The sequence below is a fragment of the Pongo pygmaeus genome, chromosome 8 (assembly GCF_028885625.2).
Source record: "Pongo pygmaeus isolate AG05252 chromosome 8, NHGRI_mPonPyg2-v2.0_pri, whole genome shotgun sequence".
Taxonomy (NCBI): Eukaryota; Metazoa; Chordata; class Mammalia; order Primates; family Hominidae; genus Pongo; species Pongo pygmaeus.
In genome coordinates, this window is record NC_072381.2 from 137,428,951 (window position 1) to 137,499,227 (window position 70,277).

Below are 70,277 nucleotides of genomic sequence, written 5' to 3' on the forward strand. Positions count from 1 at the left end.
ACACATTACCGCAATCTTAATGGCTTACAACACCTATTTATTCTCTCACAGTTCCTTAGGTCAGAAAGCCAGGCAGTTTGCGTGTCTGGTCTTCTGCTTAGGATCGCGGGAGCCTGAAATCAAGGTGACAGCAGGCCCGTGCCCCTTTCTGGAGGCTCTCAGAGTGAATCTCCTTCCAGACTCTTTCCAGGCTGTTGTCTGAATGCTGTTCATTTGGTCAGATTCCCATCTTCATACCGGCTCTCAGTCAGGGGCTAGTCTTGGCTCCCGGAGGCGGCCCAGGTTCCTGCTCACGCCTCCCACGCACCCCTCTGGCACCCCCGGGCCAGGTCCCTCTTGTGCTCTGATGCGCTCTGACTCTCCTTTCTGCTGCATCTCTGACCGCAGCTGGAGAAAGTTCTCTGCTTTGAAACGCTCACACGATTAGATTGGGCCCACAAGGATGATCCAGGATAATCTGCCGAGGTTAAATCCTGGAACTTCAAGCCCATCTGCAAAGTCCCTTTAGCCATGCAATGTGACATAGCCACAGGTTGGCTCTGGGGATTGGGGCATGGACATTGGGAGGGTCATTATTCTGCGGACCACACACATGCACACATCTCTCTTGTTCCTGGAACCCTGATGTTCTCTCCACCACATTCAATTCAGCGTGTAGAGATTTTTGTTTGTTTGTTTGAAACAAGGAAGGAGTGCAGAGGAAGAGAGGGGACAGGCAAATGCCCCCAGGCCAGAGAAGAAAGGCCCAGGAGACAGGAGCAGGTGACTGTGGGGTTTTCCTTCTCAATTCACAACACAGGGCTAGTCACAGCCTTCCATCCATCCCTCTCTTCCTACCTCCCTTTCTTTTTTCTGTTCCTTCGTTTCTTCCCATCTTTCTTCCCTTCCTTCAGCATGTGACAAAAATATGAGGATCAGATCCTTCCTGGCAGGAGGAAAGAAGAATGATGGGATGACATCTAACGCCTTGCCGGGCTCCAGCAGTACAAGGCAGCCATGTGTCAAAAGTCAGAGACACAAACCAGCATGTGCCCCTCTATCCACAGAGTCTCAGTGCGGGTCCTCCTGCCGTTGCTCTTCCAGCCAGCCCACAGGCCGGGCAGACAGGGTGCCTCCTCCTATTAGCAAGCTTCTAAATGTGGTTTATTTTCCATGGAAGATTGCACATCCTACCAATAGGTTACATTTATGATAACACTGAGATTGTTACTAAGTCTGAACTTGAAAATAGTCCACATTTGGTATTTTCGAATAATATTTAGCAGTTGAAATCTAAATAAATCAAAATCATTTTAGGCTGGGTGCAGTGGCTCACGCCTATAATCCCAGCACTTTGGGAGGCCGAGGTAGACAGATCACTTGAGATCAGGAGTTTGAGACCAGCCTGGCCAACATGGTAAAACCCTGTCTCTAATGAAAATACAAAAATTAGCTGGGCATGGTGACACACACCTGTAATCCCAGCTGCTCAGGAGGCTGAGGCAGGAGAATCCCTTGAACCTGAGAGGTAGAGGTTGCAGTGAGCCAAGATTGCGCCACTGCACTCCAGCCTGGGCAACACAGCGAGACTTCGTCTCAAAAAAATAAAAATTAAAGGCCGGGCCGGTGGCTCACGCCTGTAATCCCAGCACTTTGGGAGGCTGAGAAGGGTGGATCACGAGGTCAGGAGATAGAGACCATCCTGGCCAACATGGTGAAACCCTGTCTCTACTAAAAATACAAAAATTAGCTGAGCATGGTGGCATGCACCTGTAGTTCCCAGCTACTCTGGAGGCTGAGGCAGGAGAATTGCTTAAACCAGGGAGTCGGAGGTTGCAGTGAGCTGAGATCGTGCCATTGCACTCCAGCCTGGTGATAGAGCGAGACTCCGTAAAATAATAATAATAATTTAAAAAAAGAAAATTAAATAAAAAATATTTTAAAATAAAGGTATTTGGGCGAAGTGTGATTTGCAGACTCTTAAGATATAAGGTCCTTCATAGACCTGGAGAAAATTTATGATAAGTTAGACTTTAAAACAATCCATTTGAGCTCTTTCCTTTTGCTGCTGCGGCCGCAGCCATGAGCATGCTCAGGCTTCAGAAGAGGCTCCTGCTAGTGTCCTCCGCAGTGGGAAGAAGGTCTGGTTGGACCCCAAGGAGACCAATGAACTTGCCAATGCCAACTCCCGTCAGCAGATCTGGAAGCTGATCAGAGATGGGCTGATCATCTGCAAGCCAGTGACTGTCCATACCGGCTCGATGCCGGAAAAGCACCTTGGCCCGCCAGAAGGGCAGGCACATAGGCATAGGTAAGCAAAAGGGTACAGCCAATGCCCGAATGCCAGAGAAGGTCATGTGGATGAGGAGAATGAGGATACTGTGCTGGCTGCTCAGAAGATACCGGGAATCTAAGACTGATCGCCATATGTATCACAGCCTGTACCTGAAGGTGAAGGGGAATATGTTCCCGAACAAGAGGATTCTCATGGAACACAGCCACAGGCTGAAGGCAGACAAGGCCTGCAAGAAGCTCCTGGCTGACTAGGCTGAGGCTCGCAGGTCTAAGACCAAGGAAGCACGCAAGCACCGTGAAGAGTGCCTCCAAGTCAAGAAGGAGGAGATCTTCAAGACTTTGTCCAAGGAGGACGACACCAAGAAATAAAAGCTCCCCCTTTGTCGGTACGTACTGGCCTCTGTGATTACACGGATCAGCCATTAAAATAAAACAATCCTTTTAAAAAATCTGTTTTATTGAGGTATCATTCACATACAATAAAATGGGTCCACTTTAAGTGTCTTTTTCAATGAGTCTTGACAACCATTCATGCTGCATGAACAGCTGCGGCCATCAGGATGCAGAACACTTCCATCAACCCAGGGAGTTCTTTCCTGCTTTCTCCAGTCCATCCCCCACCCTCTCCAGTCAATCCCCCCACACTCGTGCCCCATGCCATTTTTTTTTTTTTTTTGAGATGGAGTCTCGCTCTGTCACCCAGGCTGGAGTGCAGTGGCACCATCTCGGCTCACTGCAACCTCCGCCTCCTGGGTTAAAGCAATTCTCCTGCCTCAGCCTCCTGAGTAGCTGGGATTACAGGCGTGCACCACCACACCTGGCTAATTTTTGTATTTTTAGTAGAGATGGGGTTTCACCATGTTGGTCAGGCTGGTCTCAAACTCCTGACCTTGTGATCTGCCCACCTCGGCCTCCCAAAGTGCCGGGATTACAGGCGTGAGCCACCACGCCCGGCCCCCACGCCATTTTTTAAATCACTGTAGAGCAGTCTCACCTGTTCTGGAACTTCAGGATTCTTCAGAGAAACCGTGTATGGAATGAGCTTTATTTTCAGGAACTCGCTCACACGATTGTGGAGGCTGACAAGTTCAAAAACAGAGGGTGCACAGGGTGAGCAGGGCAGGCCAGCAGGCTAGCTTAGGCAAGGGCTGATGCAGCAGCCTGGAGGCAGAATTTGTTCTCCAAGAAACCTCAGTATTTGTTCTGAAGGCCTTTGATTGATTGGATGAGGCTCATTCATATTATCAAGGGTAATCGCTTTTTCTCAAAGTCAACTGCCTGTGGGTGTTAACCACATCCACAAAACACCCTCGTGGCAATACTTGGCTTAGTTTTGATGAAATAACTAGATACTATACACTCACTACGTTGACACATGAGACTAAGTATGATAAAATAAAGGGGCGCATGCAGCTTGCATGCCTCCGTGTCTGGCTCCTTTCATTTTCATAATATTTCGGGGACTCATTTGGGACTGCTGTTTGTATCAGTAGTAGCTCATGCCTTTTTGTTACTGAATAGTACTGCCTTCTATGATTACAACAGGCTAGATTCTAATACACACCAGGCATTTTCAATTCAGCTGTGAGATCTGAAAAACAATTTTAAAAAATAAAATTGCTGTCAATACTCAGAAACTTGTAAACACCAATTAGAATCCAAACAGAGAAATTCATTGAGCTATTAGGTTGGCGCAAAAGTAATTGTGGTTTAGCCAAATATTTTAAGTTTTTAGCATCATAAGAAAAACAGTTAAAAATCTCTTTTTTAAAAATAGTTAAAAATCTCTTGCTGGTCAGCTGATGCACAGTGGGAGGCAGGGAAGGCAGCCCACCAGTCTCAGGAATATGTTACTTTTGTGGCTATATCTTGTTTTTACAGTTTAATTTAATGGGAGCTAATTAACCAGAAAATACATTCTAAACAAAAACTAATTATCTTGTCATCACTTCAAAAGACATATTTAACACACATTAAAGCAATTACATATGAACTAAGAATAAAATCCTACATCCCCCACTGGCTGAACGAACCCCGCTGTGGCCAGGGGGACCCCAGGAAAACCTTAACACTGAGGCTATAATGGGGGATGCGAGGTCAGACGGGCCTCCTGATACCCCTGCCCTTTTGTGGTTTAGACAAAACAGACTAGCATTAACGTTAAGCTAGAGACCATAAGACTGACAGAACAGACTCTGTGGCAGTAAGATGCCAAATTATAAACAGGGCCTAAGGCCGTGCGGGGGGAGGGTGAAGCCATGCACCGCACACTTACAGAGAAAACGTCGTTCCCACTGCTGTTGGGTTTTCCTTCCCTCCAGCAGCTAAATAAGCACTGGCCTTGAGATGAGCAACATTAAGCAACTGCAGCTCCATCAGCCACTAAGTGACCCCCAGCCTTGCTCCAGCAGCCATAACTACAGCTTTCATTGGACAGAAGACTAACTTTCTCCTGATAAGAAACCACTGACCTTGGACTGGTTCTGGCCGGTTTCCAGAGGCTGCACATCTGCATGCCTTCCTGTCCTGAAAAGACCTCTTGAGGTACAGGGCCTAGTCCTAATTTACTTATTTATTTATTTATTTGGAGACGGAGTCTCGCTCTGTCGCCCAGGCTGGAGTGTAATGGTGCGATCACCGCTCACTGCAACCTCTGCTTCCCGGGTTCTAGGGATTCTCCTGCCTCAGCCTCCCAAGTAGCTAGGATTACAGACATACGGGTGCCACCACGCCCAGCTAATTTTTGTATTTTTAGTAGACAGGGGGTTTCGCCATGTTGGCCAGGTTGATCTCGAACTCCCAACCTCAGGTAACCAGCCAGACTCGGCCTCCCAAAGTGCTGGGATTACAGTCGTAATATATTCAAATGTTTAGTCTCCCCCACAGAGTGAGATTGGGTCCTATGTTACATAATACACGTGTCAGGACCCCCTTCCTGAGTATTCATAGCTCCTCCCAAAGCCTGTTGACTATGTATGTTTCGCCAACCTGTTCAGCATAGAGCTCCTGCCCCAACCCCTCCTCCTTCCAAGAGCCATCTCCCATCTTGGGCTGGGGGATGGCCACCTTGTTGGCTGTAACCATTTATAAGAAATAAAGTTCCTCTTTTTCTAAATTTATAAATTGTCAGGTTTTTAAGTTAACACATAAAAGAGATCTGGTCATTAACTCAGTTTTTCAAGTGCCTTCCTGGAAAGATAGGCTAAATCTACATTTTAAAAAGATTACAGCCCCATTTTTCTGCTCTTCTCCTCAGCAGAGAAGTAGGTATTCACTGCCTCTAGTTCCTCTTCTGCCACTGTCCCCAGAGCCCTCTGCAAACTTGTGATCCGAGTCCATTCCATAGCCACTGCTCTGTCCAAGTCAGTAATGGCCTCCCAGTCACTACAACCAAATGGTCCCTCCTGTATACTCAACACATAGCATCACAGAGCAGCCACTCCCTCCTGTCTTCAATGGATCCTGGAGGTGGGTTCTCCAGGAGCCCACCTCGCAGGCTGCTCACTCATCCTCCACGTCCTCACCCCTTCAGGGCTCTGTCCTTGGTCCTGTCCCCCATCTGTCCTCCCTCCTGGGGTGACCTCACCCAGCTTCCTGACTTGAAATGACCTCTAAGTGCTCTCACCTTGATGCTCTGGCTCTGACTTCCTGTGTGCTCCCGGCTTGTCTGTGCAACAGCGCTATGTGTTGACAGCGAACCTGTGGTCGGGCTGCACCGCCCCCACCCAGCTGTGCCTTTTGCAGCCCTTCTGCTGCAGAAACTCCATCCTTCCAGGTGCTCAGACCACCCGAGAGCAGGCGTTCCTAAGTCCCTGCTTCCTCTCACACCGCATCTTTTCCATCAGCAAATCCCAGGGGCTCTGCTGTCGAAGCACTTTTCTCTGAAATCTGACTGGTTCTCACCACCCCACCCCATGTTCACCACTCTATCCTCATCCCCGTGCCTGGTCAGCCCAGCTGGCCACCTGATTCGTCTCCCCGCTTCCCCTCTTTGGGTCCCCACAAGTTATTCTCAGCAAAGCATCCAAAAGCCCAAGACCATCACGATCCTCTCCTGTTCATGAGCCCATCTCACTCAGAGTACAAGTCTCCTAAATGTCCTGCCCACTGTCCATCAGCCCATCTCACTCAGAGTACAAGTCTCCTAAATGTCCTGCCCACTGTCCATCCTCCTCCACTTAACTCCCTGCCTTGACTCCAACCCCTGGCCTCCCCTCCACTCTCTCTGCACCCACGCGGCTTCTGGCTGCCTCCTGCCCATGCCAGGTATGGCCCTCCTTCCTGTCCTGGCACTTGGTGGTCTCCCCTCCTGGCCAAGCTTTCCTAGACGTCTGCATGGTTTGCTCTTTATCCTTGAGTCTTTTCCAGTCACCCCGTGCAAGACTCCAACTCTCCCCATACACATTTCCTTCTTCCCTGATTTTTCTCTCCAGCTCCGACTTATTATGTATTTATTTCCTTATTGTCTGTCTCCCCCACTGAAAGGTAAGCTCCACCAGCGCTGAGATTTCTCTGCTCTGCTAACCTCTCATCCCCAGGGCTGTGGAGTGTGCCGCACGTGGCAGGAGCTGTCAATAAATAATATTAGTGGAGTGGACGAATGTTCCTGATTTGCAGCGACTGCCTTTTAGTGGTGCAATACCATCAGTGCCCACCGCAGCTATCCTGAAAGAAGTTCTCATTCCGGACATCAATCCCATAGGGACAGTCTCCCTGATGATAGCTCGACTTCAGATTTTTCAACTTTACGATGGGTAGATTGGGTATTAGATGCACTTTTGACTTAGGAAGGGCTTATTGGCGGGGAGAGTAGACCCACTGTAAGTCGAGGAGCACCCATGATCGCTCAGTATGCCAGAGAAAACCACCCGCAAGTGAAGAAACGATCGGCCCTGTTTCCCTAAGACTGCACTGGGAGCTCCAAGAACCTGTAAGGTAGCCATCTGGTGAGCAACGGTGCGCTCCGAAAGGGAGGTGGACAAGGTTGGGAGACCGAGGCCGGCAGATGGCTCGAGCCCAGGAGTTCGAGACTAGCCTGAGCAACATAGACCCCCGTCTCCACAAAAAATTTAAAAATCAGCGAGCCTGGCGGCGCGTGCCTGTGCTCGCAGCTACTTCCAAGGCTGAAGCAGTAGGATGGATTGAGCCCAGGAGGTCGAGGCTTTTAGGGAGCCGAGATCGCGCCCCCGCACTCCAGCAGGGGGAATAGAGCCAGACTCCGCGTCGGGGGCAGTGGGAGGGAGGCAGGGCTCAGGTGCGGCGCGCTCAGGTGAGGCCGGCCCACATGCCCGCCCACCGCCGCCAAGCGCGCCCTCCATTGGCGATTCCGCGGAGAACCCACGCTTCCATTGGCCGATGCGGGATGGGGGCGTGTCCCGCCGAGCCGCGCCCTGAAGGCGTGTCCGGCTGCACCCTAGGCTCTCCGGGAGTACCCGGAGAGTAGGGGCGGCCGGCGGGGCTAGTCTTCTCGGGAGCGCCGGGTGCACACCGGACCTTGCGGGAGGCCAAGGGCCGAGGCCCGAGGAGCTGGACTGCGCCCGCCGACCCCGGGTTCCCTCCGCAGTCGCCGACGCGTCGCTTCTCCCCACAGCCGAGCGGCGCCGGGCCCGGGGCCGGGGTCGACGGGCGCAGGCGCATTGGGCACCCCCGGCAGCCCCCGCGGCCCGCCCCGTCCGCTGCCCGTCCGAGGAGGCGGAGGGCGATGACGTCATCCAGCGGGGCGACGGGCATTGGGCGCCATTTTGAAAAGGGAAAAAAAATCCCTCCCCGGCGACGGCGGCGGCGGCAGCGGCGGCAGCGGCAGCCGGGGCTGAGCACTCGGCTGCAGCGGCGCGGAGGCCGTCTCACTGGTCTGCCGCGGTCCCCGCCCGTCCCGCCGCCGGCTGCCATGGCAGGTGAGGGGCCCGCGCGGGCCGGCGGGGGCCACGGGGGCGGGCGGGGGCCGCGGCCGGCCTGACCGCCCCGTTGTGTTTGCAGGAGCCGGAGGCGGCGGCTGCCCCGCGGGCGGCAACGACTTCCAGTGGTGCTTCTCGCAGGTCAAGGGGGCCATCGACGAGGACGTGGCCGAAGGTGAGGCCCGCGCCGCGCCCCGCCCCGGGACCCTCGCGGACAGCTCCCAGCCCGGCCGCGGCCTCCGGGCCCCAAGCGTCCGTGGAAGGCAGGCAGGAGGATGGGGGCCGGGCGGGCCAGGGGCCGTGGTCGGGGGGCGGCCGTCCTCTGTCCGCTGTCCCGGCCCTCGGGGTACGGGCGGAGGCGTCGGGCCGGCGGCGGGGCTTATGTAAGTCACCAAGGTCACGGGCGGTCGGGCCCTCCGAACCCAGCGCCTGGGGCTGCCTCCTGCCCGGGGCGGAACTGAGGAGACCGCGGCGGAGCCGGGGACGGGAACGGAGTCCAGATCCTGCGCTCGGGCAGCGCGGCACAATGGCCCAGAGGATGGGAACGCGCCTGGGGCTGGGTCGGGGCCTCGGCCCCCATCCGGCTCTGCGTTTCATCGCCGGTGCGCTCTTGAGCGAGCTGGTTGCCTCGGTTTGTCCACCCTTAACAAGAGACCTGGACTCCCTGATTCTTAAGGTCTGCTTTCTGAGGTTCTAAAATCCTTGAATTTTACTGTGAAGTGTTGCTACTTTCTCCACTGATATATTTTAAGGTCTCTACTCCAGATTTTAATCTTGAACTTTATGGTATGACTTGAAGTTCGCTGGTGTTTTCCTTAAATCATACCCTCAAATTGGCCCAGGCATAAAGTTTTAGGGTGGTGGGAGGGAACTGGGGAGTGCCTCCCGCCCCAGCTTCCCATGAAGCTTACCTGTCACCTTAAAGTTAAAAAGCTATGTAGCTTTCCTTCTTCACTGTTGAATGGAGAACTTGGTCGAGTCTTAGAAGTTTGATTAATATTTCAGATTCGGAGTCATAGTGACTTTTTTGTTGTTGTTCATACATCTTACTGAACACTCTAAACCTTTAACCTTTTCTTAAAAATGATTGGTGTTTGCACCAAATACACCTTCCCTGCCTCAAGTTACTAAAAGCCCCTTGTCAGACGTCCTGTTCCCTTCCCTCCATCTCGGCCCCCCCCCCACCGCGTGAACTTTTACTCCCTCTTCCCTACCCTGTACCTCTCCCTGGCAGTGTCTGGTTTGGTGCATGACCCCTGAGGACATCTGGAGATTCTGAGTCCCCTGGGACAAACAGGGCCTAGGTTATTAAGCAGGTGAAACTGGGCTCTAAGAAATGCGTAATGTATATGGTTTGAGATTAAAACTAGGTGCATTTTATGTGATCTAAAAAGTTTATTGATTTTATTTGTTTAAAATGCATTACTTTTTTTGTTTGATTTTGCATATGCTAAGCAAGTGACAGTTTAGCCTTACTCAAGTGTGACTTCTATCGCAAGTAAAGCAAAACTTGTTTGGGAGTAGGAAGGTGAGAGGGCTTAATGCTTGCCTTAATTTCTGTTAACTCTTTATTTTCTTTTTTGGAGACAGGGTCTCACTTTGTAGCCCAGGCTGGATAGAGTGCAGTGGTGCGATCTGGGCTCACTGCAACCTCTGCCTCCTAGGCTCAAGCGATTCGCCCACCTCAGCCTCTGGAGTAGCGAGGACCACAGACACGCGTGCGCCACCACACCAGGCTAATTTTTGTATTGTTGTAGGGGATTTCGCCATGTTGCCCAGGCTGGTCTTGAACTCCTGGGCTCAAGTGGTCTGCCCACGTCAGTCTCCCAAGATGCTGGGATTATAGGCGTGAGCCACCGCACCTGCCTGGTTTCTTTACTTAAAAAAATTATTGATAAGCTGAATGAATTAAAATTTAAGTATAACTAAAGTAGTATATTTTAAATGTGACTTTACACATATGAAAATAGCATTCTTTCTTTCAAAAAAAATCTTGGGCCGCGTGTTGTGCCTCATGCCTATAATGCCAGCACTTTGGGAGGCCAAGGTGGACAGATCACTTGAGGTCAGGAGTTTGAGACCAGCCTGGCCAACACAGTGAAACCCCGTCTCTGCTAAAAATACAAAAGTTAGCTGGGCGTGGTGGCACATGCCTGTAATCCCAGCTACTTGGGAGGCTGAGGCGGGAGAATCACTTGAACCCGGGTGTTGGAGGTTGCAGTGAGTGGAGATCGTGCTGTTGCCTTCCGCCTGGGCAATAGAACAAGGCTCCATCTCAAAAAAAAAAAAAAAAAAAAAAAACTTGACAAATACTTTGTTCTCTGAATTAGACTGATGGGAACTTTTTGCAGTTTTAAATTCCTATTTTAAGTTAAATTTTGAGTAAATCCAAAAGTTTGGTATTTCGAGTTGTCGTGGTTTTTTTTTGTAACATTGCTTTGTGGTAATTATCTGCATGTGTTTTGGTTATTGTATGTATTCAGAGCTTTCTGTTTTAATCCACGTATGCTTTGCCCATAGTAACCTATCCAGATTAACACATTTATAAGTCACCATCGATTTGTCCCGTAGTTGTGATACTGTTGGTTTGTATTAAGACCAGAGATTCAGTGATGATGAAGGGAAGTGTGGTCGTTAGTCACCAGGGATTGCTGAGCAGCAAGGATCAAGAAGCTGGTCATGCCCAAACGCAACCTTGAGGGAGAGATGTTGGTGAGAGATAAGAGATGGGTGACCGGATACGGTGACTCACACCTGTAACCCCAGCACTCTGGGAGGCTGAGGCGGGTGGATCACTTGAGGTGAGGAGTTCGAGACTAGCCTGGCCAACATGGCGAAATCCCGTCTCTCCTAAAAATACAAAAATTAGCCAGGTGTGGCGGGGCCCGCCTGTAATTCCAGCTCCTCAGGAGGCTGAGGCAGGAGGATCGCTTAAACCTGGGAGGTGGAGGTTGCAGTGAGGTGAGATGGCGCCATTGCACTCCAGCCTGGGCGTCAGAGCGAGACTCCGTCTCAAAAAAAAAAAAAAAAGGGAGAGAGAGATGGGCAGTTCACAGGGGTTTTTATCATGAACTGCTGCTAAGGCTATAGAACTTAAGGTATAGCATATTGTATTTGTTTAGATTTGTGGCTTGTGAGGCATTTTGTTCTTGAAGGTTTTGTTCTGGGCCAAGTTCAGCTCTGTAGAGCTCTACTACAGCCCTGCACTCTGGCCGTCTTTCTGCCCTCTCTGCAATGGGTAAGGAGAAGGAGCCTTTGAGATTAAGGCCTGGGTCCTCTCCTGACCTCAGTGGGGTGGTGCCCAGTGCACAGAAAGTGGTGCAGGGGTAAGAGTAGGCACTCCTGACTTTGGAGGTCGTGAAATGAGGAACGTAGGAAAGCCTTTGGTTTTTGTTTTGATTTCTGTTTTGTTTTTAAAACTAATAGTTTTGGGCTGGGGATCAGAATCATAACCTATGGTGAAAGTGTTGGCCTGTGTAAAATTGATGCCCCCTCTTTTTTTTTTTAAAGAATTGGGTTTAACTGTGGGTCAGGTTTAGCTATGGGTCAGGTCATTTTGCTAAGAGTTGTGATCCCACTGGGTCATCAGGCTTCCCATGCCCCTGGAGGTAGGAGTAGAGCTGAGCTCACAAGGAAGTTATTAAGTGTCCTGCTGATGAGCAGGTGTATGAGCAGCAGTCAGTGGTGACTTGCCTCTCCTCCCTTTGCTGGAAGGTGGGACTAGGTGAGTTTATATGCTGAGGTGACCAAGAGTTAAAATAGTAAAACCAGGGAGCTTCCAGCAGGAAGCAAGTAGAAAAGTTGTTTGTTAGCTTCTACCTCCACAGTGTTTCGGTTCTAAACGGTGGCTCCTTTCTGGAAATTGTTAACTGTTGTGCAGATTTTTTCTGCATGTTGTGGAATCACCTTCACCCAGCCCCTGCTCCCTCTCCTGGAACGTACTTCATTCAGCATGTGATGTGTTTTGCAATGTCACATGGTATTTCATCCTTTGCTTCTCTCTCTGGTAGACTGAGCTCCTCAAGCTTGAAGGCTGGCTGTCCCCCTTCCCACCCCAGCCCTTGTAGAGGACCCAGCACAAAGGTCATGATAGGTAACAGTTGCTGAGTGGTCATTCTGTGCTAGAGATTGCTCGCAGTGCTTTTCCCATGTCAATTAATTAATCTTAACCCAAGAAGGGAGGAAATACTGTTCTTCCCAGTCTCAGATGCATAATCCAAGGTGCTGAAGCAATTAACTTGGATCACAAAGCGAGTATATGGCAGGGCCAGGGTTTGAAGCCATGCCGACTGGCCGCAGAGCCGTGGAGTGCTGTATTGCTTCAGCGACCATTTGCAGCTAGCACAGTACTGATGAAGCCCCACTGTGGCATGTGGCCATCCAGCCTTGGAATGGAGCTGTTCTTCTAAAGCTCGGGGAAAATCTTACTACCAGGAGGCGTGTGAAAATGCTTTTGAAGGCAAATGAAAATGGAATGCCTTTAAAGGAAGTGCGTATCAAAATGATAGAAGATTAGTAAGAAGGATTCAAGAATAGCATCACTTTCCAACCAATTTTCAAACTATTTGAAGAGTAGATAGCACAGCGACAGTAAGTGAAACACCTGCACGTCAAGCAAGTGCTGCAGCACCTTTGCCTGCGACGTCACTTTCCACATGACTGCAACCTGCTTACCTGCAGGGAAGCTTTGGGTCTTGCTCCTTTATATATTACACTTAATTGCTCCTATGGAGAAACCATGAGGAGGGGTTGGAGGAGAAGGGTCTTATATTGAACCTGGTTTTATATAGCTTAATAGCTTGATAACAGCTGGTTCCTTTCTTCTCAGCATTTGTAGTTTTAAGTGTATTGGGGTTTTATTTGTTGATTTTGCTTTAATCAGTTTCTTAATCCATGATCTATTGCTTTGAATTAGACATTAACCTTTTTCTAAAGAGATACACCAAACAAAACTGAAGGTTTGTTTGCTTAAGTCAAGCTTGAGTCTGGGGAGTTATGTAAGTAACATGGATATCTGGTTAATCTGGTAGGATAGCCTTTCCAAGGGAGTTTACATTGGTACTTTGAACGAAACATTTTAAGTCGCAGAAAGGTAACAAAAATTAAGGTAACTCCAGCATCAGTACCAGAAAGTTACTGTGTTTCATTGAATGTAAGATAATGTCTGGCTCCGTGGCTCATGCCTGTAGTCTCAGCACTTCGGGAGGCCAAGACGGGAGGATCACTTGAGCCCAGCAATTTGAGACCAGCCTGGGCAACATAGTGAGATATTGTCTGTACTTAAAAAAAAAAAAAAAAAGAAATTCAAAATGTTTGCCAGGTATGGTAGTACACACCTGTAGTCCCAGCTACTCAGGAGGCTGAGGTGGGGGGATCGCTTGAGCCAGGGAGGTGGAGGCTGCAATGAGCTATGATTGCACCACTGCACTCCAGCCTGGGCAATAGAGTGAGACCTTGTCTCAGAAAAAAGAAAAAATAATAATATATATGTATATATATAATCTTTGAAATTAGGTGTATCTTTTATATATAATCTTCTATAATGTCTTTTATATGTATATATAAAATCTACATCTAATTTCAGAGATACTAAGATGTGGGGAAATGTACTTAGAATCAATGAAATACGGTGTTGGTGAATGCAAAACTTGTCAGTCATATTTATTGATTTCTTCTGTGTATAGAAAATGGGCATTTGGTTGTTTTTTTTTTTAATTTTTTTTTTTTTTTGGTCTTAATGGGACAGGCGTCTGCTTATTTGAATTATTTCCGGTCTGATTTCTATATTCCGTTGTAGAATTTTCATTTACTTAATATTTATATCTGTGCCATTGAAGAGAACCTTCAGGAAAGCATCCTCTGGGGAAGGCCGTCAAACAAGCAAACAGTCTAGTAATATTTTGCAGTTTAACTTACGAGAGTTTCATAGGAAGCCTCTGCCTTTAGGAAATCAGTTGTATGCCTTAAGATTCACAGACTCGCCGGGTGCGGTGGCTCACGCCTGTAATCCCAACACTTTGGGAGGCCAAGGCGGGCGGATCACGAGGTCAGGAGATCGAGACCATCCTGGCTAACATGGTGAAACCCCATCTCTACTAAAAAAAATACAAAAAATGAGCTGGGTGTGGTCGCGGGCGCCTGTAGTCCCAGCTACTTGGGAGGCTGAGGCGGGAGAATGGCGTGAACCTGGGAGGCGGAGCTTGCAGCGAGCCAGGATCACGCCACTGCACTTCCAGCCTGGGTAGCAGAGCGAGACTCCATATCAAAAAAAAAAAAAAAGATTCACAGACTCATCATGCTTAGTACAGCCACATCTTAACGCTCAGGAGACTGGCCTGGTCATCGTTACATTGTGAAGTTAAGTTTACAAGATACGTGGTGGTATTGAATCATACCTGGTGATTTTCCATGTTCCCTGATTTTAAGCAGTCTGCTGTTCTGATGGGAAGTTCCAGGTTGGGTTTGTGTCTGCTGTTTTCAACTCTGAGTGCCCCTTTCTGAGCTTCAGCTCGCTTATCTAGAAGTTAAATCGGAAGCTTTTTGTTAAGATCAAACAATGTGCAGTGCTTTTCAAGTGTTAGATACAACTGTTAATGCTCTTGTATTTTAAGGTATTGGGGCTTGGTTTTAGCTATATTTAAACACAAAAATAGCGGTTTCTTGTTTTTCCTCACCTGCTTCATCTGCATCTGCCCAGATCCCTTCCACTGGGCCTGGCCTCTTAATGTTTACGTTATTATTCGGTGATTTTTCCCATCCCTTGGTCTTTGCTCCTGTCTCTTTCTCTGCCTAGAGTATTTACTTTGCTTCCTGTCCACTCCCTAAGCCCTGCTGACCCTTCTAAATCCACCTCCATTCCCACTTGGGGAGTCCCTGCTCCAGCTCCCCGCAGCGTTCAGTGTCGTCTTAGACTCCAGATTTCCCTTTCATACCGTGTTCCATGTTGTTTAGCAATTGGCTGTGTCCTGCTTGTGGTTCCCTTATTTTATCACATGTATTATTAGGCTTTCCCACTGGATGTCAGTCAGCGTATGGAATGTCACAGTATTACCAGGTGATGGAGAGGCATTGTGCACGTGGAATTTGGTACACATCCCTTTTTCCCCCTCTTCAGGCTTTGTGTTAACTTGGCAAATTACTTACTCTTTTCTCATCTGTTAAACAGGTACTATTACTTGTGACCATTACAGGGTTGCTGTGAAGATTCCAGAAAATGTATGGAAAGCTCTGGCAAACAAACATGTTAACTGGTAACTGTTTAGAGGCTGTTGTCTTAAGAGACCCTCTTGCATAGGAGAATAGCTGACTCTGTCACTTCAGGGAGCCAGTTTAAGAAAAATGAAGGGTAATGCAGGGGCCAGCTTTCAGCTTGGCACATCTGAAAAGTTCACAACAGCATACCAAAGGGCTGCTAGTGCTGGCTGTTGGAAATAGAAATGCAGTTCTTGCCTTCAGGAAACTGTTCGGACACAGAGAAGCAGGTGGGTCCTTGCACCATGGCTGGAGCAGGGCACACTGAGGCAATGGGAAGAAGTACCCAGTACACAGACTTGGGTAGGGGGTGGAGGGGAGGACATCAGGGTATAAGAAGAGGGAGGAAGGGGGGAAGGGGAGAAGAATGTTCCAGGTGGAGAGGGCTTGGTGTGGAGGTTGGACAGAGCATGGTATGTTCTGAGAGGTCAGTGCTTGGCATGGTCCTCTGGCAGAAAAGGGAGTGACTGTGATGAGCAGGAGGCTGGCTGGGGCCACAGGATGATGAATAAAGGACTTGAATACTGTGCTCAGGACTCTGAGTGATTGTGAGCTTTTCAGATCCTAAGCGGAGGAGTGACATCAGCTTTGTTTTTAACAAGGTCACTCTGCCCTTTGGAGAATGGATGGTGGTGGGTAAGAATGGAGATAGGAAGTTACTGCAATAATAAAGGTTGGGAAAATGGGCTTACTCTAGTTTCGGGGTGGGCAAGCTTTTTTGTAAAGGGCCAAATGGTAAGTATTTTAGACTTTCAGGCCATACTGTCCCTGTTGCAATGACTGAATTCAACTCTGCCTTTAGCGGGAAGACAGCCATAGACCCTGCAGAGATGGATGGGCATGGCTCTGTGCCCTGCTTCCACAGGAGCATGCTTACAGAAACAGACAGCTGGCCAGATGTCGCCCAGGTTGTGATTTGCTAAACTCTGACCTAGAGTTGGTTCGCAAAGTCTTTTGGTGCTGGAATACTTTTATACTCTTAATAGTTATATTGAGGATCCAGAGAGCCTTTGTTTGTGCTGGTTATCGCTGTTGATGTTTTCTATATTTGAAATTAAAACAGAACAACTTAAAATATTTTACTTTAAAAGAATCTACTACATGTTAACATAACATTTTTAATGAGAAACAACTTTTCAAAAAGATTAAGCAAGAACAGTGTTGTTTTACACTTTTGCACATCCTTTTAAAATACGTGGCTTAAGAGGTGACAGCTGGATTCTCAGACCTGCTTCTGCATTCAATGTGTTCCAGTTGCTTTATTGAAATGTGTAAAGAAAATGTGGCATCACACTTCCATGTGGGCAGAGGAGGGGTCATCCCGGAGGCTCTTAGCGATGCACCATAACTCGGCAGGTGGCAACTTGTTTGAGTGTGCTGGCCCTTTGGAGTCAGTGACGTTTCTGTACTCTCTTCCGTCAGAACCTTGAGGTCTGTCTTGTGCTCAGAGTGGGTCTTTTGCTCATGGACATGATTTGGTAACATCACACGGGGGTTGTTTGCAAATATCGTTACATGGAGTTGTTTTTTTTTTTTCTAAATGTTGACACATTCCATTATGTAAAATTGAAAATCATATTTTTTAATGTCACCACTGATCTCATCAGAAGAAAAAGTGAGAAACTGTTAAATTAGCAGTAGTAGATAAAAGTTTTCCAAAATTCTAATTTTCTCTTGAAAGCTTGGATTTTATCATTGGTAACAAATACTGTCAGTTATTTTCTGTGAAGTGAGAGGCTCACTGTGTTCATTTTCAAGTAAATTTCTGCCAGATACCAAATTCTTAATAACCAAAGTTTGGTCAGTTGTTCTTTCAAATAAAAATGGCATTCCATGAAAAAAAAGGGCTAGTTCAGTTCGTGTGATACTGTGGAATATGTATTTGGTCTTCCCTAGTACACAACTCCTAAAATCCTCGGGCTCGTCAGTGATGTCTTCGTAATGCGTTGGCTAAGGGCTGGCATCCCCTGGGTAGCTTCACAACAGGGGCTGGTCACCAGAAAGACCTAGGCAGGATTAGAAGGTTGGGACTTTCAGCCCCGATCCCCAACCTCGGGGAGTGGTGAGGGGCAGGGGAGCTGAAGGTTAAGCTGATCACCGGTGGCCAGTGATTTAAACAGTCTTGCCTATGTATGGACTGGGTTTGAAGATAGCGTCCAGATGTTTCTGGAGGGGGGCCTGCCCAAAGAGGGCACGGGAGCTCTGCGTCTCAGCCCCCATCCCTCGCCCTATGCATCGCCTCTGTGTCCTTTGTAGTCTTCTTTATAATAAACCGCTAAACTAAAGTGTTTCCCTGAGATGTGCGTGCTCAGTAAAGGTTGTGGACACTCTGATTGATAGCCAGTCAGTCAAAAGCACAAGTAACACAACCTGAGGCTTGCGGTTGGCTCTCGAAGTGGGGGGTAGTCTTGTGGGACAGAGCACTCAACCTGTGGGATTTGATGCTTTCTCCCAGCATCAAGATTTAATGGAATCGGGGGACTCCAGCCAGTGTCTGGCTGCAGAACTGACTGCTTCCTTGCTGATGGGGAGAGGTCCCCACACATCTGGTGTCCTAAGTGTGCTGTGAGGATGTGATGGGAGAAACTGAATTTTGTTTTTTGTTTTCCAACACAAACAACTGTACCATGTGCTTTTTCTTGAGACAGTTGTACTTGGGGATGCAGCAAAAGTTCTTTTGTGGCACATTTTATCACAGGGTTGGAATTGAATAAAGTGGTGAATTATTTTAACTGTTCATCAGGGAATAAGCTAAGCAAAACTGGCCTTTTTCCTTTTTCTTTCCCTTTTTCCCTGCCTGTGCAGGGCATGGAGAGGAGAGCTCGGGGCTGCTGCCACAGATCGTGCTGAGCCGCCAGCAGCTCCACCTGCCCTTGGCTTTGCTCATCCGTGGAAATGACAACAGCATGAAAACGGCAGATGACGTACAAGGATTATGATGAAAATAGTCTTGACCTCATGGACCCTCTGAGAGGTTCTTGAGGACCGTTGCACCCTCAAGGGCCCACAGACCACACTTTGAGAACTGCTGCTTGAATGCAAGCTGTTAACAGTGGGAGTGTCAAGGACAGGGCAGACTTCAGGATTAACTGTCCTTTCTCATCTTTACCAGATTGTACTGGTTTTGTCTCAAAATACAAAAATAGAGTGTTTATTATGTAAAGAAAATCAAACGATAGAACAGCTGAGAACAGCTGGATCAAGAGCATAGAGCGGAAGTTCCTCTTCATCCCACTGCTGTCCTGGAGTCTTCCTCAGAACCCACTGCTCTTAACTGTATCTTTGTAGATCGTTTTCTGTGTTTATTTATTTATATTTTAAAACCTAGTTCGTGTATAAGCAGTCTTTTTTAATCCACAAATGTGGAACCTTATTCTAGACGTTGAATAAGATTTTCTGTATTAGTCAATATTGTTTTTTGCTACTTCTTTTCCTTTCCTTTCCTTTTTTGGAAATAGGGTCTTACTCCTCTGTCGCTCAGGCTGGAGTGCAGTGGTGCGATCAGAGCTCACTGCAGCCTGATCAGGCTCAAGCAATCATCTCCCTACTCACCCTCCTGAGTAGCTGGAACTATAGGCGTGAACTGCTATGCCCAGCTTTTTTCTATTTTTTGTAGAGACAGGGTTTTGCTGTGTTGCCCAGGATGGTCTTGAACTCCTGGACTCAAGTGATCCTCCCACCTCGGCCTCCCAAAATGCTGGGAATACAAGCATGAGCCGTGGCATGCGGCCGCCACTTGCCTTTTTTCATTAAGAGTCTATAATTGGAGATCTTACAGGGAACCAGGCTTTCCGTTCAGCCACACTCGAGCTCATTTGACCCCCGGCCACAGCCCCTTGAGATGTAAGTACTACTGTGTTGCCTTCATCATACACATGAGACGATCAAGCATCAGGAAGATGAAGTTACTTGGTGGAGGTCTCAGAGCTAATAGGTGCTATAGCCATTATTTGCGTGCAGACATTCTGAGTCCAGAGCCCATACTTAAATTTTTAACCAGACTGCCTTTTTATGTGGCTCATTTTATCCTTTTTGATGGCTGCATAGTATTCCCTTACTTATTTAGTCCAGTGTTTCTAATGACAGTGCAGGAGAGTCTCGTCCATCCTTCTGCCCTTCCTGGGTGGCAGACACCCAGAAGTAGTGGGTACACGGTGTCAGAGGCCATGCACATTTCTTGTTTCTATTCTGTGAATTGCTTTGGTTACATCTTTTGTCCATTTTTCTGCTGAACTTAAAAAAGTCAGTCTGTAAAAGTGGTTTTTTTGGTGTGTTTGTTTTTTTGAGATGGAATCTCGCTCTGTCACCCAGGCTGGAGTGCAGTGGCGCGATCTCGGCTCACTGCAACCTCCGCTTCCCAGGTTCAAACAGTTCTCCTGCCTCAGCGTCCCGAGGCGTGATTACAGGCATGCCACTATACCCGGCTAATTTTTTTTTTTTTTCGTATTTTTAGTAGAGTTGGGGTTCACCATGTTGCCCAGGCTGGTCTTGAACTCCTGAGCTCAAGTGATCCGCCCACCTCGGCCTCCCAAAGTGCTGGGATTACAGTTGTGAGCCACCGCACCCAGCTTGTAAAAGTTCTTTATACATTATGAATATTAGTCTTCTGAGTTTTTAAAAATTGTTGACCTTGACTTTTAATTCCTCTGTCCCCATTCCACACTCTCCTCTCCAAGTACAGTTGAATTTATTATACATGTGGCTTTGACTAGATTTTTTTTATTGCTGTTGCTACTCTGGAAATGAAGAAAAAGAGCTGAGATCCATGTTTGAGTCAGTAATGGGGTGGAAGAGGAATAATGTGGGACAAAAGGCGATTGGTGAATTGAACTGAAACATCATGTGAGGCTTAATGATGGGGGTGGATATTTTCTGAGCAATGTGTTGTTAGGCGATTTTGGCATGCGAGCATCTGAGAGTACGCTTACCAAGCCCAGGTGGTAGGGCTCACTCCGTTACAGGCCTCCATTATTATCTCGTGGGAGCGCCATGGCAGGTGTGGACTGTCAGGAGTTTAGCGCTCAGAGGCGGGGCAACCATGAAAACGGGCAATCCTGGAGTAGTCACAGAAGTCTTGCTAATGATGTTAGATACCTCAGAGCATGAAACAGACTTGAGCTTATTTTATCTGGATCTCCAGAGATGATAAAACCACAACTAAAATAGGAATGCAGCCTTGTGAAGACACAGGCTGTGCTGATCTTTTTCTGTATCATGCGCAGCACCTAGCACTGCACCGGCACACGGGAAGGGCTTTTATGAATTCTTGGGTGAGTCACCATACCTGCCTGAAAGGGGCAGCGGGTTCGCTGATAATTAGCAACATTTGAGTGAAAAAAACACAGACAATAGGTCTGCATGTTTACCCGCATCTAATGGCTGATTTGTCTTAAGTGCGTGGTGAGTAAAAGAGTTAACATAAATCATCATAGAATTTAAGTGCGTGGTGAGCAAAAGAGTTAACATAAATCATCATAGAATTTAAGTGCGTGGTGAGTAAAAGAGTTAACATAAATCATCATAGAAATGGTATCAATGAGCAAAGATATGACCGGCCTCACACCTGTAAGCCCAGCACTTTGGGAGGCCAAGGCAGGAGGATCCCTTGAGCCCAGGAGGTTAAGGCTTCTGTGAGCTGTGATCACACCACTGCGTTCCAGAGTAGACCCTGTCTCAAATAAGCAAAGACATTCTAATTAAAGCAACAATAATTTTCCATTTTTCCTAGTCATTTCTGGAAAGAGTGTCTGTATGCTCATTTTTTGGAGGGTAATTTGACATTTCTCTCTCAAACTTAACACAAGGGTTAGGACCCCAAGGTTCCACTTGTAGGAATCCTACAGGAAATAGGCCAGCTTTTCAGAAAGATGTGCACTGCAGTGATACAACGTTGAAAACACTAAATGCCTAAAAGTAGTGAGGCGGTTAAATGTGTTAGAACACACACTTCGTGGAGTAAGAGTGTTCTGTGCCCCTCAGAGAGCAGTCTGTGATACATTGGGTGAAAAACAGCAGCTTTTGCAGAAGAACGGTGACCCCAGGCGAAGCTGAGTGTAGTTGTAAACGCTGCTCTGGAAAGCAGATATCCAGGGACAACATCAGGGGTGCCTGTGGGGAAAGGGTGGTCACGCCTCACTGAACAGAGACTTTGGCTTTTATTCTGCACATTTCTGTATTATTTTATGTTCCACACCAAGAATGCATTGTTTTGTAGATAAAAGGAGAAAAGTGCCCCTAAGAAAAGGTAAGGAGGGAGTTCTAGCAACTCGAAGGAGGAAGGCTTTTCTCTCCGTGCACCCCTAATAATGACTCAGCACTGCTTATCACCCCACCTTCTGTTGTGCTCCTGTTTTCTGGAATTTTAACGGTTTTAGGCTGCCATTTTGTCATATTTGAAAATACCTTAAACTTTTTTTTTTTTCGTTTCAATAGTTCTGTTCCAGAATCTAGAATGGCAAAGTAGTATCCCTAAAAGAGTATTCATTACAAAAGCTCTAGTACATAACTAGATTTAAAAGAAAGCAAAACAAAAACTCGGCTAATAATAATGATTGAAAAGGGGGGATTCGTGCCTTACGTGTACCAGTGCATTTGTAAATGTTCCTGGCTTTCGTAGGCATTGAAGGCTGCGTCTCAGCTTTGTTCCTGTCCTTTGCAGTAACCTGTGTACGGGAGGCTCCATTGTTTGCCACCTCACATTTGGATAGACCTATAGGTTGCTTTTAGAATAAATAATTGTGTATTATTAGCATAATATAAATAAACTCCCACGTACTCCACACCTAACAACGGTCCATCTTGTTTTGGGTTTTTGAAGAGATGAAGGCTATGGTCACGTTGAGGCTCTCCATCTCCATTTTAACTCCCCAACTCAGTTGCCCGCACTCTTTCCTCAGTGGAGGAAGCGTCTGTGAAATTGCCTCATAGCCTGTCCCTGCTCTTGAGTGTTTATCCAAATAGATCCATGGGTTGCCTTTTATCAGACAGAGGCCGATGGTGAATTGCAGCTCCGCCGCGGCCGCGCTTCTCCAGCTCCCTGCAATTTTGTCAGACCCTAGAGATCTGGTTGAATGTCACACGTCACATTTCTTAGATTTTGACTTCGTTTGTGGTAACAGATAGATGTTGTTAAAGGCATCTCAAATATTAGATAATCCTTGAAGTAGTATTAACCAAAATTATTAATCTCCTCTGCCATAGAGCCCAGCTTAAGTTCAGGTGTGTAATAGTGATCTTAAAATGGAGAGAATGAGAAAGTTTTTACTTTAATCATTCTCAATTTACTTACTGTTCATTAAAGAATTCAGTAGTAAAAGGCGTAATCTATTTGGATTATGAAGGTATCAGCATAGGGCTTTCTGTGTACTCCCTAAAGTACTGATCACAGTAAAATATGTTGTAGGTAAAATAGTAACTGTAGAAATCCATTAAACCTCTGCTGCTGGGTTATTGAAAAAGTAGATGGGACCTCTCTCCGGCCATGCGCCCTGATAACCTCCGTGTTCCCGCAGGACAGGCTGTGGTGGAGGCACACACAGCACCCAGAGGCAGGCTCTATGGAGTTCGCTCTGTATCTCAGCAACTTAGGGTGGTTTGGGCGGTGTTTCACTCGCCCTACGGAGAGAAATGGGACACCCGGGTTGGCATAGATGGGAAATTTTTTTTTTTTTTGAGGTCTAGGAATATTTTTTAAATTCTGGTAAAATATACATGGCATAATATTTATCATTTTAGCTGTTCGTAAGTGTACAGTTCAGTGGTGTTAAATATGCTTACAGTGTTGTGTAGCTGTCACCACTACCTGTTCCCAAAACAACTTCATCATTACCAACACAACTTTGTCCTAATAAAAAATAACTCCATTTCTCCCCTTCCCCAGCCCCTGGCCACCACCATTCTACTTTCTGTCTCTGAATTTGCCCAGTCTAGGGACCTCGTACGGGTGGAATCACATGGTGTTTGTAGGGACCTCAGGCGGGTGGGATGACACAGTGTTTGTAGGGACCTCAGGCGGGTGGAATGACACAGTGTAGGGACCTCAGGCAGGTGAAATGACATAGTGTAGGGACCTCAGGCGGGTGAAATGACACAGTGTAGGGACGTCACACGGGTGGAATGACACAGTGTTTCTAGGGACCTCAGGCTGGTGGAGTGACACAGTGTAGGGACCTCAGGCGGGTGGAATGACACAGTGTTTCTAGGGACCTCAGGCGGGTGGAGTGACACAGTGTAGGAACCTCAGGCGGGTGGAATGAAACAGTGTAGGGACCTCAGGCGGGTGGAGTGACACAGTGTTTGTAGGGACCTCATACGGGTGGAGTGACACAGTGTAGGGACCTCAGGCGGGGGGGATGACACAGTGTTTGTAGGGACCTCAGGCGGGTGGGATGACACAGTGTTTATAGGGACCTCAGGCGGGTGGAGTGACACAGTGGAGGGACCTCAGGCGGGTGGAATGACACAGTGTTTGTAGGGACCTCAGGCGGGTGGGATGACACAGTGTTTGTAGGGACCTCAGGCGGGTGGGATGACATAGTGTTTGTAGGGACCTCAGGTGGGTGGAATGACACTGTGTTTGTAGGGACCTCAGGCGGGTGGGATGACACAGTGTTTGTAGGGACCTCAGGCGGGTGGGATGACATAGTGTTTGTAGGGACCTCAGGTGGGTGGAATGACACTGTGTTTGTAGGGACCTCAGGCGGGGGGGATGACACAGTGTTTGTAGGGACCTCAGGCGGGTGGAGTGACACAGTGGAGGGACCTCAGGTGGGTGGAATGACACAGTGTTTGTAGGGACCTCAGGCGGGTGGGATGACACAGTGTTTATAGGGACCTCAGGCGGGTGGAGTGACACAGTGGAGGGACCTCAGGTGGGTGGAATGACACAGTGTTTGTAGGGACCTCAGGCGGGTGGGATGACACAGTGTTTGTAGGGACCTCAGGCGGGTGGGATGACATAGTGTTTGTAGGGACCTCAGGCGGGTGGAATGACACTGTGTTTGTAGGGACCTCAGGCGGGTGGGATGACACAGTGTTTGTAGGGACCTCAGGCGGGTGGAATGACACAGTGTTTGTAGGGACCTCAGGCGGGTGGGATGACACAGTGTTTGTAGGGACGTCACGCGGGTGGAATGACATAGTGTTTGTAGGGACCTCAGGCGGATGGAGTGACACAGTGTAGGGACATCAGGCGAGTGGGATGACACAGTGTTTGTAGGGACCTCAGGCGGGTGGAATGACACAGTGTTTGTAGGGACCTCATGCGGGTGGGATGACACGGTGTTTGTAGGGACCTCAGGCGGGTGGAATGACACAGTGTAGGGATCTCAGACGGGTGGAGTGACACAGTGTAGGGACGTCACACGGGTGGAATGACATAGTGTTTGTAGGGACCTCAGGCGGGTGGGATGACACAGTGTTTGTAGGGACCTCAGGCGGGTGGGATGACACAGTGTTTGTAGGGACGTCACGCGAGTGGAATGACATAGTGTTTGTAGGGACCTGAGGCAGGTGGAGTGACACAGTGTTTGTAGGGACGTCACGCGGGTGGAATGACATTGTTTGTAGGGACCTCAGGCGGGTGGAATGACAGTGTTTTTTGGGACCTTAGGCAGGTGGAATGACATAGTGTAGGGACCTCACGCAAGTGGAGTGACACAGTGTTTTTAGGGACGTCACGTGGGTTGAATGACACAGTGTTTGTAGGGACCTCACGCGGGTGGAATGACATAATGACATAGTGTTTGTCCACTTGTATCTGGCTTATTTCACTACACATGATGTTTCGAAGGCTCAGCCATATTGTAGCATATGTCAGAATTTCATTGCTTTTGTGGCAGAATTAGATGTGGATTTTTGAAGTAGGAGATACGTTTCTAACCTACTTTTGTTATTTAAAAAATTATGCCGGGCACCGTATCTCACGCCTGTAATCCCAGCACTTTGGGAGGCTGAGGTGGGTGGATCACCTGAGGTCAGGAGTTGGAGACCAGCCTGGCCAACATGGTGAAACCCTATTGCTACTAAAAATACAAGAATTTGCTCGGCACGGTGGCGCATACCTGTAATCTTAGCTACTCGGGAGGCTGAGGCAGGAGAATCACTTGAACCCGAGAAGCGGAGGAGGTTGCAGTGAGCCAAGATTGCCCCACTGTGCTCCAGCCTGGGGAACATAGTGAGACCCTGTCTTTACAAAAAATAAAACAGGAATCTCAGGGTTGTGTGTGTTTCTCATAAATGTTAATAGAAGGTGAATTTCAGGAACAAGTTATTGGGAGAGAAACATTAGCAGCTTTGTTTTGCTAATATGATGGGCCAGGTTCAAGGATCATTTCCTAAAGTTTGAGATGTGCTTTTCCCCTTTTGATACCAGTTCTCAGAGTGATTATCTTTTCCGTATAGGCAAGGGAAATACTTGTCACTGCCTTCTTGCTTGTTTGACTGACTCTGAAATACTTAAAGATAGTTGTATTTGTTGTTGCATGTCTAGATCTGCCACAGGGGAGAGGCCAGAGAGGCTTTGCTGACGTGCAGGGAGTGACCGGGGGGATGCCGCAGCCTCACTTTGCAGGTGCAGTTTGAGAAGGCACCATGAGTAAAGGCGCTGCCCCACACACACAGGGTCCTAAGGCTTCGGCAGTTAAGTAGTTCATCCGTTGCCATTTGATGAGGGCTCTAGGAGTCAAAAGGCTTCCGGAACAAGGAACCCTTGAGCTCAGATGCAAATGAGGGATGGGCCTGGACAGGGATGGGGATGGGAGGAGCCTGCAAAGGGGAGGGATGGTGGGAGGACTTGACATAGGAGAAGAACAGGCTGGGGCAATGGGGTGTGAAAGCAAAGAGGGAGTAAGATGAGCATTTCAGTCTTTACTAAGGGCATTGAGGATTCAAAACAGCATGGTTGGATTTGAGTTTAAAAAATAGAACTCACTGGCTGCAGTGTGTGGAGGTGGGCTGGAATCCATTTTTGCTCAGTTGGGGAGAGTGTATTTTTAATTTTCCAAAGTGACTATGTTGGTGATTGTGTCAGAGCCCCTGGCCTGTCGTTGGTGGTTATAAAGCGCTTTTGATTTGCCTGTAAATCAGTCTGCCATGGCTCACACAGTTCTTATTTGCAAAAAGAACTTCTAAGCATGAAATTGAGCATAAAATTGCCTAGTAGTAATTCAAGTTGCTTAATATGTTTGAGAGAAAGGTTAATATATTCAGCCAGGCAGCCTTTTGGATAAAGACGTTCTCATTTTTCAGCATGGCATGAGGGAAATAGCCTGGAATATTCTTAGTAAATCAGATTTTCCTTGAAAAGAGTGGTCCTACCTCTCATAGGCTTCAATGGCAGTGGTTTAATATGGTTCCCAAATTCTGAAGTCTTCTGAAATTTGTTAGACAAAGCAAGACTTATGATCACAGCATGACGCAAACACTAATATTCTGAGTAAAACACAATAAAAGATGGACTGTTTCTCTCTGATGTCATTTACTTATGTCTATGCCTGTGAGAAGTAAAGTAGCTGTATTTACAGTAAGGTAACTATTGTTAATGCTTATGTATTCTTGAAAAATAAAAAGAGTGGATGTTAAGTATTCCTCATCACAAAAATGAGTTATGTGGGATAATACATTTGTTAATTAGCTAAATTTAATTGTTCCACAATGTATGTATACTTCAGACATCATGTTGTAGATGATACATACTTAAGTTGTCTGTCAATTTTTTTTTTTTTTTTTTTAAGATGGAATCTCACACTGTCACCCGGGCTGGAGTACAGTGGCTTGATCTCAGCTCACTGCAGCCTCCGCCTCCCGGGTGCACACGATTCTCCTGCCTTAGCCCTCCGAGTAGCTGGGATTACAGGTGCACACCACCACGCTTGGATAATTTTTTGTATTTTTAGTAGAGACCAAGTTTCACTATGTTGGCCAGGCTGGTCTTGAACTCTTGACCTCGTGATCCGCCCGCCTCGGCCTCCCAAAGTGCTGGGATTACAGGCATGAGCTACCGCGCCTGGCCATTATCTGTCAATTTTTTTCTTAAAAAAAATTGGAAAGTAACCAAAAAGAAAACAAAATCCCATTAGGTTTAAATAGGAAAATGAGTTTAGTAACTTGTGGAAAACAAATTTATATCAGATTTTTGTTTGTTGGTTATTTTTAAAACTTGGAATAATTTAGTCTACTTTTAGAGTGTATTTGAGAATGGTTACAAGTTGTGAGGCCCTTTTTAGTGACTTGATCCATTTGTTTTTATGGGGTAGTTTTACTTACAACAGCTTTTGAGCTGTAATTCATTGAGCACAGAGCTCATCCTTTGTGAAGTGTGCGGGTGAATATTTAGAGTTGTGTGGCCATCTGAATTGGATAATTCTAGAACCTTTCCATCACCCCCGAAAGAAACCCACTAGCAGTCCTTCCCATTCCCTCCACCCTCTGCCCTCTGGTAACCACTGATTACTTTGTTTCTGTGGATTTGCCTGTTGTCCACATGTCATGTAAATGGAGTCATGGCCCTCGTGTCCCTCTGCTCCAGCTGCTTCTCCCCAGCGTGATGCCGTCGAGGCGTATCCTGCAGCATGCGTCAGTCCTCCCTCCTTTCCTGGTCAAATAGTTTTCCATTTTTGTTTATCCATTAGTTGATGGGTTGTTCCCAGTTTTTGGCTCTTTCAGATGCATCTGTGGACATTCTTGTACATGTTTTTGTGTAGACATGTGTTTTCTGTGCTCTTGGGTATATTCCTGGGAATGGAGCTTGGTCATATGGCAACTGTGTTTAATGTTTTTGAGGAACTGCCAAACAGTTTCCCAAGGTGGCTGCAACATTTTATAATCCCGCCGTCAATGTATGAACAGTTTTTCTTCACCTACACTTGTTATTGTCTAATTTTAACCATGCTAATAGTTGTGAACTGGTATCTGGTGGTTTTGATTTGTATTTCCCTAGTGATTAATGGTGTTGAGCATTTCCTGTGCTTATTTGGACATTTATATATATATTTTTTTGGAAAATTACATTTTCAATTGGCTTGTGTTTTTATTTTATTTATTTTAGAGACAGGGTCTTGCTCTGTCACCCAGGCTAGAGTGCAGTGGTGCTGTCATGGCTCACTGTTAACTCCTGGGCTGAAGTGATCCTCCTGCCTCAGCCTCCCAAGTAGCTGGGACTGCAGATACACACCACCACAGCCGGCTAACTTTTAAGAAATTTTTGATAGAGATTGGGTCTTGCTGTGTTGCCCAGGCTGGTCCTGAATTCCTGGGGTTACAGGTGTTAGCCAGCATGCCTGGGCCTGTCTTTTTATTGTTGTAAGAGTTCTTCCGGTATTCTGGATACAAGTCCCTTATCAGATACATAATTTGCAAACAATTCCTCCCATTCCATGAGTTGTGTTTTCAGTCTCTTGATGGTGTCCTTAGATGCACAAGAATTTTTAATTTTGATGATGTCCACCTTACTTTTTTCTTTCAGAAGTTTGTGCTTTTGGTATTATATGTAAGAGACCACTGTCTAATCCAAGATTGTGAAGATTTATTCCTTTAGCTCTTACATTTAGGTCTCTGATCCATATTTATATATAATTATATATATAATTTATGTGCAATGAATTACATTTATATATAATTTTTATATGTGGTGTAAGGGTTCAGCTTTTTTCTTTTGCATGTGGATATTTAGATGTCCTGGCATCATTGTTGAAATAGTATTCTTTTCCCATTAATTGTCCTGGTACACTTGTTGAAAATCAGTTGACCGTAAGTGTCCTTCTAGACTCTGACCTCTGATCCATTGGCCTGTATGTCTGTCCTCATGCCAATACCATACTGTCTTGGTTACTATAGCTTTATGGTAAGTTTTGAAATCAGGAAGTGTCAGTCTTCCACCTCTGCTCTTTTAAAGATCATTTTGGCTATTCTGAGTCCCTTGCACTTCCATATGATTCTAGAATTAGTTTGGCAATTTTTGCAAAAAAAAAAAAAAAAAAAGGCAGCTGGGATTTTCATAGGGTTAATACCTTGACTATTGTAGAACAGTTTGGAGATACCTTCTTAAGTTTTCCAATCGTGACACAGGATAACTTTCTGTATATTCAGGTCTTTAATTTTTTTCTACAGTATTTTGCAGTTTTCAATGTACAGATCTTGTCATTCTTTGATTAAATGTATTCCTAAGTATTTATTCTTTTTGATGATATTGCAAACAGAGTTGTTTTCTTGCTTTTATTTCTGAATGTTTCGTTGCTAGGTGTAGAAATGCAGTTGACTTTACTGGCCTTGCATCCTGTGTCCTTGCTGAACCTGTTTATTAGCTCTGATAGGTTTTGTGTTTGTGGATTCCTTAGGATTTCCTATATGCAATATAATGCCATCTGTGAATAGAGATATGTTATTCCTTTTTAATCTGGATACCTTTTATTTATTTTCTTTGCTTAACTGCCCCAGCTAGAATTTCCAGTAGAATGTTTACTAGAAGTTAGCAAATCAAACATCCTTATTCCTGCTTTTAGGGGAAAAGCCTTCAGACTTATCATTAAGTGTGATGTTAGCTGTGGTTTTTGTAGGTACTCTTTGTCAAGTTGAGGAAGTTGCATTTTATTCTTAGTTGGTTGAGTGTTTTTATCATGAAAAGATGTTGGATTTGTTAAATGCTTTATCTGCATTTATTAAGATGACCATGTGGTCTTTGTCCTTTAATGTTATTAGTATGGTGTATTACGTTGATTTGTTTTTGTATGTTAAACCAACCTTGCATTCCTAGGATATGGTATACTTCTCATATTTCAAAAATATTGTTTGTCCTTTAGCAGAGAAATTAAGTTTTAGTTGTTCTTTCTGACTTCCGTATTTTAGAATAATTTGCCACAAACTTTTTTTTAGTGCTTAAGTGACTAGAAAGTAATATGCAGAATTTTCTATTTTGTCACATTTTATCCAGTCTAGTCACAATGGTGCAAGATTTTTTTTGCTCTTTAGTTCAGCTAAATTCAGATTCTTGTCTTGCAACCAGGAAAAATCAGGCATGCGGACACGTTGAAGGGTGAGGAGGGCAGAATTTATTAAGCAAAAGGAAAGCTCTCAGCAAAGAGAGGGATTCTCCAAGCAGGTTTTCCCCTCACAAATTGAATACGAGACCACCACACAGAGGTTGAAGAGGCCAGGCCCCTCCCCAGCATAAGGTGCATATTCCTAGTGGCTCCGCCCCGTTCTTCAGCGCACACAGGCCCTTAGTCTGAGCCACTCCATATTTATTTATTTCCCTTACTGGGCATGTGTTAAGGGATGGGATTTTTTCAGTGTGGGCGTGTTTAGGCGACTTCACCCACCCCATGCACAATGACCTGGCGGGGGCAGAGATTCCCCTGGGACCTTTCCCTGTTTGCCTATGTATTGCATTTGGCTGTCTCCTGCCTCTATCAGTAATTCGGATAAACTCAATTTTGGATGCTTTTAGATTATAGTGTCTCTAGAGTCTTACTGGGTCTCGGACGTAAATAGTTTTCCATTTTTTTAATACATGGTAGAGGCTTATAATTCACTTCTATTAGTTTATATCTGGTTTTTGAACAGTATGGACTTTTTGCCTTTGGGTGAGCTTCTTTGAAAAGACACAGAAACGTGTATGTGTGTGCACACGCATGTGCGTCTGTGTCTGCTTGTAGAAAATTTCTTACTTCCAGCTGAGCACAGTGGCTCACCCCTGTAATTTAGTACTCTGGGAGGCTGAGGCAGGAGGATCGCTTGAGCCCAGGAGTTCATGACCAGCCTGGACAACATAGTGAGACCCTGGCTCCACAAAACATTAAAAAAGGTAGACAATTTCCCACTTTTCTTGTCTGTCAGTTTGTCATATCCAGAGTGCCCTGTTGCTGAGCTCACCGCCTGGCAGCCTCGGTAAACTCTGCATCCTTGGAGAGCAGCTCTACTCCTCTTTCTGCATATGTACTAAATTCTTCTCAGAGAAGTTTTATGTGAAGGAGTTGTGATTTCCGAAAACTCTCTGGCTGGGTGTGTTTTTTGACTGTTGTGTGTCATTGTTTGAGTCCCTGCAGTATGCGCACAGCTCTGCCAGGTGCTGCAGAGCAGGAAACAAATGGCCTCGCCCGGCACCTTGCCTCTGCCCAGCGTGTAGAGGAGAGAAGTGATTGGGTGGGTAATGATAGGAAACGAACTCGTTGCCAGAGTAGGGGTGCGTTGAAATGGGTGAACTTGCCGAGTCAGGGTAGCAGAGCACTCACTGCAGCCAGTTCACGAAGGACTGGGAGGAGAGGGTGTGGTGACCACGAGTCCAAAGAGCTGCCCAGCTTGTGTCATCCCGCTCCAGGTGGTCTCTGCTGGAAGCAGTGGCTTCTTCCATTGCAGGGGGTGTCTTTGACGGGAAGATTATGGCTGTTCTCTTTTGGGTTCTTCTGTTTTTCATGAAATAAGCAGATTCATTAATGGGAAGTGGGGTGAGTGGCTGGGGTGCTGGAAGTTTGAGGGAAGAGGAGAGGTGTGAGACAGTCATTTTGAGGAGGGAGGAGCCGTGGTCTGGGAGCATCAAATGAAGGAAGGAGAAACTCTCCCCCTGGGGAGTGGGGTGTGAGAGAACAGAGAGCCCCCATGGAGAGGGCCTGGGAGAAGCTGCTGTCGGGGATTGCAAGTTTCAGACTAAGAGGATGAAGGGAGCCTTCAGAGAGGGCGGGTGCGCGGGTCAGACGGGTGCGTGGGTTGGAGTACGGGAGGCACAGAGCTCGGAGCGGTGAGAGTCCGAGTGAAGACAGATAGCTGCTTGGGCCTGAAGTCAGCGGGATGTTGTTTGCTGCAGAATGGGATACCTGCAGAGGGCACAGGTCCCAGGCATGCAGTACTGACTGTCACCCAGCAAAGACCCCCAGTAAATACCCAGCCGCACCAGGAGCACGTTGCCAGGACGTCAGGCCCTCCCTCCCTCTGGGGCAGCTCCTACCCCAGCAGGCATCGCACATCGGACACCCCCGTTCTTGAATGTGGTATAAGTGGAATTGCACCCTAAGTCCCCTGCAGTGTTTGGCTTTCTGTAACTAACCTGTGCTGTTACGCGATGGTCATTGGTTTTCATTGCTGCATGATGTTCTGTTGTATGACTATGCCACAGTTTATGCATCTTTTCTACTGTTGACGGACATTTGAGTTGATTCTTTTGTGAATGTGCTGTGAACGTTCTCATAAGTGGTGCAGTGATGCGCATATGTAGTTCTGGGGGCTGTGTGTCTGGAGTGGAGTTTCTGGGTCACGGGATTTGCATGTTTCGCCTTAGTGGATATTGCCCGATGGTTTTCAGAGTTGCTGTACCCATGTTTGCTCCAGGAGCTGTCTGCAAGTGCTGCTGTGGATATCTGGAAAGGTCAGTCTCGTTTCAGCTGGTGTGAGTGTGTGACATTGCAGGGCAGCTTGTACTGGCCCTTCCCTGACGGCTAGGGAGGGTGGACACCAGTTCATCTGCCTACTAGCCTAGGGTCCGATTTGCTAGTGCCTCCGGTAGGGCGCTGGTTTTCCTTATAACCACCTCTTGGGCTGCTGGGCCACCTCAGTTCCTGGTGGCCAGGTGGAGACCATCGGGAAGGGGCAGTGGTCTCGCGAGCAGCACCTGGTCTGTGGTTATGTGCCAGGAAGTGTGTTTAAATGTCCCTCTCCAGAACTAGCCGAAGAGGACCTGTGGGAAACTTGCACATCATGTCTGTCATGGATCCCTTTTGTTTTGACAATGACTCAGTAATTTTAGGTGATGCATTTTAAGTACTGTATCTTTTTTGGTAATAGACTGATTGTGGTACTTGGGTATTGACAGGGTTTTTTCAGGCTGGTAATGTTATCTTTATGCTTTTCAAGAGCTTCCTCCCGCTGCTTTCTGGACATTGGGCTCTGAGGCTCAGGAGAGGAAATGAGGGAACCCCTTGAAGGCTGTAGCAACCCTCCAGCAGAGGTGGTGGGTGCCGTGGGCGGAGGCTGGCGGCAGTGAAGATCCAGAGAAGTAGAGAAGTGAAATAGTCACATTTTTATTTTGTTTTGAAAAACCTAGTGGGTTTTCAAAAACTATCAAGTTAGGAAAAGTCTCAGGATATGAGCCATGCAGCCAGCAGGCCTCCAAATGGCTGTCCAGGCAGGGGAGACGGGTCAGGAGACATTGTCTCTCGGGACAAGAAGAGCTGAGAGCTGATCTGATGCATTCATATTTGACAGACCAGTTAAAGGAAGTAGTTAGAAATGATGTACATATAAAAGAAAAGTAGAATAATAATACAACAGGCGCCTCTGTCCTCAACCCCAGAACTCACCCCTGGAGTTGTTTGTCTGCCTTCATTGTGTTTCTCTCCAGATGCAGTTTCTGGATCTCCTGAAGGCTGATGACCCCAGACAGCCTTGTCATTGCCTCCTGCAGTACCTCGGAAATCTTGGTTTCAGGCACCCCCTCGGATTCCTGTCTCCTGTGCTTCCCGCAGAGTGGCCCTGCTCAGGTGCCCCCTCCTGATCCTCTGAGCCTCTGCCTCTGGAAATATCATCGTCGGAACTGTGCTGGGTGGTCTGGTGTTGCCCTTAGTGTTTTGTTCACTAAAGCGTAAGCCATGTGAAGACGGGCTTTGTGTTGTCTTGAGGCCACCCACGCAGTGCTTGGTTTAGAGCCACTCAGATGTAGGATCAGCTTAAAAAGATAAGCTGCCGGCCTCAGGTGTGAAGTGGGCGTGGATACTGGGAGACAGGCCTGCATTTCTCAAGACGCATCACTCTTCTCTCTTCTGAGGGGACTTCCGCCATAGGCTCCCCACATCGCCCGTGTCCTGTCTCTTTCACTCCTAGCAAATGACCCTCCCTCATGCCTCATGGAAATAGTGCAGCCTGAGGGACTGTGCTCTGCCCCCCACACCTGCCTCTCCATTCTCACAGCGGCTCCCGGCTATGCTCCGTGCCTGCCTCCCCGCCACCAGCGGCTGACTCTCCCTGGGGCACATGGTCCTGACTTCTACGCCATCTTTTACAGATCCCACTGACTCCATTTCCCCTTCCCCATCCACAGCTCGTTAGTCTGCTTCCTCATAGCACCCAAATGTCCTTTAAACCTGGGACCTCATTCTTCGTCACCTGTCCCTCCTCTCCTGCCACCTGAGGCTGCCCCGGTTCTAACTCCCGTGCTGGGACTGCTCACTTTTCATTCCGTGGTTTCGAACCGTAAGCGCCGACCTCTTGTATGGCAACCAATGATTCCGCCTTTTACTGATACCACCTTCAGCCCACGTGTGTCCCCACTCCCGCAAAAAAAGAGGTTGAAAGAAATCTGTTGCAAGTTTTTGTTACATAGTATTCTGTTAACAGGTAAATATTGTGTGTTACTGAACTGTGCCTTTTCGTTTTCACACAGGTTTTCACTTGTCTAGATCTAATGATTGCCTGATTTTCTCATATGCTTAGTTATCTGTGTCTTTAGTGCATTTTTTTTTTTTTAGCAAACACTTCAACAGGTCTATCAAATACCAACACATCAGATCAGCTCTCAGCTCTTCTTGTCCCCAGACAGGTCTCCCTGCCTGGACGGCCACTCTGAGGCCTGCTGGCCGCCTGGCTCATGTCCTGAGATTCTCCTCACCATTTTTTGGAAGTCAGATCTCTGATCTTCCTTCTCTTGGCTTTTTCTCTCATTTTGCCAAATTGCCTCTCGCAGCAGTTTCCTGAGAAAGCGTTTGTTTGTTTTGGCTCTTTGCATATTCGAAAACATTTTTACTGCTCCCTCAGATTTGATTGAAAACTTGACTAGGTCTAGCATTTCAGGTTGAAAATTGTTTTCTCCCAGAATTTTGAGGGTGGTTTGAGGTTTCATCCACCATGTTTCCTGCAACCTGTGTGATGCCATCTGACTTCCTTCCTCTCTGCATGTGACCTGTTCATTTGTTGTTGAAATTTTTAGAATCTCCTTTTTATGCCTGGTGTTGAGATGTGCGCGGCCTCGGTCTGCCGTCAGCCACGCGGGGCCTCTGAGCCTGGGAACGGGGCCTTGGATGCTTCTCCCTTGCTTTCTCTGTTGTGTTTCTAGAACTCGTCAGCTGGGAGGTGGGCCACCGAAACTGATCCTCTGATTGTCTTATCCTTCCTGTCGTCCATGTCTTTCTTTCCACTCTGCCCTTTGGAGGAGATCTGAAGGTTTTGATGATTACTGTTGCCCTTTGGATTTCACATGGCACTTTCTCTTCCTCTTTCCTTCTTGAACATATTCTTCCTCTCCTGGGGTCCCCACTGGGTGTCCTGGCTGAGACCAGCCCAGGTGTCCTGCCCCACTCACCCGCAGGGGCTTGCCACCTGGAGCACGCAGGGTCCCACGTCCAGCATCCCTCTCCTCTCCCCTCCGTCAGGCGGGGGTGATGATAGCCCTGCTTCCTGGGGCTCTTAGAGGCCTGGCTACGTTAGTACAGGGCTTGTGCGTGGTTAGAATAGCACCTGGCTCCTAATAAGCACTCAACCAAACCCTGGGACTGTAACGTCTGGTAGTAGTTAGCAGATCTCCAGAACATGAATTGGGCTTTCCCATCTCTCTTTGTTCAGATTCCATCCTTGTTTTTGTTTTTTTGTTATTTTTTACTGAGATGGAATCTTGCTTTGTTGCCCAGGCTGGAGTGCAGTGGCGTGATCTCAGCTCCCTGCAATCCCCACCTCCCTGGTTCAAGCGATTCTCCTGCCTCAGCCTCCCGAGTAGCTGTGATTATAGACACACACCACCATGCCTGGCTGATTTTTGTATTTTTAGTAGAGATAGGGCTTTGCCATGTTGGCCAGGCTGGTCTCGAACTCCTGACCTCAGGTGATCCACCCGCCTCGGCCTCCCAAAGTGCTGGGATTACAGGCATGAGCCACTGCGCCCGGCCCCACCCATCTTTGTTTTGGTGACTTCTTGAGGCTCTGCAGGTCGTGGCTGTTGGTTTCTATTTCTGAGTGGAGCGAGGCTGCTGTTTCTGTGGGCGTGGGCTTTTCAGCTGGCAGCTTCACTGTGGTTGGCCATGTCCTTGTAAAACCTAAATGTTTGAATATTGAGGCCCTTTCCCCAGGGCTGGAGTATTTCGGAGGGCACCCCTGGGGATGGCGGCCAGTAGCCAGTGTCTCAGGAACAAGAAACTGGAGTAGCTGTGTGCTCCCAGCTGGCAGGGTGAATGGGGGGCGACCTGGGGACCAAGCTGCTCCGTGAAGACTTTCTGCATCTCTGTGCCAGCCCCTTGCTGCCCCCACGTTTGTTAAAGCTGCTCACATAGATGCTTTTTCTGCTTTCTTCTAACACCTGGGCGGAGGTGGGAGGGTAAAGGAGATGAACACACGCGCATGGCCCACCGTGTTCGGTGGGAGGTCTGAGAGGACTCGGGGTGGCTGCGGACACCTTGCGGATTTGATGGGACCCGGATGTTGAGTGAGGATTGCACAGCCAGCCAGCCAGCTGGCAGCAGTGCCATGGCAGGTGGAGTGTGACATCGCAGTGGAGCCTGTCTGGCTGAGATGTCTCCATGGGATGGCCAGGAGGTGCCAGGCTGTACCGTGGGCAGAAGCGCTCCCCTACCCCAACAGGGAAATGGAGGCAGAACGCAGCCATGGTGAAGTTTATGGTAGTTTAAAATACCTAACTCAATTTGGGAAGCTGAGGCAAGTTGATCACTTGAGACTGAGGCGGGCTAATGACGTGAGGCCAGGAATTCGAGACAAGTCTGGTCAACATGGCAAAACCCTGTATCTACTAAAAATATAAAAATTAGAGGGGGTGGTGGCGCACGCCTGTAATCCCAGCAACTCAGGAGGCTGAGACATGAGAATCACTTGCACCCTGGAGACAGAGGTTGCGGTGAGCCAGGATCGCGCCACTGCACTCCAGCCTGTCTCAAAAACAAAACAAAACAAAAACCTAACTTGGTGCCTTTAGTACCGTGTTTATGCCTTCAGCATCAGTCTGGTTTTTAAAAACTCTCTCCATCAGATTAATTTGATGTTGATAATTTAAACGTTGTTGGTTTTGTAATTTTGTGTATTTAGTTTGGGTTTAGAGATTGAGCACTGCAGTGTTTCTAATTTTAGGTTCACGCGTGTTTGTGTGGCTTAATGAAACTTCCCAGCACTGACAGTTACGGGAGTTTCTCTTTTAAAAGACTCAGTCCATTGTAATTAAGTTTGAAAATCACTGACAGAGCTAGAATACCATTAATTGTGTAATTTTATACACCCTCTGGGTATAAATGACATAGATTTAGACCTTTTTAATCCAATACATAATATTTTAGTTTCATTTAAGCAAGTTAGGTTATTTTCAGTAATTTAATAGTGACACTTCTAAGAAGCAACCTAATCCTTCTTCCAAAGTCTGAAGATTTTAAAAAGAAATAACTCCAGGCTAGGGCTTCCCGTGTGAGGCCGGTGAACAGTGCCGGCCGCGGGAGCTTGCTGTGTAGATGTTGGTGGAAATCCTTCACTAACACGATTAAAACGCCTTTGCAGACCTGTCAGAATTGCATTCTAGCCACTTTTGGAGGGAGCTGTTTGAGTCGCTTCAGCTTTAGGGCCCATTTCTTCTTAGTAAGTAGGTTGTTTACAATAGCCATTTAGTTGTTTTTTTACTTCCTACTATAAAGATACTGTGGGCCCTGGGTGTGCCCAGGTCACTGCGAGCCCTTGAGTTGGTGCCCAGCAGGGAGGCGAGCTTGTAGTGTTCTAGCTGTTCCTGAGACTCCCCCACACTGCAGGGTAAGGCGAGGAGTCCCGCTGTGGCCATAGGACAAGCTCCGGCGGCCCCTCAGGAGGCCACGCCAGGCCTTATCCTCGTCAGTCCGCACACAACACAGCAGCACTGCAGAGAAGTCGGCTTCCTCCAGAGTCCATCATGGAACTGCCCCCTGAAAATAGAAAATCTTTGTCCAAGTCACAGACCTGGGATTTTTTTTTTTTTTAATTTAATAGTCGGTCATAAATCCAGACACTCCCTTCCCAACTCGAAGGGTTAGCCTCAGGACACCTGAGGACTTTCTCACTGCTTAGTGGTGGTGTTCCTTCTGCCCTGGGGTCTTGGCCTCTGTTGAGCTGGTGTCTGGGGTCTTTGTTATGGTGTCAGAGATCTCAAGGCCTCCCTGACAGTTGTCTCACTTGGTAATGATGTCATCATTATCAGTGGTGGTAACTGTATCCAGACAATGACATGGAACTTCTACTGTCTAGAATATTACATTGTACAGAAGCCAACAAAAGTTATTGCATAGAATATTACAACATTTTTATTACTGTTGTATAAGAATCAGATTTATTTTAAAAGTTAACATTAGGTATGCATTATAAAATTAGGCAACATGCTTCAGGACCCATTTTTTTCCTCTATTTTTTTCTTTTACAAATGAATTTTCTAAATTTCTACCCTTTATCCTTTTATCAAGACAACCCAGTCTAGATAAATCCTGGTGCTCCAGGGGCCCAGGCATGGAGGTGGAGTAAAACTCACCTATTCACATGTGCTGGCAGGTTCTGTGCACCAGAACCAATAAGTGGCCGCTTGGTAATTACAAGTTTGCCGTGACAGTTTTGCTTTATTCTCGGAGAAAGTTGTATATGTTTATCTTTCTTTTGCTCCTTTTTATTAATTTTTTGGTATTGTGACTCCTCCCCAAAACCACATCTGGTAAATCGCTTTTGTATTTTGTTGACAGCGGACATCATTTCCACCGTTGAGTTTAATTACTCTGGAGATCTTCTTGCAACAGGAGACAAGGGCGGCAGAGTTGTTATTTTTCAGCGTGAACAAGAGGTCAGTAATTTTCAGTCCACAAATCAAATGCAATTATTCAACCTTTCGCATATAACTTAGAAGGGAGGAAGCAAAATTACTTTCTCATTGTCTCATTTCATTAAGATTCAGTTCCATCACATTAGACATACAGAATCTCCTTTCAGAAATTATCTAAGTTCTGGCCTCAGCTGCTGAGCCCTGGTGAAGTCTCCAGGCCTTTGTCTTCAGAGTAGGGAGGGGATTCCGCTGGGTACCCCATGAAGGATGCAGGGTGGTGGTGAGGTGCGTTTATGTGCTTTCATTCCATAAGAACTCACGCGGCTCTCTCTGAAAATCCCTTTATACGCCTATGCAGGTACTGGCCCAGCCCCGCCGTCCTGCCCTGCCATGAGGTGTGAGCAGCTTTCTCAGCACTTCCTGCAGAGAAGTCTGGCAGGGGTGTGAATTCTCTCTTCCCTTCAGGGAGAGGTGAGCAGCACTCACTCCTCCATGCCCCCTTGAAGGCTTCACCTGTCCGGAGGGAAGGGAACCTTCAGAGTGTGGGCCTCGGAGGAGCCCACAGCTCATAAGCAAGCACTGGCTTCCCGGTCACGGCACTTCCTTTTCACTGATGCCTGCCAGCCCCCTCCCTCTTCTTTCTGTTGAGCCTCCTCAGAGGTCCTAATGAGCAGTGATAAAGGAAGCGAGATCATGATTTGGTAGTCAAGGATTCCGGGCAAGAACCTTGGCTCGGTGCAGCCAAGCCTGGGGTCTGAAATATTTGTCCTGCCTTTTCCTTACCAGAGTGTAAATTACAGTCCCTTGCCCTTCCTGTCTCTGAGTTTCCTAACAGATGAAAGGGACAGTTTATCATCCCCAAAGTCTGGTCTCTAAATTTGTGTGACGGACTTTGGTTTAGAGGTTGGTGGGCCCTGGTTCCCCTCTCTGCAGATCTGTACACAGGAAGCGCTGGCCCTGCCCCCAGGAAGGGGAGCCTGGAGGAAGACTGTCCCTGGGCTACATGGGGAAAATTGACAGGTGCTAACCAATTTCATTATCAAAACATACCTGTTGCAACTTTATTTTGATTATGTCCAGGTAGTTAAAGATTTTTTGAAATCCTGTTTTCTCTGATTTGGGATGGTAAGAAATCCTTTTGTGAAAAATAAGTATATTATTAATATTTCTTCACAGTTTGATACATTTATAATTTTGCATTTTTATCTCAGAAGTAGAGTATCACACAATGCTACTTAAGAACCATATACCTTGGCCAGGCGCAATGGCTCACACCTGTAATCCCAGCACTTTGGGAGGCCGAGGTGGGCTAATCACCTGAGGTCGGGAGTTCAAGACTAGCCTGACCAACATGGAGAAACCCTGTCTCTATGAAAAATACAAAATTAGCCGGGTGTAGTGGCACATGCCTGTAATCCCAGCTACTTGGGAGGCTGAGGCAGGAGAATCGCTTGAACCCAGGAGGCGGAGGTTGCGGCGAGCCAAGATCGCGCAATTGCACTCCAGCCTGGGCAACAAGAGCGAGACTTCATCTCAAAAAAAAAAAAGAACCATACACCTTACCTTTTTCAACAGAAGTAAAAGTGGGTTGTGGTGTTTAAATGTTACTTTTAAAGCAGGAGGAGTTTTTGTTTTTTTGAGATGGAGTCTTGCTCTGTCACCCGGGCTGGAGTGCAATGGCGTGATCTTGGCTCACTGCAACCTCTGTCTCCCGGGTTTAAGTGGTTCTCCCTGCCTCAGCCTCCCAAGTCTCTGGGATTACAGGCATGCACCACCACACCCGGCTAATTTTTGTATTTTTAGTAGAGATGGGGTTTCACCGTTGGCCAGGTTGGTCTTGAACTCCTGACCTCAGGTGATCCGCCCACCTCAGCCTCCCAAAGTGCTGGGATTACAGGCATGGGCCACCATGCCTGGCCAGCAGGAGGATTTTTTAACAGATTGTTGAGTCGTGGCTATCTTAATGCAAGACTTCACTTTTAGCTTATTTAAAAAGTCTGTCATTGTAGCAATAGCCTTAGGGAAGATGCCTCATCCCTGCCTAACAGATTTTAGGATAGAAAATGGAATTTCTCTTGTTTTTGTGAATCATTGCTTAACCTAAATAATAATAGTCTCAAATACAAAACAGACGATGATAAAAGTCAAGCATCTCGTTCTGAAATATATTGGGTATTATAGAGTGTTAAGTGCTTTCTTAAGATGTATTAAGTTGTTATGTGAGTGACAGATTTACACAGGAGCAAGTCCCTACTGAAGTTGTTTAGCCAACTGCAACTTGATAAACCCCAGGCAGTTTTTTTTCTTTTTCTTCATATTTTGGTTAACATCTGAAAGGCTTTCATATTCCATCTGTTTTTAGAACATTTCGCTGGTTGCCACATGTGACCTTCACTGTGGACTCGAGTATGTCTGTGCGGGTGAGGGCGGCAGTGCACATTCTCATCCGCGGTCAGAGAGGCCGCGGTCTGTGCGGGTGAGGACGGCAGTGCACGCTTTCATCCGTGGTCAGAGAGGCCGCGGTCTGTGCGGGTGAGGGCGGCAGTGCACGCTTTCATCCGTGGTCAGAGAGGCCGCGGTCTGTGCGGGTGAGGGCGGCAGTGCACGCTTTCATCCGTGGTCAGAGAGGCCGCGGTCTGTGCGGGTGAGGGCGGCAGTGCACGCTTTCATCCGTGGTCAGAGGCCGCGGTCTGTGCGGGTGAGGGCGGCAGTGCACGCTTTCATCCGTGGTCAGAGAGGCCGCGGTCTGTGCGGGTGAGGGCGGCAGTGCACGCTTTCATCCGTGGTCAGAGAGGCCGCGGTCTGTGCGGGTGAGGGCGGCAGTGCACGCTTTCATCCGTGGTCAGAGGCCGCGGTCTGTGCGGGTGAGGGCGGCAGTGCACGCTTTCATCCGTGGTCAGAGGCCGCGGTCTGTGCGGGTGAGGACGGCAGTGCACGCTTTCATCCGTGGTCAGAGGCCGCGGTCTGTGCGGGTGAGGGCGGCAGTGCACGCTTTCATCGGTAGTCAGAGAGGCCGCGGATGGTGTTGCAGCCACCAAGAGAATGAAGCTGCTGCCCATTCAGCGACCCCAGCTCCCAGTTAGAAGCTGCAGCAGGGTTCACAGGCGTCCACATGTGCGTTTTAGAATCGAAGGAGCGTGGAGGATTCGGAAAGCTAGTGAGTGAGCCCCAGATTGTGGAAGGTGCAGGGCCTGAGATTCAGGAGTCAGGTCCATAGAGGCCTGTTGGGAAGCTCTGGCTGTGCAGAAGACGAGGTAGGAAGCATAGTCAGCACCTTGAGTTTCAAGCTTTTCTTATTTTTCTGTGCAGATTAAGTCTTACAGGAAAGACCAGCCAGTAAAACTAAGGCACACAGAATTTATGGGTGTGGCTGTGCAGCCCCCCTGCCCTCCAGGCTCAGCTCTAGCCCCCAGGAATCAGGTTAAATCAGAAATCAGCATGTCCAAAAAGAGAAGGTGCTTGCTTCCTCCTCCTTTTCCTGTGTGTTACTCCCCTGCCGTCCTGCCTCTGTCTCCGTGATGCTTCCTTTAGAATTCCTCTCCTTAGCGGAGCGGCACTCCATGAGATCTCGGAGTGTTGGAGAAGGCTGAGGGGTTGCTTAGGTTTGGGGTGACTGGGATGGGAGTTGGAACCAGTTCATGGCAGAGAGACAGGCCTGCAGCCTAGGGACCATTCTTGTTCTGGCTCTTAGGAGAAAGGCCAGGGCAGTGCAGGCAGCACTTTGACTTGGACATTTTTTTTTTTTTTTTGCTTCTATTCCGCTGTTTTTTCTTGGTAGATGAATGTCTTGGGCATAGAACTAATTTAGTTATACAGATTTTTCTTTTTAAATAATTTGGTTCCACTTTTCTCCCTTGAAATAGAACTGTCTGTTGAGGGGCTGTGCTTTTTTGTAGAGTGGTAGGAGAGGGTCAAAGGAGAGCAGTTTCAACATCTGCCCTGTGCAGCACACACGGGGCAGTCAGCGGCGAGGTGCTCAGCTCCTGCCCGTGGAGGCTTCAGTTGAAGGAATGCAGGAATGCCCTGCCCATCAGACTCAGTGCAGCGGACAGGGGCAGGCGAGGCGCTCAGCTCCTGCCCGTGGAGGCTTCAGTGGAAGGAATGCCCAGAACATCAGACTCAGTGCAGCGACGCGGGGCAGGCGAGGCGCTCAGCTCCTGCCCATGGATGTTTCGGTGGAAGGAATGCCCTGCACATCGGACTCTGCAGCAGTGCGGGTTGTGGGTAGCTTCTTGGGATGTCTTCCCCTGATACTTGATCAGATTGGAAATATCAAGGAACATCTGTTTAGACTTGAAAGTTCGTTTAGTTCCATTCCTTTAGCATATGTACTAAACTGTTAAACACCTAAGATACTAGATATTGGTTATAGAGCAAGAATGAAAATACTGGCGTCCTTGATTTTGAATTATGAAATATTTAATACTTAATAGGAAATTTCACTTAGGGCATACAGAAGATTCAGAGGTTAATGTAGGTGTACCTGCAAACCCACCACCCAGAGGTTATCACTTCATCAAAGGAAAGAATGCTCGGGATACAGATGAAGCTCCTGTTGTCCTCTCCCCGTTTCATCCTGCTACTTTCCTCCCAGTCTTTTTCACTCTCCCTCTACCTTCCCAGAGTTGCTCATGATTTTGAAGATGGTATATATCTTCCCAAGCATGTTTCTCCACTTCTGTAACAGAATTGTTCTGTACGTACGTAAGCAGCACCTCACTCTGGGCGCCTGTGCAGCCTGCTTCACTTGCGCAGCACCGTGTGGTTGTCTGTGCTGGTTCATTTATCTCAGCGGCTTCGTGGTGGTCCCTGCATGGCCCTGTTGCCCTTCGCCTCTGGTTGGCATATGTGTGGCATCTGGTTCACTACCACCGTGTTGGAGCTGCCACCTCACTGTGTCACGCTCCTCGGGCCCGTGCTGGCTCTCCTCTAGAGCAGACTCAGCAGACGCTTTCTCTCCAGGGCCAGATTACAAACATTTTTGCCTCTGTAGCTCATGCGGACTTTTCACAACCACTCTCCTCTACCCAGATGGTGCAGAAGCAGCCAGAGACAGTATGTGCACACATGGGCCTGACTGTGTTCCGCTAACACTTGCCTTAAATACGGCAGGCTGCATTCGGCAGACCTACTCCAGAAAATACAGTAGGCTGCATTCGGCAGACCTGCTCCAGAAAGAAAACACGGCAGGCTGCATTTGGCAGACCTGCTCCAGAAAACACAGCAGGCTGCATTCGGCAGACCTGCTCCAGATGCATACCTAGAAGTGGAGTCGAAGAGTTGGAAATCAAGTTCTTTCTTTTTTTTTTTTTTTCCCCTGAGTTTCATCTGTTTGAGATTTTTTTGAGCCAGGATTTTTTAGCTTTAAAAGATATGTATGGTCATTTGATATTCAAATTTATAGTACTGAAATTTTCTCTGCACTGTGCTTTGTTCATTAAAACAGCTCTCATGTTTCCTTGCAGAATAAAAGCCGCCCTCATTCTAGGGGAGAGTATAATGTTTACAGCACCTTTCAAAGTCATGAACCAGAGTTTGACTATTTGAAAAGTCTAGAAATTGAGGAAAAAATTAATAAAATTAGGTGGTTACCACAACAGAATGCTGCTCATTTTCTACTGTCTACAAATGGTAAGAATTGTTTTCTAAGTGGCTGTTTGATTTAGTGTTTTATTTGTAATTTTCTGTGTGTAGATTCCTTTTTATTTTAGAAGTTATTCCTGCTTTAAATTTTTGGGGGAGGGTAAGTTATCTAGGGTAGCAAGTGATAGGTTGAAAATTCGAAGTATGCAACAAAAACCACACGTGCACTTTATTATGATGTTACTCTGCACGTCTCCACATCTTTATTTATTGTACAAAACACCTCCAATTGGAAATATTCATGTTCAAAGACCCCATAGCTTATAAACCAATATAGGACCACACCGCTTTCTAATACAATACTCAGACAATAGTGATGCATGTTATAGTTTTTCTTTTCATATGGAGAATGAGGTTTTTATTTTCAGATAAAACTATAAAATTATGGAAAATAAGTGAACGGGATAAAAGAGCAGAAGGTTATAACCTGAAAGATGAAGATGGAAGACTTCGAGATCCATTTAGAATCACAGCACTACGGGTATTCGTTGCCTTTTCTTTGTCCAATGCTGTTCAGAAATTAAACGTTTAAGTCTGCTGTTTGGAGAGTACTGCTCGGTGGAATACTGTGAGGTCTGCCTCATGATTCATGAAAGTCATTTGCACTCGTGTGTGTTTAAAAGCAAGATTTTTCTCCTATTTTCACAAAGGCAGAAAGTCACATGTGGTCCTTAGAAAATACAGCAATACTAAGGGGAAAACTCATATTTAATTCTGCAGCAGAAATCTTTGTGGACATACCAACCACCCTTCTCTCTGAAGGTTCAGAACAGCACCTGGGAGGTTGAAGTTCAGATGAAATTCAGAACACTTCACAGGTGAAAATAGCGCAGGTTGCAGATCGAAAGATGAGCTGTGGGCCACCAAGGTACATTCAGGATGCTTCTCGTGGAATTTCTTTGGGGTTGGTTTAGGCAGATGCTGATGGTTCAGAACTCTTCACCTGTCTATCCATGAGCATCATTACTTTTTTAATTGTTAAATTATTTGCTCCATTGTTGGTACCCCCTTACCCCGCCCATCATGCAGTATGAAATGATCATATTTCATCAATTCTGATGCCTAAATTTTTTCATATTTTAACATTTATGAAACCGGGTAAAACTTAAAACCTCAATGTCTTACAATTGGCCTGGTGCTATGCACCACTGATGTTGTCTTAAATTAGATGGAACATGGTGAAGGGTGTCCGGCAAACTGCGCTCAAGCCCAGTTGTGTCTTGGTGAGAAACCAGCACCTGTGCAGAGGTGTGTCCCCTGGAAGGAAACTCTGCCTGGTCCCAAGGGAGTGCCGTTACTAGATTTGAAAACCGTTGGTTGGTTGGGTGGTTGGTTAGTTAATTGGTTGGGTGGTTTGGTTGCGGTGGGTGGGTGTTTGAGTTGGGTGGTTTGGTTGGTTTTTAATGAGATTTCAGCCCCTGTTACACTATTGTTTATCAAGTGAAGACTGAGTGAGTGAGCCCATTCCACATTAGTCTTTGAGAGTGCTACAGAAGACACTGTACCACAGAAGCCTTTCCCTAACACACATGCCCCTGGGAGTGATGCTGGGTCTGTTCTGATGCCATTTCTCCAGCTTTGCCGTGTGGAGTGGCTCCACCTGGGGTCGTGCATTCCTCAGGAGGAGTGTCCTCAGACTTCTCACGTCGATGTTATCACCATATTTCCTATGAGTTCATCAAAGCGAGAAAGGCTGTGGCATTTGCTGAAAATCTAGTTTATAGGGTCCTAATTTGAACCAAGATGTTTTGATCCAAAATGTTGGTGATGTCTGATACACAGTGCCCCGCTGCCTTTGCACCCCTGAATTAGTGTAAATCACTTTTAGTGACAGTAACACGAGTTGTGCAGTTCCATCATCGTGAAACTGCTGATCCTAAAGTAGAAGTGTGATGGGACCCCCGAGGGTGGGCGCTTGACCCCCTCCAGCCTTGTCCATCTCTTCTGCAGCCAACACCACCTCCCACCCAGTTACCTGTGCGTACCCCACCTTTAGAAACCCCTGTTCCTCCTGATCAGACCCTGCCACAACCCATCAGCTCACGTGCTCATTTTGGGAAAACGGTAGGCCTTTACCAGGCCCAGTCTTGGTTTTATTCAAGGCTGCTTTTGTAGGTTTAGCCTAAATAAAATGGGTATAATTGGTGGCCCTACTGAAGGCGTGTGAGAAGTGTAGTTATTTCATTAGTTGGTGCATGGGGAAGAGACCACAGACAGGTAATTCTGTACATTGACTTAGGTCAGTATTTGAGATCTTACCTCTCCAGCAGTTCAGAGTGGGCTATTTGTGTATCTGAGCCTAACTGGGTAAGAGTCAGAAATGTTGCTATTTTTAAATTTTTGCTCTTAAATTATTTTAGTGCCAGAAAAGGGATATAATTAAAAGAAGAAATGTTGGCCATGTATGGTGGCTCATACCTGTAATCCCAGCACTTTGGGAGACTGAGATGGGAGGATCACTTGAGCCCAGGAGTTCAAGACCAGCCAGGGCAACATAGCCAGACCCCATCTCTAAAAATGAAAACAAATTATTTTATATGCAAATTAAAATTTTTTCAATAAAAGAAGGAATCTTTGTAAGTATTGCAGCTATCATGTGTTTTGATTAATGGGAAATTTGTTAGAGGATTGGGGCAGGTGTGTGTTTTTAAGCCTGAACTTGGTAGAACTGACTCTTCTTGCTTTAGAGAATCCAAGGGTGTGGTCAGCACTAACTGGGTTAAAATGAGGGAAGCCTCACTACACACACTTTTCCAAGTTCATTTTTTACAGAATTCGGCCAGACAAGACTCAGTGGAGAGATTTTTTTCCCCCTAAGCTTTCAAGGCTCTCCCTTTTGGTTTCTAATTACAAGAATAATAAAAAATATTATCATTAGTTTTTTGTTTTGATTTTAAAGCTTATGTTTTTCTTCCAACTGGATGTTAGTGAGATACAGGCCTCCTTCCTTTTTTCATGTGTGATGCTGTTCCTCACGCCTGAGCTCTCACCTCTGACCATAGGCGGCCTCCAGCCAGCGCCCTCTCCTCTCTGTCCTTTCCATTTCTGTACAAATTGGGCTTCCCTAGGAAGCCTCCCTGACCACAGCACTCAACACAGAAATGGGTGCGGGAGGTACCTTTTACTTGTGTTTTAACTTCAAATGAAGTGTAATGTATAACACATACCTCCAGATAAGACATCTGCCCTGTAAGTGACCAGCTCCATGAATGTTTGTAGACTGGACATGCCCATGTAGCCAGCCCCAGACCAAGAAATGGAACATCCTCAGCTCCCCAGCACCCTGCTGTGCACCCTGCCAGTCCCTGGAGCCGGTGGAGGCTTGCAGGGTTTGCATCGAGAAGCATAGTCCTAGTGCAGTGAGAGGAGGTGTGTGCATCTAGCTGCAAGGAGAGGACAAAGGGAGGGGCGCAGCTGAGCCACCCAGGAGGACTTTGCTGTCCAGCACCTCAGTGTGGCCACTGGAGGACACACGGGAGAGGGAGCGCAGGCCTCAGTGCCTGGGCAGTTTGTTGCCGTGCCAGTTGATCTTCTCTTCAGCAGGAACATGTCAACCTCGGTAATCGAAGCAAGGAGAAGACTTGGAATAGACAGTATTCCATTTTGTAGCGTATTTTCATAACTCTGCTAATTGGTTATTTGGGGGTGTTGCCTGTACAGAATTATTACTTAGCTGTGAATATAAACTTGTCCTCTTTCGTTATCTACTATAAGTGTTCTAATTATATGCTGCTGTGATCTTTGTTTTGAATTCCTATTTCCTTCCATTTTTAGGTCCCAATATTGAAGCCCATGGATCTTATGGTAGAAGCGAGTCCACGGCGAATTTTTGCAAATGCTCACACATATCATATAAATTCCATTTCAGTAAATAGTGATCATGAAACATATCTTTCTGCAGATGACCTGAGAATTAATTTATGGCACTTAGAAATCACAGATAGAAGCTTTAGTATCCTTCCTCAGAGGGACACTGGCGTCTTCCCGAGGATGCTCTTTAGATAGTAATTTCTCTTGTCCCTTTATAGACCTGTATCTCAGAGTCTAGTCTTGTAAATACCATCACTGCAGAGCAGCCTGTGATATAAGTTCTCTGTGATTTGAAATGTTTGTCCCTAAAAATACAAATTTCTTTCTACCTTTGGGAAAAAGTTATCTGTATAATGGGAATTACCTGAAGTCCACTGCCTGCCTGGTTTAATCAGAGGCAGTTTTAAATAGGCTGCATTTGAAAAACCAACATTATGTGTTCTTTTTTTTTTCTAAATTTGCTAATGAATAATAGAAAATACTGGCTTAGGTTAGAGCAGTGTTTAATCACCCATCTGAGCAGCAGCTTCCAGCTAGAACCTGTGTTCTTCCGTGGCTGTGCACGGTCTGGGTGGCCCCAGTCCTCCTCACATGGATCCCTTTCCAGCCAGCAGCCGGGAGCATGGGGCTTGCTTCGTCTGCAGCCTCTCCAGGGTCCCTGCCATCCTCCCTCTGCTGTCCAGCGGCTTGAGCTGGGGTTCCATGTCATATGTTGGTTTTCTTAGTTGTTTCAGCTTGAAGGGTGAAACTGGGCCTGCTAGTCTGAATTGGCCCACAGCTGAATTCTGCCCTTTCTTATTTTTTTCAGTTGAAGGTTTTCTGTATAGGGCAGCCTGCTATGTTGGATCTGTTCTAACTACACAGAATAAGCTCTTCATGTCAGGAAGAGCAGCATCTTTTGGAATTCGGCGGCATTCTTGCATTGTAGTTTTGTATGGGAGTATGGGATTTTGCACAAATGGTGCTAGCTTGGTTTTCCTATTTATATGATTAAGTATGTACTGTCTTGCTGTTAAGGGCTTTCTGTATAACATTAATAATAGTAGCAAGATGAAAGCGGTGTTCGCTTGTCTGGGTCTCCCCGTGGGCCGGGGCGTTGCTGTAGTCTGAGTGTGCTTATCCCAATCCCGTTACCAGGCGCTCCTTTAGAATTCGGGATGTATAACCCGCCTTCTTAATAGCTAATCCCTTAAACCTCACTGAATGGATTATTTGGCATCCTATTTTGCGTGACTGAATGTAGACTGATTAAAAACCAGCTGAGCTGAGCACTGTGCCTTAACCACACACTCCCAGACATCGTGGACATCAAGCCTGCTAACATGGAGGAGCTGACCGAAGTGATCACCGCAGCCGAATTCCACCCGCACCAGTGCAACGTGTTCGTCTACAGCAGTAGCAAAGGGACCATCCGACTGTGTGACATGCGCTCCTCGGCCCTGTGCGACAGACACTCCAAGTGTAAGTGCCTGCGTCTTGTTTTTGAGACAGAGTCTGGCTCTGTCACCCAGGCTGCAGTGCAGTGACAAAATCTCGGCTCACTGCAAGCTCCCGCCTCCCGGGTTCAAGCAAGTCTTCTGCCTCGGCCTCCCGAGTAGCTGGGACTACAGGCACATGCCACCATGCCCAGCTAATTTTTCTATTTTTAGTACAGACAGGGTATCACCATGTTGACCAGACTGGTCTGACCTCAGGTGATCCCCCTTCCTTGGCCTCCCAAAGCGCTGGGATTACAGGTGTGAGTCTCCGCGCCCGGTCATGCCTGGCGTCTTTTAAAGCATCTCATTTAGAGCCACTTGTTCTTCAGACACTCCAAAGACTTAGAGGGTTCTTCCTGTTCCCCAAGTGCCGTTGCGCGCCTGGGGAGCCCTCCTTCGCTGGGGCCGTCCGAGCGTGGCTATGTCAGAGGCTGCTGCTAATAAGTGGAACTCGAGGTCATGCTTCCCACAGGCTTATGGCTGTAGGGTGAGTGTGCTTTTGGCACCACCAAGAAGCGGGGTCACTTCTGCCCAGAGCCTGGGTGTCTTCCTCAGAGGCTGCCAGCACTGGGTCCCGCCAAGAGCCACCCGTTGCCTCTGCCTCTATGTGTGAGACCTGGGCTGAGGCCGCCAGCACACAGGAGGCCATTCCCAGCTGTTGGAATGAGCTCCTGTTCATGTTGAGCTTGGCTGGATTGGAAGCCTCTTCCCTGAGCTGAAAGTCTAGCATTTTAATCCAGTGAGCTTTCAAGTTCCTTTTAGGTGAGGGAAGTTCTGGTTTTGTTTTTATTTTTAGCCATAAAGAATGGGCTCGACTTTATAGAGCACTGTAGTCAGCGTGTCCCAGTGTCCTGAAACATTGCTGACCCTTCCTCCAGTGCCAGCAGGCAGACACATGTCCAGTGACTTCCTCTGATGGGGAAGCCGCCAGTCAATCCCACCAGACTGAGTCACTGCTCATGTGCAGCGGCGCCCCCAGTGCCTCAGTAGAATGTGCCCACGGACCGTGTTCAGCAGCCTTTTTGCCGGTTCTCTTTCCAGAGGTTGAGGTGTGTTTTTAAGAATTCCGTATTTCTACTAGAATTCCTGCGATGAGGATAAGTGTTTCATAGCATTTGGCCTGTATCTTAAGCGTAACATTCTTGAGTAAATAATTTCAGATTCCAGTTCTATTTGTCATCAGAGTGATTTATTTGAGTAAATGCTTGGTGTCGGCACAGCTGGCTTCAAGTTAATTTCAGATGCTAAGCCAACAAACACAGGCTCCTACATAAGAAAAAAGAAAAAACCTAAAGCAGCTTAAGGTCAAGGAAGCACAAGCCAGATGCAGTGGTGCGCACCTGTGGTCCCAGCTACCCTGGAGGTTGAGGCGGGAGGATCACTTGAGCTCGGGAGTTTGAGACCAGCCTGGGCAGCATAGCAAGACCTTGTCTCTTAAAAAAAAAAAAAAAAAAAAAAAAAAGCACATCTCTCCTGGCCTGAAGTTTACAAAACCTTAAGGCATGACCGTATGCTAGGGCAGTCAGTGGCCCAGTAGTGCTGCAGGCACCTCCCTCTGCCACAGGTGCAGGTGGAGGAAACTCTGTCAAGTTACTGCAGAGAAAGCAAGGTCTGCTGAGGAAGCACCCAGATCTTTCTGAAAATAGGAATCCAGTTTTGTCACAGTAGAACTTGAGTATTCAGTATTGGAGACAAACCTTTGCTGTCTGGCTTTGACCGGCAGGACCATCTTGGTGGTTAAAATCAGGACCACAGCATTGCCAGTCAAGGTGGTCACTCCTGCAGACCCACAAGCTGTCAACCCTCCGAAGAGCAGGCAGTTTCTTAGAGGCACAGACTGCTGTGTCTGCATGACCATATAATGCTGTGTGTGTCTTCCTGTGATGTGTATGCAATAGGATTTCACGTGCTCGGGCCTGGTGCCATGAGGACGTGAAGATACTCCTACAGGAATGCGGTGGTGGTGAACCTGGGTGCACATCAGGATGCCCCGAGGAGCTCCCACAGATGGCAGTGCCCAGGACCTTGCCTGGAGATTCTCATTCAGGGTCCGGGTGAGACTTGGGTGTCTACGCTTCTCATGCCCGTGCCTGATGCCCGTCCCTTGTCCATAGCTGGTGCTAGAATGTCTTATCCAAAGCTTGCCCACGGAAGTCACAGAAGATCAGAAAACCTAGAGAATCAGAAAGATCAGAAGACCTAGTGTTGAGGCCAAGCCCTTCCAGAGCCTCTGTGAAGGGGCCACGTCCTACTTGAACTTGAAAATGATTTGTTGTCTGATTTTTAAACAGAAGCTGAAAACATTTTATTTTGTTTTTCAGTTTTTGAAGAGCCTGAAGATCCCAGCAGTAGGTCCTTCTTCTCAGAAATAATTTCATCCATATCCGATGTAAAATTCAGTCATAGTGGGCGGTACATGATGACCAGAGACTACCTGTCGGTGAAGGTGTGGGACCTCAACATGGAGAGCAGGCCGGTGGAGACCCACCAGGTCCACGAGTACCTGCGCAGCAAGCTCTGCTCTCTCTATGAGAATGACTGCATCTTTGACAAGTTTGAGTGTTGCTGGAACGGTTCGGATAGGTAAGGCCTGCACGGAGATGAGCCGTCGCCCCAAGCTTGCTGGTTCCCTGAGTGCACGGTCAGTGAGGGAGGCGAGCTGCCCTCCAGCGTCAGAGGAGGACCCTCGCTCCTAGGGTGTTGTTTTCCAGACCTTTTGATTGATGGATGGTAGTATCAAGGTAGAGAAAATCGTGTCTCTGAGCGAGTTTCTCACCTAGCTTGTCATTCCGTCTGTGTTTAGACAAGAAGTGTAGCACTAGGTACAGGCCGGCTGTGCGCTAAATGCTTCATGAATGGTAGTTCATTACTTTTTATTATGCTGAAGATGAGTGAAAAGGAAGGAAGTGGGAAGTGATTCACCTCACTAGAATGACCGCGTTACAGTCTGCCTTTCCTTCTGGAGAGAAGTAGATGAAACCACCCCAGAGCCACTGCCTGTCATGCCCAGACACAGCATGGTCATGGCTGGTCTGAAACACCGATGTAATTTATAATGTGGTGGTTCTAGTACCTTGATAATTTATTTTGTATACATTCTTTAAAGATACTATGATTAGTGTGGTTGAGAGATATGTTTTTTTATTATGCAAAAAGTTACGTTTCAGATGATGGAAGATGATCTTGTACCATTTTTATATAGAATTTTTGTTCAGAATTCAAGAGAACAGAGGAGTCTGCTATTGGCAATAAGTGATTGACTGGATATTCTGCAAAACCCTCTGGCATAAACACCTAGAAATGCTGGATATGATACAGCAGGTGTCTCTTCAGGTGCATAGTTGAGCTCACAGATAAGCAAGGGAAGTCTCACAACGGCCAGAAACTAAGAGGGAGCTGAAATCAGAATGGCAGCCTCTGAAGGCGTCTATTCCGAGAGCAGCCTCAAAGCCCCAGCTGGCCTCAGGGGCATCAGCCCATAGCAGGAACCACTGTCCCTGTGAACATCAGGGACAGGTGCAAAGCTGAAGCCTTGTCCCACACGAGGTGACTTGCTCACGGTGGCTTTTCCTGTACGTGCTTGGTAATTTTCAAGAGCTGAAGCCTTGGCCCACACGAGGTGTGGTGTTGGAACAGGGACGCCTGAAGATGGTGTCTCCCTCCACTGGCAGATGGGGTCCAAAGGGCAGTTTGTCTGTCGAGGCCTTGCATGGGGGTGGCCAGCACTGCCCTGAGAAGTGGAAGCAAAACCTCCCCTCACAAGGGTTTGCAGTTTGGGTTTGTGCCAGCTGCGTCATGATCTGTAAAAATCTCACACTGTGGAGCTCCTGCCTCCAGGAGGGCTCTGTGCGGGCATCGGGAGGGACTGGTGTGTTTCCAGCTCTGGCTTCTACTCTGTTTGCAGACTGACCTGCCAGCCTGTAGCATCTCACGGATGGCGACTGAAGACATGAGGTTCCCGGGTCCTCGTGGCACAGCTGGCAGCATGAGCCTCTCGTTGGCCTGGGTTCCCCACGGGTGGACACTTGAGGCCGTGGCTGATGCACACTGAGCTTGGAGAACCCCACTGCTTTCACAGTGGGCAGTAAACACACCTGCACTTTGACCAGCAGAGACATGACCTCATTCCTCAAGGCCAGTTGCTGGAAGCACAGCCCTGAGAAGTAGCCCAGGTGGAGAGAATGGCGTTGGCAAACTCCGTGAGAACACGTGTGCTGGGTGGCTGCTGCCAACACACCCAGGTCTCTCTGGATTTCCTCAGTTAAAATCATCTAAACATGAGCTCACAGGTGAAAATTACCAAGCACATACAGGAAAAGCCGCCGTGAGCAAGTCAGCAGAACCACGGCAGAACTGAACCTCCAGGAAGGCAGCTGTTGAGATCCTAAGTTAAAGAAGATAAACTAAGAATGCTTGAGATATTCACAGACTAGAGGAAGGAAACAGCCTGAACCAGGAACCACGGGACCACTAAACATGACCTGGAGACTGGAAAGGAATCAGAGAACATCTAGAAATGACAAGTATGATAGATGAAACTGTGTGGGTTTAGTGGTAGGTCCATTTTGGCTAAACAGATCTTGTATTAGTGGACGGAAAGGAAAACCAGAAGAAATGCGGGCTAAAGAGCCAAACAGAAAACAAGAGGCACTAGGAACCGTGGAGGTCAGGGTGAGGCACAGCACACGTTTAAACGAAGTGTGGGGGTGTGAGGCTTAAAGTGACAGTGGCCAGCAATTTTCTCAAACTTACGAAAGCCTGAATACACAGGATCGGGAGCACAGAAATGCTCATCCATCTCATAATGAAATTGCAGGACACCAAACGCAAAGAGAATATCTTAAATGCACCCAAGGAAAAAACACAAATTACCTCCAAGAGCGGACACCGAGACTGAGACTCGGCTTTGTCACAGCCACAGTGGGAGCCAGAAGCCGTGTGACAGATGCAGCAAGTGTGACTCCTGACTCTCCACCGCCAGCTTAGAATCAAGCCTGGAAATAGATGCTTGTTCAAGAATCTGCTTGTGATAAAGGCATTTTCAAATGGGAAACAATGTATCACAACAGGAAACTCAGTAGAGAGAGCTGTAAAGGGAGCGTGGCCCTGCAGAAAGGGGCTGAGACAGATGGGCAGGAGAACACAGCCCACAGGGAAGAGCAGTGCGAACTCTGAAGCTCTGCCAGCTGGGCGGCCTTAGTTATCTGTGTTGGGGGGAGAAAAATTAGAGCCCTCACCAGCCCCACACAATAAATAAATAAGCTCTGAGTGTTTTTAAGCCTAAGACATCTTTGTGAGCTCTGGAGACAAGGGCTTCTTTAAGAAGGCCCCAAAAGCCCAAGGAAAACATTAAGAAATTCAACTACATTAAATTTTAAACTTCTTTATATTGAAATTAAAAATGAAAACAAAATCCACAAAAGGATAACGAACAGAGATTAAGTATCCAGAATAGGTACAGAATTCGGAGTCAACAAGAAGGTGGCAAACAACTCAGAAAAGAGCAAAAACCATGAATGGGGTTTCGCAGAAATGGAAAAATAGAAATGCTCATCCTTCTTAGAGATCAGCAAGTAAAGCCAGAGGGATGTTCTTTCATGCCCATCAGAATGATGATGGTGTGGGGGAGAGGGTGGAGACCAGTGGTCTCACCCAGTGTCCTTCTTGTGACCTCGTTGGTGACATTCAGTCCAGTTGGGAGCTTCTTGCATGTACAGACAAGAAAACGTGTTCAGATACCTGAAATAGCAAACAACTGGAGACAGCCCCCACAGGTACATCATTAGAGGAATGGACAGGTAAGTTGTTCTCTATGATAACATATACTGAAAAGCAGTGAGAATCAATTATTAGAACTACATGGATCACCTAGGTGGATCTCACAAAGATAATCCACAAAGAAAATTCAGGAGGAATGCGTACAGTGCAATGACATACAACATATTTAAGACATACAAGACAGTTTTGTTTTAAGAATCTGTAACTATTGGTCGGGCGCAGTGGCTTACGCCTGTAATCCCAGCACTTTGGGAGGCTGAGGAGGGCGGATCATGAGGTCAGGAGTTCGAGGCCAGCCTGACCAACATGGTGAAACCCCATCTCTACTAGAAATACAAAAATTAGCCGGACATGGTGGTGCATGCCTTTAATCCCACCACTCAGGAGGCTGAGGCAGGAGAATCGCTTGAACCTTGGAGGCGGAGGTTGCAGTAAGCTGAGATCGTTCCCACTGCACTCCAGCCTGGGCAACAGAGTGAGGCTCTGTCTCAAAAAAAAAAAAAAAAGATGTGTAACTATTCAAAATATAAATGTGTGTGGGGATGACACATATGTACTCTAGCAAGTGAGGACCCCAACTGGGGATGGGATAGGAGATCATCTTTCTTTCCAGAGTGGCAACACAGTGTGGGGGGGGTCCCTGTCTTAGCAGTGACTTGCTGGTGTGCGGAGGGGTTCACTGTCTTAGCAGTGACTTGCGGGTATGTGGGAGGTTCACTGTCTTAGTGACTTAACGGTTATGAGTGGGGGGTTCACTGTTAGCAGTGACTTGCGGGTGTGCGGGGGTTCACTGTCGTAGTGACTTGTGGGTGTGCGGGGGGTTCACTATCTTAGTGACTTGTGGGTGTGCAGGGGGTTCACTGTCTTAGCAGTGACTTGCGGGTATGTGGGGGGTTCACCGTCTTAGTGACTTGCGGGTGTGAGGGGGATTCACTGTCTTAGCAGTGACTTGCGGGTGTGCGGGGGGTTCACTGTCGTAGTGACTTGCAGGTGTGAGGGGGGTTCACTGTCTTAGCAGTGACTTGCAGGTACATAGATAGTCACTGTATTTTTTATTCCTCTTGATATATTTCAAATATTGCAAAATACCCTTAGATTGCATATCCCCAAGAACATCTAAAAGCATTCCCAGTAACATTTGCTTAGTCCATTCACTCTCACAAACACGCCCGTCTTCCTACTTGGAAACTTCTGTTGAGGGATGCGATGAAGGGGAGTGAGGCGTTTCAGTGCTGCCTCAGCCCAATCCTGATTCTCCATGTGGCAGCGCCGCCTTGTGTTCTAGGTCACCCCACAAAACCAGTTATGCACTTAGGCCTGTGTCTGTGTCTGTGCTGTTCCCTTTCTGGGCCAGCACCAGGCTGCTGGGCAGCGCCCTTGTTTGCAGTGTGGAAACGCCCACTCTGGGGCTGGCACTGTCTGTCGAGAATTTAAAAGTGATCATAAATCTGTATAAAAGCTGATGTGCTTTTCATTATTACCATGCACCAGGAATTCCAGTCAATGTCGGCCATACATCTTCTGTCGTCTGTGTTCTGAATAATGGTTGCTGTTGAGTTTTAATAACATAAATGTAAGCTTCAGATTCACACATTCTTATTACTTACCCTTTCGTAAACATTGTGTTCTATGTGGAAACTAATTTGGGGAACTCCCAGTCAGTGGCCCTCGCATGCCAACTTGGCTGCATACCCCGGTTCCAAGACCAAGTGCACAGCGTTGCTGGAGGGCGCTGGGCACACCTTGTGTCTCCCATCTCTGCGGCGCTGTGGGCTCCTGGATGGAAGCAGGAGATGGGAAATAAACGTGGATCGCTGAATGCAGTTTCTCTTCTCTGAGTTTGTCTTTTTTTTCCCCCTGCTTTAAAGTTGTAGACAAGGTCAGTCAGACACTAGATATTTGCCAGCAGCCAGGATCAGTGCTGGCCATGGAAGGGAAACAGCCCACTTCTTTCTCGTGGCACCTTGAAGACGCGCCGGCGTGAAAGGCCTCTCACCACACATGACCGTGGGGGCAGGATGTGAGGGTGCAAGTCAGTGTCAAAATAGGAAGAGGAGGCGAGCTTTGAGGACTGCTGGAGAAACCAGAAGGGCATTGTTTGAACATATCTTTCATCAGAAACTGGACTCACAAAGCCATGGGTCAAATCATGGCAGCGTTTGCATCATTCAGCCATTTTTCTGTCATTTTGTAGAAAAAGTAAGATTGCAGAGGTTTTTTCCAATATTATAAAGTTATATCATGAGGATGTGTGCGTTAGTAGAATTTTTCGACAGCAGAGACATTTGAAAGCCATTACCGTTGATCTTGAAGAAACAAAAGCATGGACGGTATTGTATTTTCTGGAATGTGTGTGAAATGCAGTTGTTCTAAAATTCTGCTACACTTTGCCCAGTGGATTTTTACTGTTTCTATCTGTTGCTTCATTTGAAAGGAACTTTTTGAAATTAATAGAAAAGCAGTTTAACTCTGAAGAAACGTTGACAGGTATGACTAGTAACTGTTGAACATGATAAGGATTACGTTCAGGTCATTATGAATTATTGACAAATTGCAGAACTTAAGGCTTAAAAAAATAAACTGTACTGTTATTTATGGGTGAGAGAAATAGGTGGGGTTGTTTCAAAAAATATACTAATGTCGTTAAAAGTATGACTCCATTGTTTCGTTTCTCCTGTGACATTTATTCTTACTGACATGATTACATATAAAGTTCAGTAAGCATCTTCACTGCATTTCTCTTCTGCCCATTGTGATTGTTCATTCCTGATTTCTGAAAGTAACTGGGTTGTGGGGGAGGGTGGTGTGCGCTGTGCACCCGAGGGGTGGGGTCTGAGTCCTTGCTGCCGCTCCCCCCACTTAGGAGTGCTGCTGTCTGCTCTTGTTTTGAACAGCGCCATCATGACTGGGTCCTACAACAACTTCTTCAGAATGTTTGATAGAGACACGCGGAGGGATGTGACCCTGGAGGCCTCGAGAGAGAGCAGCAAACCGCGCGCCAGCCTCAAACCCCGGAAGGTGTGTACAGGGGGTAAGCGGAAGAAAGACGAGATCAGTGTGGACAGTCTGGACTTCAACAAGAAGATCCTGCACACGGCCTGGCACCCCGCGGACAATGTCATTGCCGTGGCTGCCACCAATAACTTGTACATATTCCAGGACAAAATCAACTAGAGATGCGAACGTGAGGACCAAGTCTTGTCTTGCATAGTTAAGCCGGTCATTTTTCTGTCAGAGAAAAGGCATCATTGTCCGCTCCATTAAGAACAGTGACGCACCTGCTACTTCCCTTCACAGACCCAGGAGAAAGCCGCCTCCGCTGGAGGCCCGGTGTGGTTCCGCCCTCGGCGAGGCGCGAGACAGGCGCTGCTGCTCACGTGGAGATGCTCTTGAAGCAGAGTTGACGGACACTGCTCCCAAAAGGCCATTACTCAGAATAAATGTATTTATTTCAGTCCGAGCCTTCCTTTCCAATTTATAGACCAAAAAATTAACATCCAAGAGAAAAGTTATTGTCAGATATCGTTCTTTCTCCAACTTTGCCTCTTTCTCTGCCATCGCACTTGGGCCTTCACTGCAGCGTGGCGTGGCCGCCGTCCGTGTCCTCTCGGCCTTCCTCCGAGTCCAGGTGGACTCCGTGGATGTGTGGATGTGGCCCGAGCAGGCTCAGGCGGCCCCACTCACCCACAGCATCCGCCGCCACCCCTTCGGGTGTGAGCACTCAATAAAAACAACACACTATAAAGTGTTTTTAAATCCAAACATAAGTATTGTCTTTTTATTTAATTTTATTGCATAGAACGAAGTTATGCAGGGTTCTTCTTTGGAACTAACTGTTTGAGAAATGTGTGTCCTTTGGCAGCATGGGGCTATGTGTGCAGCATTTCTGTCCCCAAGCTGCTGCCCGCTGTGTTTCTGTAGAAGTAACCCGTCGGATACACCAGGTAAGGTCTGGGAAAAGCCAGAACCGAGGCCACCTCTGAGAAAGAAAATTGCAAGGAAGAACCAAAATTGCTGCCATCCAGTAAGCCTGGTTTTTAAAGTAGCCTCAAATTCACTACAGTTGAAGAAATATGTGCTTTCTTTCTAAGGCTTTTGAAAAAGCACTTTGGGGGAAGTATACTTTTTAAATATTGCTAAAATTACATGCATGCTAAATTTCATCCTGCATTTCAAGCCAGCAAAATTAAGCAATTTTAATTACATGATGCCACCAGTACCTTGGTTTATTTTCAAAGTAGGATCTTTGATACCAGAAACCAAGATTTTCCAAGACAAATAATACAGAGCCGTACCAATGCCGAGTGACCAGAGCTTGCTTCTGTGAGATTTAACACACGCCCACTACATGTCCCCGAGGGGAGTGGGGAGTCGGGCTCCTGTGCCCCTGTAGAGATGAAGGTGTGTGCTGATTCCTTGTGCCCCTGTGGAGATGGAGGTGTGTGCTGATCCCCCGTCCGCCTGTGGAGATGAAGGTGTGTGTTGATCCCCCGCCCTCCTGTGGAGATGAAGGTGTGTGCTGATCCCCCGTCCTCCTGTGGAGATGAAGGTGTGTGCTGATTCCTCGTGCCCCTGTGGAGATGGAGGCGTGTGCTGATCCCTTGTGCCCCTGTGGAGATGAAGGCGTGTGCTGATCCCCCATCCCCCTGTGGAGATGAAGGCGTGTGCTGATCCCCCATCCCCCTGTGGAGATGGAGGCGTGTGCTGATCCCTTGTGCCCCTGTGGAGATGAAGGCGTGTGCTGATCCCTCGTGCCCCTGTGGAGATGAAGGCGTGTGCTGATCCCCCATCCCCCTGTGGAGATGAAGGCGTGTGCTGATCCCCCATCCCCCTGTGGAGATGAAGGCGTGTGCTGATCCCCCATCCCCCTGTGGAGATGAAGGCCTGTGCTGATTCCCATCCCCCTGTGGAGATGAAGGCGTGTGCTGATCCCTCGTGCCCCTGTGGAGATGAAGGCGTGTGCTGATTCCCCATCCCCCTGTGGAGATGAAGGCGTGTGCTGATCCCCCATCCCCCTGTGGGGATGAAGGCGTGTGCTGATCCCTCGTGCCCCTGTGGAGATGAAGGCGTGTGCTGATTCCCCATCCCCCTGTGGAGATGAAGGCGTGTGCTGATCCCTTGTGCCCCTGTGGAGATGGAGGCGTGTGCTGATCCCCCATCCCCCTGTGGAGATGGAGGCGTGTGCTGATCCCTTGTGCCCCTGTGGAGATGGAGGCGTGTGCTGATCCCCCAACCCCTGTGCAGATGGAGGCGTGTGCTGATCCCTCGTGCCCCTGTGGAGATGAAGGCGTGTGCTGATCCCCCATCCCCCTGTGGAGATGAAGGCGTGTGCTGATCCCCCATCCCCCTGTGGAGATGAAGGCGTGTGCTGATCCCCCATCCCCCTGTGGAGATGAAGGCGTGTGCTGATCCCTCGTGCCCCTGTGGAGATGAAGGCGTGTGCTGATCCCCCATCCCCCTGTGGAGATGAAGGCGTGTGCTGATCCCCCATCCCCCTGTGGAGATGAAGGCGTGTGCTGATCCCCCATCCCCCTGTGGAGATGAAGGCGTGTGCTGATCCCTCCTGCCCCTGTGGAGATGAAGGCGTGTGCTGATCCCCCATCCCCCTGTGGAGATGAAGGCGTGTGCTGATCCCTCCTGCCCCTGTGGAGATGAAGGCGTGTGCTGATCCCCCATCCCCCTGTGGAGATGAAGGCGTGTGCTGATTCCCCATCCCCCTGTGGAGATGAAGGCGTGTGCTGATCCCCCATCCCCCTGTGGGGATGAAGGCGTGTGCTGATCCCCCATCCCCCTGTGGGGATGAAGGCGTGTGCTGATCCCCCAACCCCTGTGCAGATGAAGGCGTGTGCTGATCCCCCATCCCCCTGTGGAGATGAAAGTGTGTGCTGATTACGAATCCACATGCGCAAGAACAGGATGTCCGTCATTACCCTGAATCAATGCTGATACAGTGCCACTTGAGTTCACATTAAGTTAGAAATTGAGAATCTAAAAGTACCTTTATTTTGACTAAAAAATAATTTATATACTGTATATTGATTGTGATACAATTTACAAAGTCTGAGGTGTGGAACAGAGTTATTTAAGCATTAGTCAACCCTGGTCCTTAAGACAGTTCTAGTAAAATGGGATTGTATATATTTGTTCAACTATTTTGACCAAAAAGTTCAATAAATTTTAAATGTTTAACTGGATTTTCACTGTGTATTTGGACACCTTTTTCCATCTTTCCTCTAGAATGTATTTCCCACTAAATAGCCCACCACCTCCACCTCCAGGGCAGAGCAGAAGGTGCAGCCCAGGCGGGTCCCGTGTGTAGAGGCTCCACGTGGCACTACTGCTCCCGTGGGACTGCCACTGCCTTGAGGTCGGCGGCGCACGTTCCCTGGAGGTGTCCTCACCTGGCTCTGGGGCACCTGCGGGGGAAGCCACCTGGCCAGAAGGCCTGTCCGTTTCCGTGGGTTCTCCCCAGTGCAGTCTTGATGTTCTGAGAGGCGCTGGCGATTGCAGGCACCTATGTCTGCAAAAAGCAGGATCCATTCACTTCAGAGAAAGAAGTGCCCTCAACGGGCGTGGAGAAGAAGTGTCCCCTCAACGGGCGTGGAGAAGTGCCCTCAACGGGCGTGGAGGAAGCTTCTCCTGGGTTCTTTTCCCTTTTATACTTTGGATTCCATTCAAGCCTTTTTCTATCCCAGTGAGGTAAGAATCCTGTTTTTTTCAGACTTATATTTATTATATATATTCAAGCTTATGAATATCTGTCATTTCTCGTTTTAAAACTCCTCTTTCCTGCTCTTAAAGTAGAACAGTGTCATCAGCTTCTGAAGGTTAATGCTGAGCACAGTTTTCATTGATGAGGGTTCTGTGCCCGTGATTCACGTGGAGGTTTGCTGCTCTCTGGGCTGATGACCCGGATTCCAGAACACACTTTCTTCATATGTGGATTTAACATGCCTTTTTTTAAAGAAGAATGGAGCTCCTATGAACCAGTTTATGATGCCCTCGTGGACAGACTCAGTCTGATTTTGGAGGCCACACGACTGGCAGGTGTGGGCTGGAGACTGCAACATGTGCGTGTCTGTCTGTCCTGTGTGGAGCCAAATCACCATCAGTGCCAGAAGCCTCCCAAAGCCCAGTGCCATGGGATTGGTGTGTGGCCTGCTCCCGGCCAGAAGAAGCTGGCCCTGGATCCGCCTGGCCCGGCTGCTCTACGTCACCCCTTTGCTTGCTTGGGAGGAACAGTGGGTCTGGGGCTGCGGAGGCTCTCCGGGTGGCCTTAAGCTTGCTTTCTCCTAGACCTGTGCTGTGTGTCCTTGGCCAGCGGCTTTGGCGTCAGCCAGGGAGTGGGGCAATGAGGTCAGAGCCAGCAGGAGTCCGGGCTATGCGGGGCAGCAGAGGTTGCTTCTTCCCAGAGCTGCAGGCAAAGGGACAGGATGTACCTGCTGTATGAGGGCGTGGCTCTTCTCGCCCTGGGCTGGGCCAGGGGTGCTGAGCGGGGCTGGAGCCGCATTTTTTCTGTGGCGAGCTGTCCTGTCGGTGCTGTGCCGGGATCGCCAAGGGAGTGGGACGGAAGCTGTCCATGAGCTGATAAGACAGCAAGCCAGGAATCCAGCCGCAGGTGGGGAGACAATGCAGCTCAAACCGGTGGAGCTGCAAGGGGCCCACAGACCACCTTCAGACGCTGCCTGCGGCCGACGCTTCCCCAACCCCCGGGAGAGGCCTGGGCCTGGGGGCCTGGCGGGCCCTGCACTCTTCCCTTGGGTCCCGTCCTCGGCAGAAGGACTCGCTCCTGCCCTCCGAGGAGGTTGCCTGCCAAAGCCGAGTTCAGCAGTCCCCGACGGTGGGCTTCTCCGCGCAGGCGGTGTGCAGGGGTGGGTGGAGTGTAGACCAGATGTGAGTAAGGGCAGCACCTCCAGCCCCACAGGGCTGTCACAGCTCAGGCCCTGCAGAGCTGTGGGGTTTGGCTGGTGTGGGTGGCAACCCCTCCTGAGTGCCTGCTGCAGGCGGGCACTGGGCCAGGGCTTTCCCTACAGTCACCCTGGCCATGGGTCACAGATGCACACACCACAGCACCCGGCTGGGCACTGGGGTGATGCTGGGCTTGGCTTTGAGCTCTGTGCCTCTGTGCCCCATACGCCCCTCAGAGCTCTGGTGACAGTGTGGGGCTGCCTACAGGACGCCCAGGGCTCCTTGATCTTTTAGGAACTGCGGCACCCCCGAAGCTGTGAGAGGTGCAGAGGCGCTGCCGTCCTGGGCCGGGCCTCAGCTTCCGCCGTCTGCGCTCCGGCGCCGGCACCCAGTCTCAAGAACATGGCGGCTGCGACTTGTCTCTGGCCAGGGCAGGTGGTGGTGTCATACCCAGGACGGGAACCCACACTTGATGTCCTCTAGGGTTTTTTTACATTATCTTAAGGACTGAGACTCCCAACCCATCTGCTCCCACCTGTCCCTAATTTCATGCATCCTCTGCCTGAGTTCCTGCACGCATTTCCTGAACAAACACACTCCTGGACCAGTCAGAACCCACAGGGATTTTGGAAGTGAGAGCCCAGCAAGGCAGCTGGCCAGGGGGCGGCACTGCCCTCCGGGGAGCACCAGTGCCCAGGACTCTGCTTCTGAGGCTGCCCTGTACAGTGATTTTGTATAAATATCTCCAATTAGAACCTTTTAGTGTGTTTCTTAATATAACAGAAACTGGTGTCTTAAAATACAAGACTAGCTGCCCAGTGATCAACACCAAATCGAGCAATGGGGCTCGCAGTGGCCAGGATCCCCGACAGTGGAATGCTGGGGTTAGAACTGAAACCGCATTTCGTGAAATCACCATCACGCACGGTAAACAGGTTTGGGGTGAGGGGCGGTACCGTCCTAAGAAAGCTCTCCAGCTCCATGCAGTCGGTCACCTTCACTCACTCACCAGATGCAGATTGCAAAGAGGCAAAACGTGATTTCTTTAATAATCACAGTCTCCATCTGGTGAGTGGTTAAAGTCACATTCTATTTTCATTTTCCTTTTGGTTGCTGGGAAATGCTTCTGATAGTAATAGTTTTCGATTCTGCAACTCCCATTGTCTTAGGCTCTGTAGCTCTCCATTTTCTTCTTATCCTTGGGATGTGTCTTGGACATTTCTAACAGGCTGTGTTCCTGGACCTGAAACTCAGCTGGAGACTGGGTCCCTTGCAGATTTGCAGGGACCGTCCATCGCTGGTGTGTAGATGCAAAAACAAAACACTGGCACCACCTAGTCAGAACTGGCAGGGGCCGCCTGCACTGGGCACTAACCCCGCAGATGGCCAGGCCCAGACCACGTGACTCCCTGCCGGGCTCCACCCCCAACCACAGCCCAGCCAAGGACGAGAGGTGGCTGCACTTCCGCCGATCAGAGGTCCAGATAGAGCTCCGTCTGCTTGGAGGGGTCGACTACGTGACCGAGTTTCATCATCAGTGGTACTTTCCATTTATTAATATTATACCTTTGAAGATGACTGTGTGACCTTAGACAATTCACTTGCTTGCCTTGGAGTTGTTAGAAAATTATCTCTGGGGCTAGGCATGGTGGCTCACGCCTGTAATCCCAGCACTTTGGGAAGCTGAGGCGGGCGGATCAGGAGTTCAAGACCAGCCTGGCCATCATAGTGAAACCCCATCTCTACTAACAATACAAAAAATTTAGCCAGACGTGGTGGCAGACGCTTGTAATCCCAGCTACTTGGGAGGCTGAGGCAGGACAATCACTTGAACCCAGGAGTCGTAGGTTGCAGTGAGCCGAGATTGCGCCGCTGTACTCCAGCCTAGGCGACAGAGTGAGACTCCATCTCAAAAAAAGGTTGGGACGTCTTTTTAAGTGTGTCTGTTCCAGGAGGATGGGAAACAATTTATGATTCCAAGAACTTTCAGGGGAAATTTGTTATCCAAACCTAAATATCTGAACACAGTATAACCCTGGTTCTTACTACAAGTGTTTTTTCTTAAAAGAAGCTGTGAACTGGTCATATGTACAGCGTTCACAAGTCGCCAGAGGAGGGTGACAAAGTCTTGCCCTTGCCTCTGGCCCCCTGGATCACTTTGGATACTTGTTTCTTGGGGGGGGTACTTCCAGTTTTTATACAAACACAAATAAGATTCACTCGTGTTTCCCGTTTCTTCTACACATTGGGTAGCATCCTGTGCATGCCACGAGGCGCCTGGCTGTCCTCACTGGCCGCATCTGGGCAGGCTGTCCACACCATCCGTGAAGCCTCACTGGCCGCATCTGGGCAGGCTGTCCACACCGTCCGTGAAGCCTCACTGGCCGCATCTGGGCAGGCTGTCCACACCGTCCGTGAAGCCTCACTGGCCGCATCTGGGCAGGCTGTCCACACCGTCCGTGAAGCTTCACTGCACGCATCTGGGCAGGCTGTCCACACCGTCCGTGAAGCCTCACTGGCCGCATCTGGGCAGGCTGTCCACACCGTCCGTGAAGCCTCACTGGCCGCATCTGGGCAGGCTGTCCACACCGTCCGTGAAGCCTCACTGGCCTCATCTGGGCAGGCTGTCCACACCGTCCGTGAAGCCTCACTGGCCGCATCTGGGCAGGCTGTCCACACCGTCCGTGAAGCCTCACTGGCCGCATCTGGGCAGGCTGTCCACACCGTCCGTGAAGCCTCACTGGCCTCATCTGGGCAGGCTGTCCACACCGTCCGTGAAGCCTCACTGGCCGCATCTGGGCAGGCTGTCCACACCGTCCGTGAAGCCTCACTGGCCGCATCTGGGCAGGCTGTCCACACCGTCCGTGAAGCCTCACTGGCCGCATCTGGGCAGGCTGTCCACACCGTCCGTGAAGCCTCACTGCACGCATCTGGGCAGGCTGTCCACACCGTCCGTGAAGCCTCACTGGCCGCTGTGCGGTGGCGTCGCCACACACATAGGACGCAGCTTCTGATGCCACAGGGCTATGCGCTGAGGCTATTCCTTTCCAACAAGCCCCCAGGCAGCGCGCTGACACCTCTAGTCCAGGGACTATACTTTTTTTTAATTTTTATTTTTAGTAAAAAGGTATCTTCTATTTATTTTCCTTCTTAGCGTTGTACTTTGAATAATTTTGAACAGGTTTTGGAAATCCTGCAGCCTTCACCCAGCCCCCTAACAATGGTGTGTCCTGCAGCCTCATGGGGACTCACACCGTGCAGGGTTAGTGGCCTCACCTGCACCTGCCTTGGCACCTGCCTGGCTGTCTCACAGGTGTCCGTTTTTCCTGTCCAGGGCCCTCCCAAAGGGCCCACGTTGTATTTCGTTGTCTCCCTGTCTTCCAGTCTCTGCTGCAGTCTTTCAGGACCCGAGCACTTGGGAAGTGTGGGCAGGCATTTTGTAGACTCCCCCTCAATTTTGGTTTGCCTGATATTTTCTCGTGATTAAACTGCAATTATGCATTCTGGCAAGAACACGGAAGAGATCTGGCGTCCTCTGCATCAAATCAGGATGTAGGTGGTGTCTACCAGGTCTCCTCACTGTAGAGTTACTGTTTTCCTTGGTGTAATGAGTATCTTGCGGGGACATAATGAGAATATCCTCTCAAGAACCCACTAACTTTAGTTTCTGTCGACGAATCAGCAGTTATTGGGATTTGCCTAATGGTGACTTTCTTTTTTTTTTTTGAGACAACCGTCACCACCACCGGGACCCAGGGCTGGCCATGCACATGGCTGTTGGAGGATCATTGCTTCCAGGCCCATTTGTTGAGTGGCACTTGGAAAGACACACCCCACCATGCACAGCTCCGGCTCAAACCGCGACTCACTGCTAAACCAAACCCAGCAAGCCCACGGCTTCATGCTAGCCTTCCTTGTGACTGTCCAGCAGTGGGAAATCCGGCTGTCATTACGTGTAACATCACACATGTTAATATGCCTGTGGTTTCGGGATTGCCAACCCATGGAAAGCAAATTCACTAGCAAGAGTATACTAGGTTCTTTTTTTTTTGTCACTTTAACCTTGCAGTATCCACCCCGAATGGTGTTCTCTGGTCATTTAGCTCACCAGCCCACCCCTTCAGTGTAGCTTTATTATTTATAACAGTGAGGTTCCCTTACTGTAGGTATTCCATTTTGGATCCCCCCAAATAGTTATTTATTGAATTTAGCAGCATGTGAAGCATTAGTGTGGTTCTAAATCTGTTACACGAAAAGCTGTCCTCCTTCCACCCTCTTCCATTTTCCATCTCCACCTGTTTCCACCCCGTGATAACCAATCTCATTTAATTCTACCTTATTCACCCTAATTGTTTTGCACAAATGAGCAGGTATGTGTATGTGTTTTTCTTAGCCTTTTTCACATAAAGTATACTATATATATATTTAAATAATCCCGTATTTTGTCCTCCCATTTGCAGTTTGGACGGGGCTCAGCAGGTTCAGTTCATCTGTGCTCCAGACTGTCAGCGAGGGCATCTCTCCTGGCACTGGAGGATCCACAGAGGGGGCCACATGGCTGGCAGGGGTGCTAGCTGCTGGATCCTATCTGACCAGGCCTCTCTACTGAGCAATGTGGCTTCTTCCCAGCACGGAGGCTGGGCACCAAGAGCATGCACCCCCAAAGAGACAGGGAGTGGTGGCTGCCAGTTTCTTAAGGCTGGGTGGGCCCAGAAAGTGGTGCTGCACCACTGGCATCACTCCCTCCTTACCCTGTTGGCCAGAGTCCACAGCTGAAGGGGCACAGACCCCCATCACTCATTAAGGGCTGTCAAAAAAACTAGGGGGCTTTTTTTTTTTTGAGACAGAGTCTCGCTCTGTCACCCAGGCTGGAGTGCAGTGGCACGATTTTGGCTCACTGCAACCTCCACCTCCTGGGTTCAAGCAATTCTCCTGCCTCAGCTTCCCAAGTAGCTGGGACTATAGGTGCACGCCGCCACACACGGCTGATTTTCTTGTATTTTAGTAGAGACGGGGTTTCACTGTGTTGGCCAGGCTGGTCGCGAACTCCTGAGCCCAGGCAGTCCACCTGCCCCAGCTTCCCAAAGTGCTGGGATTACAGACGTGAGCCACAGCGCCTGGCCGGGGGCTGTCTTAAAACTGCTACAGGTTTCCTGTTTCAAGGAGCTGCTTCCAAATGTTCTTTCCTTTCTGCTAGGGACACATCTGTTTTTGCACTGTGTTTTACTTCACATACCCTGGAAACCCTTCTCATCGCGAGCTCTTCCCCTTGGTGCATGAGTGGCAAAGCGCCGGCCCTGCAGGGCAGCACTGTCGCTCTCTCGAGTCTCTGTGCATGGGCACCTCAGTTGCTTCATATATTTTAATACAATCATGTTATAATAAATACTGCGTATTTAGTTATATCCTTGTGCATGTGCACGTAGAAGTTTCTAGGTCTATCTCCAGAGTGAATTCCTAGAAGTGGGTTGTGCGTCCAAAGCATAGATGCATGGCTAGTTTTTTGAGGTGTTGCCGACTCCTCTCTCTTGCAGCCATGTGCATTCCTTCTAAGCAACATGTAGGCGTGACGTTCCACACCCTAAGCAGATGTGCATGGGCAAATGTCTGCATCGGAGTAAATATTAGGTAAATAGTGGCCAAGTGTTCAATGTTTTTACATCAAAATCATTTAGATAATGTTAATTTTGTAAACTTGTTAATGATTAAAGTGAGTGGTATGGGCAGTTATTTGTATTAACCACTGTAGAAAAGAAGGGCTATTTACAAAAGCTATTCAGAAAGGCTCACTGCCATTATCCTACCTCAAAGATAAAAACATTCAGATACACACACACATCAAACTTGTTTCATTTTTAATAAAATGTCTAATGTTACAATCTAATGAAAAACACCTCTAGAAAACTTGATTCTTGGTCTCCCATTAAAGCACTCCAGTCCCAGAGTTTGTTTTTTTGAAACAGGGTCTTGCTCTTGCTCAGGCCACGTGCACTATCCTGGCTCACTGCAGTATTGAACTCCTGGGCTCAAGGGATCCTCCTGCCTCAGTCTCCCAAGTAGCTGGGGCTACAGGTGTGTGCCACCACACGAGGCTAATTTTTGTATTTTTTGTAGAGACAGGGTCTTGCTATGCTCCCCCAGGCTGGTCTCGAACTTCTGGACTCGTGATCCTCCTACCTGGGCCTCCCCAAGTGTTGGGATTACAGGTGTATAGCCATCGCACTGGCCCAGTCCCAGAGCTTAGTACCTCCAACTGGTTTTTTTTTTTTTTTTTTTTTTTTGAGATGGAGTCTCGTTCTCCCTCCCAGGCTGGAGTGCACTGGCATGGTCACCGCTCACTGCAACCTCTGCCTTCTGGGTTCCAGCGGTTCTCCTGCCTCAGCCTCCCAAGTAGCTGGGATTACAGGCACGTGCCACTGCGCCCAGCTGATTTTTGCATTTTTATTAGAGACGGGGTTTCATCATGTCGGCCAGGCCAATCTTGAACTTCTGACCTCAGGTGAT

At 48.1% G+C, this 70,277-nt stretch overlaps 1 protein-coding gene and 1 pseudogene across 3 annotated transcripts; both read left to right on the top strand.

Annotated features, from left to right (window-relative positions):
- The first annotated feature begins 2,052 nt into the window (after positions 1-2,052).
- LOC129006373 (large ribosomal subunit protein eL19-like) lies at positions 2,053-2,643 on the top strand (annotated as a pseudogene).
- Positions 2,644-7,718: 5,075 nt separating this feature from the next.
- On the top strand, positions 7,719-59,627 carry PPP2R2D (protein phosphatase 2 regulatory subunit Bdelta). Of its 3 annotated transcripts, XM_054435411.2 has the most exons (9): positions 7,723-8,168; positions 8,251-8,343; positions 39,080-39,177; positions 44,622-44,787; positions 45,168-45,280; positions 48,574-48,751; positions 49,906-50,070; positions 52,409-52,670; positions 58,760-59,627. In XM_054435411.2, exons 1-9 carry the CDS (start codon positions 7,976-7,978, stop codon positions 59,037-59,039), a joined length of 1,548 nt encoding a protein of 515 aa, XP_054291386.1. In that variant the 5' UTR covers positions 7,723-7,975; the 3' UTR covers positions 59,040-59,627. The 3 variants fall into 3 exon arrangements, with proteins under 3 accessions (XP_054291387.1, XP_063526479.1, XP_054291386.1); XM_054435412.2 differs by lacking the exon at positions 45,168-45,280 and having other exon boundaries at positions 7,719-8,168; positions 48,701-48,751; XM_063670409.1 differs by lacking the exons at positions 39,080-39,177; positions 44,622-44,787; positions 45,168-45,280 and having other exon boundaries at positions 7,721-8,168; positions 48,701-48,751.
- The last annotated feature ends 10,650 nt before the right edge of the window (positions 59,628-70,277 follow it).

Excerpts from the sequence above, each read along its gene's own strand:
- PPP2R2D (XM_054435411.2), top strand. The coding sequence starts at position 7,976 with ATGACGTCATCCAGCGGGGCGACGGGCATTGGGCGCCATTTTGAAAAG. Across the intron at positions 44,788-45,167 it reads TTTTCTACTGTCTACAAATG|ATAAAACTATAAAATTATGG; the intron begins GTAAGAATTGTT and ends TTTTATTTTCAG. Across the intron at positions 48,752-49,905 it reads AATCACAGATAGAAGCTTTA|ACATCGTGGACATCAAGCCT; the intron begins GTATCCTTCCTC and ends ACACACTCCCAG.